Source organism: Pelophylax lessonae (genome assembly GCF_965119305.1).
Source record: "Pelophylax lessonae genome assembly, chromosome: 1".
Lineage (NCBI taxonomy): Eukaryota > Metazoa > Chordata > Amphibia > Anura > Ranidae > Pelophylax > Pelophylax lessonae.
The window spans coordinates 846,388,954-846,461,042 of record NC_138768.1 but is presented as its reverse complement, the minus strand read 5'-3'; the positions used below and the strand labels follow the sequence as shown (position 1 = coordinate 846,461,042).

The 72,089-nt window shown below is 45.3% G+C and overlaps 1 protein-coding gene across 1 annotated transcript; it reads left to right on the top strand.

Moving 5' to 3' along the window:
* Positions 1-14,902: 14,902 nt before the first annotated feature.
* LOC309562515 (vomeronasal type-2 receptor 26-like) lies at positions 14,903-54,743 on the top strand (the record flags this gene model as incomplete). Its single annotated transcript, XM_082266755.1, has 2 exons — positions 14,903-15,410; positions 53,839-54,743. The coding sequence occupies 2 exons, from the start codon at positions 14,903-14,905 to the stop codon at positions 54,741-54,743; spliced, it is 1,413 nt and encodes a 470-aa protein (XP_082122881.1).
* Positions 54,744-72,089: the final 17,346 nt, after the last annotated feature.

Here is a 72,089-nt window from a genome sequence, read left to right as displayed (position 1 = left end):
ATATGGATTTTTCCATCTCTGCTACTCTCACCTTCACATATCTCGTGGTGGTGGTGATGGTGGTGGTTATACCCACATTTCCCTACCTTACATAAAGGACCCCTTTGGGCCTCATCAAAATTCTTTCTTTTGTTACATACAGGAACTCCCCTTTATATGGAGATACGCTTTTATTGATTAGACTACCACACTCCCTCTTTAGGGATTCAACGTTGGATACCTGCTCTTACTGTATGTATACAGACTACAAATGTTACTGACACCCAGTATAGGCCTTGATACTCATTGTGGGTCACACTAATATCTGCCAATATCTTACTTACAGACGCCCTACAGTGCAGGCTGCTTTTTTGGTGATCCTCGTGGGAGCCTTTGGTGGGATGGGTGCATCTCCCTCGCTGCATTTTTCCACCTATGGTCTACCATCAGACACCTAAATTCGGTACAAAATTCCTTTCAAGGCAAGAGACAGACCTGGAGAAGCTGATATCTGGCGACTCTTTCTGATAGCACGAGCCATAGGTTCTTTCTTGGCTTCGTTTTTATGCATTGTGGCCCTTTTTCTCACATCACACTTAAGATGTGTCCCCAAGGTATGTTTTAAAGCGGAGTTCTGGGCACAAAAACAATTTTTTTGTGCCCCTCTGCTAGGTAGACCTCACCTGAAAAGGAATTGGATAGTTATTTTTATTTTTTTTGTTTACTCACCTTTTTATTGAAGATCGTAAATACTCACCTCTGACTGCTTCCTCCCTCGGAGCCGCGGCTCACCCCGTCACTTCCTGCCTCGCTATGATTCCTGGGAGCTGAACGTCACAGCTCCCAGGAATCAATGCGACAGCACCGGCCCCGCTCGTCATTTCCGGGCGACGCCGCATTCCCCTGCTAAACAGCTTCTGGGCATGCCCAGAAGCTGTTTAGGAATGCGGCGCCGCGCCGGAAGTGACGAGAGGGGCCGGTGCGGCGCATTCTGGGACAAGAAGACGCGGAAGAAGACAGAGAAGAGGACTGCGCCGGCTTCAGCTGCCCACAACAGAGATGGAAACGCTGTGGAAGAAATTTTATAAGTAAGTATTTCTTCTAAAAGGTAAGTGCGAACCGGGACAGATCAGAGGCTAGCCATTGTGGAATGTGCTAGCCCTGACTGTCCCGGGGGTATGTTCAGTAAAAAATAATTTCTGTGCCCGGAACTCCGCTTTAACTTAGATATGAATTTACATTATGAAGTTTGGTAGCCCTATATGGGTATAACAGACATTTTGTATAAAATACGGAGATAAGTGTCTTTATATGCAATATCACTCTACTGTATTCTTTCTAATGACTGCAATATGTTTTACATCTTTAGTCTGAGATTCTTTCCTGCTGGACCACTGAGAAAGGTTACCAACCGAAACGCGTCTGGTCCCTTCTTTCCAAGAAATCCCAGCCATTCTTATCTGTGATGTATCTCTTGGCCACTTGATTTTAACCACTAAGTGTTTGTTCAACTACTGTACACAGTGATTTTCACATGTCTTTTATGAATATAAACTACTGTATGAATAAAATTTGATTAAATCTACTCAAGCTCTGGTCGTTGCCATTCAAAGTCCCACCCCCAGGGGATCCTTTTGCTATTACTCTGCCCATACTTTGGACCAAGTTGCCCAGGAGGATGGCACCGCTCTTATGGAATGTGTTCGGATCTCCTGAGGAGGGGGGAGGCCTTCCAGGGAGTAAGCTGTTTGGATTGCTTTAACTATCCCTGTCGAGAGGACTCTTGGAGGGCCCGGCATACCCATCCTGGGACCCTTTGGGAATACAAAAAAAGATCATCTGTTTTCCGGAACGAGACCATTCTGGGCAGCTATGTCTGTGGGAGAGACTTCATATCCAGATCATACCATCTAGGCTCCTCCAAGTCTGATTGAGAAGGTGAAAAGGCCGGGAGAACCGATTCCCAATTAAAATGAAATTCCGACGAGACTTTAGGAAAGGACTTCGGAGAAGGTTGTAACACTACGCTGTCCTGAAGGAAGGTGCAGAACGGCTCCTTGTAGGAGAAGGCCGCAGTATCTGAGCCCCATCTGGCCGAGACCAAAACTAAAGAAAACCGTCTTTAATGTCAGGTACCATAAAGAACTGTCCTAATCTGGGGAAAAAATGGGCTTTTTAGCAACCCCGTTAATACTAACAGTAAATCCCACTTTGGAAAGAAAAGGATGAATAGACGGGTATATCTTGATTGCCGCAAGGGGGAATCCAACTACTAGAGACTCCTTTGACCATGAGGTATTGGTAAGGGCCAAAAGTGCTGAAATTTGTACTTTAAGCATGTTGAAGCTTAGTCCCGAGTCGAGGCCGTACTGCAGAAAATCCAATATATTCGCCACTGAGGGGAAACGGAAAGAAAATCCCTGTTGGACTGAGAAATCCTCAAACCTCTGCCACACTCTAATATAAGTGGCCTTTAGTAGATTCTTTCCTGGATGACAGAATGGTGGACATTACTGAGTCAGAGAGATTTAGATTCTGGAGCTTGCTTCTCTCAAATTCCAGTTAAGGCCAGACAAGCCGAGTTGGGGTGTGTGTGGCCGTTGCAGATGAGAAGGTCCCTGACCTGAAGGAGCCTTATTGGAGGACACACCGCCAGACGACAAAGAAGGGGAAACCATGGCCTCCTCGGCCCGTATAGAGCTATCCCAATAGCGGGTACTCCCTCCTCCATGATCTTCACCAATGATTTGAGGATCAGAGTAATTGGTGGAAATAGGTAGACCAGCTTGAAGCCCCACTTCTGATAGAGAGCATCCTGGGCCAGAGCTTGCGGGCAGAAGAAGTGGGAAAAAAACTTGACAGTTGAAATGTGTCGTCATTAAGTCTACCTCGGGAACCCCCATTGCTCGACAAATATTTTGGATTTTGCATCCATCCTGTGTAGTTGGCGAAGTTCCTGCTCAACTGGTCTGCTAGGGTATTCTGAGGGTCCGGGAGACACGATGCTGAACAGTCCAACAAGTGGGCTTCGGCCAAGGAGAAGATCTCCGCAGTTACCTGGAGAAGTTGTAGACTTCCTGTCCCCCCTTGTTTCACAATGTACGATACTACCGTTGTATTGTCCATGAGGAGTCTGACTCTCCTGCCTTGGATTATGGGCAAAAACGTCTTCAGCGCCTCCCTGGCCGCTGTTAGTTCTAGGAGATTCGAGGAACATGGCAAACTCTGGTCCCACACTCCCTGCACTTTCATTTGTAGGCAATGCGCCCCCCAACTCTGGAGACTGGCATCCACAGTAATCGTGATCCAGTCTCCAGGGCTGACGGGCCCGCCCAGGGAGAGGTTGCTCCTCTTGATCCACCACAGAAGGTTGTTGGAAACTAAGCAAGGAACCTGGAACCTCTGGCTGAGAGAACCGCGGCGCCACTGGCTTAGAAGGCAGAACTGAAACCTTCTCCTGTGCCACCGTGCCCAAGGCACTGCCGGGATACAGGCCATTAGGAGACCTAAAAAAACTCATGCCTCGACGAACCGTGATTTCCTTTGAGGACCTAATCCCCTTGGTCCCCACACAGACTCGATCAATCTTCTCTCTTCACAGGAAAATCTTGTATTGGACTGTACTGAAACCGCCTGCCCAGGTAGGTTAGGAATTGGACGGAACAAGTTGGCTCTTCTGCACATTCACCATCCACCCAAATTCTGATTGGGTCTGCAAGACTTGATCCCAGTGGTCTATGAGAAAATCCCTGGAGTGAGCCAACACCAGGATATAGTCCACATAATGCTCAGGATCCCAGGCCCCAGAAAGATGGGCATGACCTTAACTAGCACTGAACAGCTATCTAGGAGTAAGTAAACTGAATTCAATTCTACTAAAACTTGACAAGATGAAAGCTCTCGAGAGTCCTGCAAGCTTAGGCGTTAACTAGCAGCAGTGCTCCTAGGTCGCACTAAGCAGGATATCACTGAGGAAACGAATGCCCTAAGGATAGATAGTACCTACAGAAGGGTTCTGGGGCGGGGGCGGGGGCCGTGACCAAAAACATACCCGGACCCAGAAGGATGGACATGACCTTCGCTTGCAATTAACAGCGATCCAGGACTTAAGTAGACTGGATTTGAATCTACTAAAAATGAACATGATACTCCAAGATCTAGAGCGTCCTGCAGGCAAAAATGTTACTTAGCAGCAGCACCCCTACTTCGCTATCCGCAAAATGTCACTTGAGGAAATAAATGCCATAAAGATTGATTGTACCCTCAAGAGGGTTCTGGGGAGAATGCCAACCAAAAAACATACCATGACCTAGGTCAAGTCCTCGTCTGCAGAAAAAACCTGAGTGCTGGCGAACCCAGACTATAGGAATATATAGACTAGCGTTTGCTAAGTCCAGAAAAGGGCACCAGCCCTTCCTTACCACCAGAATAATGTTTTTCCAGGATTCTGTCATAAAGATAGGAACCTTCATAAATACCTGCACGTGCTTAGCACTAAGATTAATCCAAAGGCCACCTGACATTTGTGACCCAAGAGAGGGAATGAATATTCATGCTCCACCTCTGCATCCGCATCGAAAGAATGCCCTGAGCTAGAAATCACTCCTTAAAACTGTTGACAGATTGGTGGAGCATGGGAGCTATGGTAAGGAAGCAGGAAACTGCTGCAGGGATGAGAACATTAGTGTTCATTTATCCTCAAACATTTAAAAAGGTCTTCCAGGGTATTGGAGGTAATGCAAACATTGTACACTGCTTTCTTTTTAAAACCTGCATCTGACCATAGCTCTAGAGCAGTGATAGCGAAACTTGGCACCCCAGAACCACACCTACCACAATGCCCAACTACACTTCAGAGTTTATGAGCATCATGGGAAATGCAGCCCCAAACCATTCGGGGCGCCAAGGCTTCTGAAACCACAAACCCCCTGTTGCCTCTGCTTTGAGGAAGCATGCCTATGGCTGTTAGACTTTGCAAAGCCTCAGAAAGCAGAACATGCAAGGGCCCACGTGGACTAATGCCCCGTACACACGTGCAGATTATCTGAAGACTTTTGTCTTCAGATTTACCTTTTCTATATGGTGCAAGGGCCTGCTGGATTGCATACAAAGTGTTTAGGTTTGACCTCATATTATATGGTTTTGGTAAGTCTGCAGATAATCTGCACGTGTGTACGGGGCATTAGAGTGGTGAACTGTCTCCCACAGCACTGGGCAGCTTGACTCAGAACCCTAGAGAAGCTAAGTGCACCATTATCAGTATTACTGCCCTCTTCTGGTTAAGAGGCATATGTGCTGCTGTACAGAACTCGGTGTTCCCATGTGGTCCCCCATTCATTCACTAACCAGGTCTAAACCTGCTTAGCTTCTGAGATCAAGCACATCCAGGGTGGTATGGTGTGGCCATAGGCTATCTCCACTAAGGCAACTCTGATGCTGTAGTCCTGGGCCATCCCCAAGCCTTTACCTGAACTGAGAAAACTTAACACAAGCTTCCCAACCAGAGCCCTTTCTCCTCCACATGGAGAACCTATCTGCTCTAAGCAATAAGGACTAATAGGATAGCCATAGGCTGCACAAAGTGCCAGCTTATGCTGTTGTCTGTCGCCCACAAACAGAAGTAACCTTGTTGTTGTCTCTGCAGCAGGTAGCAACAGTATTGTAAAGCAGCGCAAGCTATGCGCAAACACTTGGGAATGGTAACTACATCCAGTGTTCACAATAACTTTGTGGCTACAAATAGTGGACAGGAGAACCTCTGACTACCCCATTATGGCATAGACCCATTCTTCTTCCTGGCAACGTATCCTCCCAGAACCTCATTGTGCTAAACATAATGAGAGGAAGATCCTTGGACTACCTCCTTAAGGTATTGCTGACATATCCTCCAAATTAGTGATAAGATGATGTGAAGCATTCGCCAAGTGACAGCATTCACAGCCGTGTCAATATTTCAGTATGTGATCTCCTGGGGAATAAAATCACAGTTGCAGGGTGCTTAGTTCACATTCATCCCCACAACACTGTGGCTCCACACTCGATCAGGTCCATTCGGAGTGACCAACTGATGAAAATGTATTCCGTCCTGGCCACATACATTGCTCTCTTTTTTTTTTTTTTTTTCCAAAAAAAGATAAAGAAAAACAAAAACACATTCCTTCCCAAAAAAATCTTCAGTGCTTCGAGGCTGGCGGCAGCTTTAGACAAAAATACCCCAAGCTTCAACACAGGCAAAGTAGACCAGGATGTGCATGTACTCACAGTGAGGGCAGCAGAGACCCAGTTACACACAGTGTATGGCCACAGAGGAAAAGGAAGCCAGCTGCACCTGCAGACTGTCTCCACTGATTAACCAAAAGCTCCATAGTGATCAGAGGAAGCCTGGGCTGGCCCCCTCCCCCCACACTGGAGCATGCAAAACCACCATCTCTAGTGAACTACAAGAGCCAGCAAGCATGTTTAAGGGGAGAAAAATACAGCAAAAAAAAAAAAAATTGCCAGCCAGCTTCATATCATCATTCATACTGTAACAACAGCGAGGAAAGAACCTCCACTGTAATACGGCATCTGTGTCAGTTTTAACTGTCAATTAATGGTATCAGTATGAAATGCAGCAATTTATACTGCAATGTAACTTACCCCCAGCACCAAGGGGAACCCACCATCGAGGGAGATCTACAGCCCATAAGAGGGGGTCTTCTTACCCAGGAGAGAGGCTGAACCTGGGAAGGCCACACGGAAGGATAACATATTTTTTCAAGGTGTCCGGAGCGAGGACGAAAAAAAGAACACCTCCACCAGGTACTGCCTGCCTTTTATGCTATTTCAGGGATGTCCTATGGGGGTCAGAGGGGTGGAGTTGACCGTAGTATGATGGCATGACGCAGAGCCAGGAAATATATATATAAATATACAGGGCTTTTTTTCTCAGAGAATAGGTGCAGGAACTCCTCCCTTCTGAGTCACCCCTTGACTCCGTCCCGTACCCACCCCCGAGCACCGTTCCTTGGTTTCATCTCCTACCTACTTTCCAGTACCACCCATTTTAGAGAATTAACGATAATAAGAAAGACAATATAATAGATCTAGAAACAATGGACACCCCAGCAACAATAGATCCACTCCTGCAACAATGGACTTCCACCATCAAGCATCAATAGACTCTCCAGCAGTCAGCAGCATTAGACCCCTCCCTCAACAGTAGATCCCTCCCAGCAATGATTGATTCCCTGAAACATGATACCCCACCAGCAACAACAGACTTCCCCAGCAACAATAGACCATCTGCGCAAATAAATCCCCTCCAATAAATCCCTCCCAGCAACAACTGACCCACCAGCAACAAAAGACCCACCCCAGTAACAATAAATCCCCATGAGCAACAGAAGACCTCGCCAGCAACAATATCCCCATCCTTTGCAAAAATAGCAGCAATAGATTCCCTATTATCCCGCATCAATAGACCCTCCAGCGCACCCCTTGCCATTACATACATTCAGTTCTGGAGGTGCCGGAACTGCGTTCCCCCGCGTTCCCGCTGAAAAAAAGCCCTGGATATAGATATATATATATCTATATATATATCCATAAATCAGAGCCACCCCCCCTTTGCCCCAAAGTGTCCCCTCATTTCGGGGACATGTGGCCTGGTATGGTTCAGCAGGAGGGCTCTCACTCATGCTCCCCCCCATTTTCTGGCCTTCCAGGCTGCATGCTCAGATAAGGGTCTGGGATGGATTTTGGGGGAGACCCCATACTATTTGTTTTTTTAATTTTGGCGTGGGGTTTCCCCTCCAAATCCATATCACACCTAAGAGTCTAGTATGAATTTTGGGGGGACCTTATGTCATTTTTCTTTGGCATTGGTTTCTCCTATAAATCCAACCAGACTCAAAAGGCCTGGTGTGGATTGGGGGGAACTCCCATACTGTTTTTTTTTTAACAATTTTCTATTCACAGTAAAGTTTTTTTTTTTTTTTTCATTCAGCTGTCAGAGGGGAAGCCCGTTGATAGCTTATGACTAGAGTTGAGCGGACACCTGGATGTCCGTGTTCGGCGGGTTCGGCCAAACTTGAAAAAAAAGTCCGGGTCCGTGTCCCGGACTTTTTCCGAACTTTACCCGGACACCGAACCCCATTGAAGTCAATGGGGACCCGAACTTTCAGGCACTAAAATGGCTCTAAAACACCAATGGAAAGGGCTAGAGTGCTGCAAATGGCAGCAAAACATAGTTAAGAGCATGGCAAGTGCTCTGCAAACAATATGTGGATAGGGAAATAACTTAAAACAACAAAAAAAACCCAGAAAAATAAAACAATTTTCTTCATCTGTAAAGGACGAGGCCCATATGGAGTAGGAGGGAGGTTGAGGTGGCGGTGGATGTGGCGCTGTAGGTGGAAGCAGCGGTGGAGGGGGACGAGGTAGCCAACACTGCTTTTTTTCAGTCATTTTAAATTGGGGTACACCCCAAAAGAGTGAGAAAGATCAAAAATATAAAATCTAATTTATGCAGCGCTAGCATCAATGGTGATAATCAAATACAGATAAATAGTGATAGATACTGTATATAATACATAACACAAATATAATATTTAGCTCTAAAAGTGATCAATATAAAGTGCTCAAGTGCTGTGAAATATCATAATAAATCCATATAAATAATATATTGCCACGTAAATATATAAAAAGGGAAGATAGTCCTTAATCGTGATCCAAAGTAAGGTGCTGAAGTGCCAAATATATAAAGTGCTCCAAAGTGATAGGTGTCCCTCTCGGTTCCCCACTCACCAAATTGCAAATAAATAGAAGCCTTGAGAGATATTGCACAGTAGCCCTTGTTTGCCTGGATCTTTTAAGGAAATTTCTCAATATAGCCTCTGATGTATACAAATGGGTCCGCTTCCGCTTCCACCATTAGATAAAAGAAAGGCCGTACATGGTGAAGTAAGTCAGAACCAATTTATTCCAATCATATAGCCAAATGGATACTTACAAAGCCAAAAAAATGTTAAGGCATATACAGATAAGACTCGTGTTCGCAGCTCTCGGCGTGCGTTCCACGAGCAGGAAGTTCCTGACCAGAAGTGACAAAGAAACATAGAAACATAGAATGTGTCGGCAGATAAGAACCATTTGGCCCATCTAGTCTGCCCAATATATCTGAATCCTATGAATAGTCCCTGGTCCTATCTTGTATGAAGGATAGCCTTATGCCTATCCCATGCATGCTTAAACTCCTTCACTGTATTTGCAGCTACCACTTCTGCAGGAAGGTTATTCCATGCATCCACTACTCTCTCAGTAAAGTAATACTTCCTCATATTACTTTTAAACCTTTGCCCCTCTAATTTAAAACAGTGTCCTCTTGTGGTAGTTTTTCTTCTTTTAAATATGCTCTCCTCCTTTACCGAGTTGATTCCCTTTATGTATTTAAAAGTTTCTATCATATCCCCTCTGTCTCTTCTTTCTTCCAAGCTATACATGTTAAGGTCCTTTAACCATTCCTGGTAAGTTTTTTCCTGCAATCCATGTACTAGTTTAGTAGCTCTTCTCTGGACTCTCTCTAGAGTATCTATATCCTTCTGGAGATATAGCCTCCAGTACTGCGCACAATACTCCAAGTGAGGTCTCACCAGTGTTCTGTACAGCGGCATAAGCACTTCTCTCTTTCTACTGCTTATACCTCTCCCTATACATCCAAGCATTCTGCTGGCATTTCGTGCTGCTCTATTACATTGTCTTCCCACCTTTAAGTCTTCTGAAATAATTACTCCTAAATCCCTTTCCTCAGATACTGAGGTCAGGACTGTGTCAAATATTCTATATTCTGCCCTTGGGTTTTTACGCCCCAGGTGCATTATCTTGCACTTATCCACATTAAATTTCAGTTGCCAGAGTTCTGACCATTCTTCTAGTTTTCCTAAATCCTTTTCCATTTGGCGTTTCCCTCCAGGAACATCAACCCTGTTACATATCTTTGTGTCATCAGCAAAAAGACAAACCTTACCTTCGAGGCCTTTTGCAATATCACTTATGAAGATATTAAACAAAATTGGTCCCAGTACAGATCCCTGAGGTACCCCACTGGTAACATGACCTTGTTCTGAATGTTCTCCATTGACTACAACCCTCTGTTGTCTGTCACTCAGCCACTGCCTAATCCACTCAACAATATGGGAGTCCATGCTCAATGACTGCAGTTTATTGATAAGTCTTCTATGTGGGACAGTGTCAAAAGCCTTACTAAAATCTAGATATGCAATGTCTACTGCACCTCCACCGTCTATTATTTTAGTCACCCAGTCAAAAAAATCTATAAGATTTGTTTGACATGATCTCCCTGAAGTAAACCCATGTTGTTTTTCATCTTGCAATCCATGGGATTTAAGATGTTCCACAATCCTATCCTTTAATAGGGTTTCTATTAATTTGCCTACTATTGATGTCAGACTCACTGGTCTATAGTTGCTCGATTCCTCCCTACTACCTTTCTTGTGAATGGGCACGACATTTGCCAATTTCCAATCTTCCGGGACAACTCCTGTTACTAATGATTGGTTAAATAAATCTGTTAATGGTTTTGCCAGCTCACCACTAAGCTCTTTTAATAATTTTGGGTGTATCTCATCAGGACCCTGTGACTTATTTGTCTTCACTTTAGACAGCAATCTTAGAACCTCTTCCTCTGTAAAGACACATGCATCAAATGATTCATTAGTCATCCTTTCGAGTGGAGGTCCTTCTCCTTCTTTTTCTTCTGTAAAAACTGAACAGAAGTATTCATTAAGGCAGTCGGCTAGCCCTTTATTCTCTTCTACATACCTTCCGTCCTTTGTTTTTAATTTAGTTATTCCTTGTTTTAATTTCCTTTTTTCATTTATATATCTGAAGAATGTCTTATCCCCCTTTTTCATAGACTGAGCTAGTTTTTGACGTTCCGTCCTGTCCGCAACCGGAAATACGTCAACGCGTTTTGCCGTCAATCACAGCGTTTTCAAAGGTCTTTGAAAACGTTGTGATTGACGGTGAAACGCGTTGACGTATTTCCGGTTGCGGACAGGACGGAACGTCACTTCCGGTCAGGAACTTCCTGCTCGTGGAACGCACGCCGAGAGCTGCGAACACAAGTCTTATCTGTATATGCCTTAACATTTTTTTGGCTTTGTAAGTATCCATTTGGCTATATGATTGGAATAAATTGGTTCTGACTTACTTCACCATGTACGGCCTTTCTTTTATCTAATGGTGGAAGTGGAAACGGACCCATTTGTATACATCAGAGGCTATATGGAGAAATTTCCTTAAAAGATCCGGGCAAACAAGGGCTACTGTGCAATATCTCTCAAGGCTTCTATTTATTTGCAATTTGGTGAGTGGGGAACCGAGAGGGACACCTATCACTTTGGAGCACTTTATATATTTGGCACTTCAGCACCTTATTTTGGATCACGATTAAGGACTATCTTCCCTTTTTATATATTTACGTGGCAATATATTATTTATATGGATTTATTATGATATTTCACAGCACTTGAGCACTTTATATTGATCACTTTTAGAGCTAAATATTATATTTGTGTTATGTATTATATATCTATCACTATTTATCTCTATTTGATTATCACCATTGATGCTAGCGCTGCATAAATTTGATTTTATATTGTTTCACCTAAGATTTGCTTAGTGTTGCAGCAGCTGCATACACGTTTTTTATCACAATTTTATATCACGATTTTGATCTGGTCACATATTTATTCAGTAGCGCGGGTTTAAATTAGTTTATTCACAAGATCAAAAATATAACAACAATGGCTGGGTAAGGTCGGCATCCATCTCTATTCTGCACAAGGTATGGAAAAGTCCTGTGGGATCCATGCCTGGTTCATTTTAATGAACGTGAGCTTGTTCACATTGTCTCTGGACAGGCGGCTGCGCTTGTCTGTGATAACGCCCCCAGCCGTGCTAAATACACGTTCAGATAATACACTGGCTGCAGGGCACGCCAGCACCTCCAAGGCGTAAAGGGCAAGCTCAGGCCATGTGTCCAATTTGGAGACCCAGAAGTTGAAGGGGGCAGACCCGTCATTCACTACATGTAGGCGTGTGCACACATACCGCTCCACCATGTTGGTGAAATGCTGCCTCCTGCTAAGACGTTCCATATGAGCTGCTGGTGCTGCTGTTTGTTGTGGCGTGCTGACAAAGCTTTTCCACTTTTCGGCCATGCTAACCCTGCCTTCTGAGGTGCTGGCGGTGCCCTGGTTGCGTTGGCGACCTCTTCCTCCTCCTCCTCTGCCTTGGCCTTGTGCTTCCACTGTGGCCCTGCTGTCAGGTGGGAATGCCAGCAGCATTGCGTCTACCAGCGTGCGCTTGTACTCGCGCATCTTGCGATCACGCTCCAGTGAGTGAATTAAGGACGGTACGTTGTCCTTGTAATGGGGATCCAGCAGCGTGGCCACCCAGTAATCAGCACAAGTTAGAATGTGGGCAACTCGGCGGTCGTTGTGGAGACACTGCAGCATGTAATCGCTCATGTGTGCCAGGCTGCCCAGAGGCAACGAAAGGCTGTCCTCTGTGGGAGGTGTATCGTCTGTGTCCTCTGTATCCCCCCAGCCACGCACCAGTGATGGCCATGAGCTGGCCTAGGTGCCACCCTGCTGTGAACATGGTTCCATCTTCTCCTCCATCTCCTCTTCCTCATCCTCCTCATCCTCCAGAACTGTGCCCCTGCTGGACAATTGTGTCCCTGGCGTTTGTGGGTGCAGGAACCCACCCTCGGAGCCACTTGCGAATGACTGCCCTGAAAGCCTTGGAAATGTTACCGCTTCATCCTCCTCCTCCTCCTCATCCTGTGCCACATCCTCTTCCATCATCGCCCGAATCGTTTTCTGAAGGAGGCATAGAAGTGGGATAGTTAAGCTGACAATGGCGTCATCGGCACTGGCCATGTTGGTGCAGTACTCAAAACAGCACAACGACTTCCGGTTCCGGCGCCAGATGTGAGGGAGCGAGAAGTAGCGGCTCCGAGCGCATCGGCGTATAAATACAGCTAAAACACCCGATTGGTGAGTCAGCGGCTCCCCACGCTACCTCCGCTGCCTTGGTGACTAGCCGATGGACAAGTTTCTAGTCCACGGACCGGCTGCCGCCTCCCCTCCCGCCCGCACTGACTGCTCTCCCGCCGCCATCCTGTCAGATAAGATGGCGGAGGGTGCGGCCCCGCCACTCAGCCTGCATACCCCTGTGACTAGCTCCCCTGATATGGCGGCCACCCCTGAGCCACCCGGCGTGATGTCCCCTGCACACTATGAGGGAATCGCCTAGGCAGTCACAGCCCTGCTGTCCCCACAAATTACAGCAGCAGTAGACAAAGCCATGGCTGCTGGGATAACACAGATCAGGAAGAACCTCAGTGAGAACGCACTGCGGCTCACGGAACTTGAGAGCAGAGTGGCTGAAATTGAGGAAGAGACGCAAGCCTCTTTTTACCAGGAGAAGCTATTTCAACAGACGCAACAATATCTCCTAGACAAAGTGGACGATTTGGAAAATAGGTCGCGCAGAAATAACCTGCGCATAATAGGCCTCCCGGAATCCTACGGTGCAGATTCCCTGATGGACATGTGTGCCCAGCGTATCCCCCAGGCCCTGGGACTTACAAATCTGTGTGTGGCAGAACGTGTGCACCGAGTGGGGCCCCCATCTAATGAGAGACGCACCCCTCGCCCGGTGATAGTGAAATATCTGAACTTTGCTGACAGAAACAATTTAATGAAATCCTATCGCAACTCCAAATCTCTGCAAATAGACGGCCACAAACTGCTGATTTTTGCAGATTATTTGCAAGAGGTTTCCCGACACCGCAAAGCTCTGCAACCCATCTGCAACGCCCTCTATCAACAGGGCACAAAATTCACCCTGGCATATCCTGCAACACTGCGGTTCACGGATTCCTCGGGCCACTCCAAATCCTTCACTCACCCGGATGAGGCTTGGGATTACCTCAACTCCCACCTGCGTCTACTAATGGACACATCAGCACCACCCACGCAATCCTCCATCAGACATCAACACCCCAGGGACCAACGCAGCCCGCGTAAAGAACTGGCAAAAAAGTTGAGGCTCACGGATCTATCCGGGAAATTCAAACCGGCGTGATTGCCTTTCCTCATACAACCTTGCCTTGGAATCTGCTGCTGTTCTCCTGAACATCGTAATCACATCCCTCTCGTTTTGATACTGCTGGGGGAGCCTGCACTAGCACTACCAGCGAGAAATCGCATTAGTCTGTAATGTTGCAAGCGGGTCCCCCCCCCTTCATACTTGCTATGACTCTCTTCCTGGGTGACTACCTACCATCTTTTCCCTAACATGCAGCAGGATGCTCTGATTGTCGAACTCCCTTGTTTGGACCCACGTCCTCTACCATAAGCTTGTTAATGAATGTTTGCCTTTACCTTCTCTCCTCCACCTCCTCATAGGGTGCTACCGAGGATTGTCTGCAAACCTAATACGGGGTTGGCTCGCTCTGCAGACTGGGACGTGAGAGTCTGACACATCTTACCGTCTTCGTCTAACCGTGAGTGGGTAGTGGGCTCACCGCTAGGGCCCTGGTCTGACATTCCCCGGTAGCGCTACTGTAGGCGGTTGTTCACATGTGGGAAGAAGTGAAGTTCATGTACTGTCTTATTGTTATTGTGCAAGTTTTGCCATTCTACTTTCCTCCCCCCCTTTCCCTCTACCTCTCATTCCAACACTCGAAACAATTTCTCACCTCCACGCTCTCAAAGCCTTCTCTCCACAACATTTCAACGGTAATTGCAATTAGATATATGTCATACGCTACCCTATATCCTACTAGCTCCCCCCAATGGTTAGGATAGTTTCTTGGAATGTGAAGGGCTTGCGCTCCCCACATAAACGTATGGCGATTCTTCGCCACCTGAAACGGCTTAAAACCGACACAGCGATCCTTCAGGAGACTCACCTCCCTGAACAGGACTTTGCGCGCATGCGTAAGCTCTGGGTAGGACAGGTCCTGGGATCACCTGCAGCTAAGGGTAAAGCCGGCGTTCTAATCCTTATCAATAAAAATTACCCATGCACGATCATCTCATCCCATTCGGATTCAGATGGCAGGTTCATAGCAGTCACTTTATCCTCAGGCAAGAGGGAATGGGTTCTCGCTACAACTTATGCTCCTAATTCCTTGACGAAACAATTCTTCCGAGATCTAGCTTCCCAGTTGGCTCCACACCTTCACTCTCCTCTACTTCTTGCAGGAGACATGAACGCGGTCATGAATGCTAGGGAGGACAGATCACGCCCCGCACCGTCCTTGCCCCCTGTCCAGTCCTCCAGCTCCCACCATTTGCTCGACTTTATAGAACACATCCAACTAACGGACGCCTGGCGTCTTCTCCACCCCGATGGTAGGTATTTTACTTTTTTTTCTAATCCTCACAATTTCCTTTCCCGCATAGATTATTTCTTTGCCAATTCCTCAATACTGCCCCTGATCACTGATTCCACAATACATGACCTAGCGATCTCTGATCACGCCCCCGTCTCAGTTGACCTTCTGGATGCATTCCCCAGGCCACCGGCGTCTGGCTGGCGGTTCCCCTCTTTTCTGGCCCATGATGCCCAATTAGAAAAAATAATTAATGACACATGGCAAGAGTTCTCAACCACCAACGCGTCGCACGCCTCAAACCCTACCCTGTTCTGGGAAACGGGGAAAGCTGTGTTGAGGGGTCGCATTCTCTCCTACGCCGCTGGTCGGAAAAAGGCCATTAGGAAAGCCTACACTGAAGCTAGTGTCCGGCTACGGAATGCCCAATTGGACTTGTCACAGTCCAATACCCAGTCTACTAGGGAACATTGGCAGGAAGCGAAAATGGCTTTTGACACTTGGGCAGCGGCACAGGAGAGAGTGTACTCGTCCATGCAAGACCTTCAATACCATAGATATGGCAACAAACCGGGCAAATTGCTGTCCAAACTGTGCAAAGGCACTTACACCCCCACGCACATCCAAGCATTAAAATCGGACAAGGGTTCACTGACCACCTCCCCTAAGGAGATCGCAGAGATCCTTTGAAAATTTTTTTCTGACCTGTACAGTTTAGAACCCCATGACGCCCAGGCAGCCGAATCATGGCTGGCCACGGTTGACCTTCCCACCACCTTCGCACCAATCTCACTTGAAGAAATTAAGACTACCATAGCACAGTTGCCCCCCGGTAAAGTGACCGGGCCCTGATGGCTTTACCTCTGATTTCTACAAAGCATCAGTAGAGGTCATAGCGCCTACTCTTAGATCCCTTTTCCAGCACATACTGGAAGGCCATCCCTACTTCCCGACGGGTCTCCAGGCTCACGTCAAGCTGATACCAAAACCGGGGAAGGACCCCACTGAACCTGGCTCCTATCGCCCCATTTCTCTCCTGAATCTAGACGGTAAAATTTTTTAAAAAATCATAGCCACCAGACTAGCTCCCATTATGCCCACCCTAATCCACCCTGCCCAAGCGGGTTTTACCTCTGGCAGGTCAGCCACAGCCAATATCCGAAAAGTCCTAGCAGCCCTGGAGGTTTCTCAAACTACCCAGTCTTCTGACATGGCAATTATTTCTCTAGATGCAGAAAAGGCCTTTGACAGGGTGGACATTGATTGGCTTCATATGGTCTTGCAACATTTTGGGTTCCGAGGCCCCTTTGTCCACCTTGTCAAAGCTATGTACACGGACCCCTCGGCGAGCGTGGTGGCTAATGGCCATATCTCAGCCCCATTCTCACTACGTAGGGGTACCAGGCAGGGATGTCCACTATCCCCTCTCCTGTTTAACTTAGCACTCGAACCATTGGCTAGATTTATTCTACACCACCCTGGTTTACATGGTATCCCTATCGGAAGCTCCGATCTCCGCATAGCCTTATTCGCAGATGACATTCTTATATTTACATCTGACCCTGTCCGGGACTCCAAGCTGGTCCATGAAATCTTTGAAGATTTCCGCTTGCGGTCGGGACTCAAAATTAATTTTTCGAAAAGCGAAATCTTACCTCTCCGCCACACCAAACATAATCCATGGCCATTCACTCCAAATTTCTCGATAGCAAAGACATCTATTACCTACTTAGGCATCAAAATTGGTCGCACTCCCTCATCTATCTACCATCTAAATATCCCTCCAATTATCACTAAGATTGTCTCAACATTGGACACGTGGATGGGCCTTCCGCTCTCCCTGTTCGGCAGATGCCATCTTTACAAAATGGTGGGCTTTCCAAAATTACTGTACCCTCTTCAGGCGATACCCCTGCTGGTGAGACACAAAGATATGCAGAGACTGACGAAGGCTCTCACCGCCTTTCTCTGGAAAGGCAGGAGGCCTCGCATCGCCCTCCAGAAACTGTATCTGCTGAGGAGGGAGGGAGGGGTGGCCTGTATAATCTTGCTTGTGTGTTCAGAGTGGGGTTGGACTGGATTGGCAAAACTTCCAGGTACTTGAATCCCAATTGCCCTCACCCTATGATCTGGCTGCCCTTTTACACTGCAAACATAGTGACCTCCCGATTCACCTGAAGAACAATGTCCTCATCAGAGACACCACCATTGCATGGAGAGAAATACTCCGCAAGACTCAAGCATCGCCTAACATGTCGCTTCATTTGCCCGTACGGGGACACCCCCTTTTTCCGCAGGCACAACATTACCACCCATTCCAAGACTGGGAAGCCCAGAATCTCCTCTATTTTGCCCAAATGTTTGATCCAGAAATGGGTACCCCCCTACCTACAACCGTAATTGCAGATCGCTTCAAACTGCCCATGGGCCACACACTGGGAGTCCTGCAGGCTATTAGCTTTGTGGTTAAAAATTGCCCTAGCCGGATGCTCAGGTTCAAGCGGACCATAGTTGACAAGTTTCTGGAACAGGATCTTCACAAAATTTCGGACATTTACAAAACTTTACTATCCTCCCCCTCACTCAGCAAGTCGACCTTCCTCTCTACGGTATGGGAAAAAGACTTCCCTGACCCAAACGCCCTACAACTTATACTGGCTGGATACCTGACCACACACAAGTCCATCACCAATGAATTCTGGAGGGAACAACAATTTAAAATAATGCACCGCAGCTATGTCCCATACTCACGGTGCAATCTAGGCCTCCACTCGACTTGCTGCCCACTTTGCTCCACCCCCAAACTACTCTCGCACATAGACTCTGGTCCTGCCCTCACATCGCAGCCTTCTGGTCCTCAGTTGAATCCTATGTCACCACCATAACGGGCTTGACTCCTCTTGGAAATCCTTACACACTCCTGTTCGGAAACTTGGACATACTCCTCACTAAGCTAACTAAGAGACAATGCCTCCTCATCCAGTCACATAAACATTGGCTGACTACCTGCTATATGATAGCTAGGAGAGCTATCCTGGCCAAATGGATACAACCTATGCCCCCCACTCTGGCTGAGGTGATAGCAGGCCTGGAGCAATTGTATGCCAGGGAAGTCCTGGAAAATAAAACTTCCACCTCCCCCAATCTTACCAAGTTCAATCGCAAGTGGGCTGCTTTCCTACACCCGCTGTCGACTGTGAGCCATTGATGGATGGCTAGTGAACTTCCACCGCTTGCCTCAAACATTTTAGCTGTTGAGCCAACGTCTCTCTGAAATTTTAAAAGGTCACGACAACACTTCTTTCACCACTTGTACCTATACTGCTGCTTCTGGCGAAGGCTGGTTGTTCACTCATCTCTTGCAATGGGAATCCTATATCTCCATACCTTTACAGCCTGTGACAACTGGAATCATCACCTGGACTCGCCCAGTACCTCTTCCTGGAACCCAGGACTCAATCCCAGTTTTCTTGAGCCCCCTCCCAACCCTCAGGAACTAGGATTACTGTTAATGTTACTGTTATCTAGTTTCATGATGTCTGGTATAATGATCTTCACCTCTTGTGTTGGTTCCCTTCCCCTTTCTCATATCCCTTACCATCCTATTCACACCCCTCCCCCCCTTTTTTTACCCTTCCTCACTCTGTCTCTCTCCCCTCCCCATCTCTCCCACCCCCCCCTCTCCCCTCGTGCACGCAGTTAGTCGCAATGCATCATTATTAATATGTGGTTTCCTGTATTACCTTGTGATTTGCAGGCTGCTACACTACTCCAAGCCACTGAAACTTGATTTGTTTATTTCTGGTACTCGACATATTGTTTTACTGGTTGTCCCTCTTGAAGTACCTTATTACCTTATGCATTGTGACACCTGTTATTATATCTGTTTATTATATCTGTTCATGTGCTGAAAATTCACAATAAGATATGTTTAAAAAAAAAACAGCGCAACAAGGCACACAGGTCTCGCATGGAGGCCCAGTTATTGGTGGTGAAGTGGTGCTGTTCCGCAGAGCGACTCACGCGTGCGTGCTGCAGCTGACACTCCACTATGGCCTGCTGCTGCTCGCACAGTCTTTCCAGCATGTGCAAGGTGGAGTTCCACCTTGTGGGCACGTCACATATGAGGCGGTGAGCGGGAAGGCCGAAGTTACGCTGCAGCGCTGACAGGCGAGCAGCAGCAGGGTGAGAACGCCGAAAGTGCGCACAGACGGCCTGCACTTTCTGCAGCAGCTCTGACATATCGGGGTAATTTTTAAGGAACCTCTGCACCACCAAATTCAGCACATGCGCCAGGCAAGGGATGTGCGTCAAACCGGCTAGGCCCAGAGCTGCTATGAGATTTCGCCCGTTATCGCGCACCACCAGGCCGGGCTTGAGGCTCGCTGGCAGCAACCACTCATTTGTCTGCTGTTCCATGCTCCTCCACAACTCCTGCGCGGTGTGTGGTTTTTCCCCCAAACAGGCAAGTTTTAAAACTGCCTGCTGTCGTTTACCCCTGGCTGTGCTGAAGTTGGTGGTGAAGGTGTTACGCTGACCAGATGAGGAGGCGGTAGAGGATGAGGAAGCAGAGTAGGAGGAGTTAGGAACAGGAGGCAAACTGAAGCGCCCTGCAATCCTCGGTGGTGGAAGGACATGCACCAAATTGCTATCCGCCTCAGGCCCATCCACCACTGCATTCAGGGCCAGGGATCGCGGGTGGGTAGGGGGGTACTTCCTCTTCCTCTGAAGTGTTTGGGAGATGGAAAGCTGAACGCTTCCACGGGACATTGTGGAGATGGTTGGTGACCCAGGTGGTGGTGTTGCTGACAGATCGTCTGTTTGCGGGGTGGCAGGTGCCGGTATCACTACAGAGGTGGATGAAGAGGCCGAGACTGCAGCAGAAGAGGAAGCAGGAGGAGCCAGAGACCTTTCTTGGTTTTGAAGGTGTCTACTCCACTGCAGCTCGTGCTTTGCACTTAGATGCCTAATCATGCAGGTTGTGCTCAGGTTGAGAAGGTTTATGCCTCGCTTCAGGCTCTGATTGCACAGGGTGCAAACCACTCGTGTCCTGTCATCAGCACATTTTCTGAAGAACTTCCACGCTAGAGAACTCCTTTGAGCTGGCTTTGGTGCGCTCAGTCCCTTGCTGCGTTGGGCAGTAGCAGGCATAGTGTCTAAAGCATGGCCGCTCCGCTTCTGCACCCTGCTCCCTCTTCTGCTGTGCTGGTGGCTCTGTGCGACCACCGCCTCTTCCTCCAAACTACTCAGGTCACCTGCATGACCTTCATTCCATGTGGGGTCGAGGACCTCATCGTCCTCCACATCATCTTCCCCCAGTCTTCACCCCTGCCCTCCTTGTCAGTCTCCACAATTCTGAGTGCCGCAGCGGTTGGCACCTGCGTTTCGTCATCATCGGAGACGTGCTGCGATAGTCCTTCCATGTACTCATCTTGAGAAATAAGTGGTTGGGCATCGCTGCACTCAATCTCTTCCACTTCTGGGGCAGGGCTAGGTGGATGGCCCTGGGAAACCCTGCTGACAGAGTCATCAAAAAGAAGAAGAGACTGCTGCATGACTTGGGGCTCAGACTGCTTGCCTGATTTGCAAGGGGGTGAGGTGAAAGACGGTTGGACATCGGCTGCAGGTGCCAAATCTGACCTTTCTGCAGTAGATTGGGTGGGAGACAATGTGAAGGAACTGGAGGCACTGTCAGCAACCCAATCTACTATCGCCTGTACTTCTTCTGGCCTCATCACTTCTAGAGGCGCATGATGCCCTACCAAATACTGATGCAGGTTCTGTCGCCTACTCACACTTGAGGAAGGTGTTTCACTTGTGCGTGTAGCTGGCAAATATAGACCACGTCCTCTCCTTGCTACAGGAGCTCTACCAGAAGCACCACGACCCAGGCCATGGCCCCTATTTGACGGTCTCCTCATATTTCTGTAATTTATGATCTTGCCCTAGAAAGGTGTTTATTGAATAGAGGAACAAAACAACAACAGTATCGCACGGGTGTATCTCACAGTCAAATATGCAAACTATGCCGCAATTTAATTTTTTACACTCCAAAAGGGTGTATATTGAATAGCGGAATAGAAAAAAAATTATAAAACAGTGTACACGTACAGTCTCACACGTACAAACACAGACTAGGCCCCGATTACAATTTTTTGTCCCCTAAAGGCAGGACAAGGAGTAGGAGGAGTTCTGAACAGGCAGGAGGCAAACTGAAGCACCCTGCAATCCTCGGCGGTGTAAGATGCGCCCCAAAAATTGGAAAGGTGTATCTCACACGTACCTAAACAGACTATGCCGCAATTTCATTCTTTTTAACCCCAAAGGGTGTAGATTGAATAGCAGAATAGAAAATATGATATAAAAAGGTGTATCTATCAGACGTACAGACCCAGACTAGGCACCGATTACTATTTTCTGTACCCTAAAGGCAGGATGAGGAGTGGGAGGAGTTCGGAACAGGCAGGAGGCAAACTGAAGCACCCTGCAATCCTCAGCGGTGGAAGATGCGCCCCAAAAATTGGAAAGGTGTATCTCACACGTACCGATACAGACTATGCCGCAATTTAATTATTTTTACCCCAAGGGTGTAGATTGAATAGCGGAATAGAAAATATAATATAACATTGGTGATTTTTCAATAGCACATGTGAACACAGCAGTGTCTTATGTCAGTCAGCTCTGCAGCAGGCTATGAAGGGAAAAAAAAAGAAAATTCCCCTTTAAGTTTGTAATTTTTAAATAGATTAGTACAGACTATGCCTCAATTAAATTTTTCTTAACCCAAAAGGCTGTATATTGAATAGTGGAATAGAAAAAAGTGTATAAAATTGAAAATCACTAAATAGCACATGTGAACACAGCAGTGTCTTATGTCACAGTCAGCACTGGAGCAAAAAGGCTATGAAGGGGTAAAAAAAAAAAAAAAAATCCCTTTTAACTTGTAGTAAAATAGATCTAAGATGAACTCTGCACACAACTGACTGATAAAAATAGATTTTTTTTTTTCCCTCCTCCTCCTCCTCCTCAGTGGGCTCAAGTGAGGGCAAAAAAATCGTTCACTGCACCACCCCCCACACAGAAAAATCGATGTATACTGTCCCTGCCTAATCTCCAGCCTGTCCCTAATATGCTCAATAAGATTGTTCACTGCACCACCCCCCACACAGCAAAATCGATGTAGAAGACTGACCCTGCCTAATCTCCAGCCTCGCCCTAAAATGCTCTAATATCTTTCCCTGCCTGCACTCCGACCTGTCCCTGCATTCTTTTCGGACACAATTTTTCACAGAATCACTGTCTGTCCCTAATCAGCAGCCAGCACGTATGATGTGTGCTCTGTCCCTAAACTACAGCAGAATGACGCGGCGCGCTGGGGCTCTCGAACTTATAAGGACATGGTCACATGCTTCAGATGGCCAATCACAGCTACTAATACATTAGTAGGCATGGCTGGGATGGCTTAAGGCACACCAGTTAAACGCTTGTTGATTGGCTGTTGAAAGCCCGCCATTAAAAGCGCGCCATTACATACAAAACAGGAAATAACATTTTAAACCCGAACATACAGTAAAGTTTTCGGGTCCGTGTTCGGGAAACAAAAATCCAATTATTCGGTACGAACACGAATAATACAGTCCGTGTTCGCTCAACACTACTTATGACTCATTCATTGTTAAGGATGCCGCGCCCTGCTTCTTAACCACTTGCCGACCGCCGCACGACTATCTACGTCGGCGGTCAGCCCCTCACAGGCAAACTAACGTAGGGCTACGTTGCTTGCTTGTGAGGGTCTAGGGAGCGAGCGCGTGCCCCCGGGGGCGCGCTCCCGCGTGGTCACGGACCCCCCCGCGCGTGTGACCAGCGGACCCGATGTCCGCCGGTCACTCGGCGATCGGCGGGGGAGAGGGAGAATGTCAGGCAGCTTGTGTAAACAAACTGCCTGTCATTCTCCTCGCTGCAAAGACACTGATAAAACGGATCTGGTATGTAGATCCGTTGATCAGTGTCCTTACAGCTAGAGCCACAGCCAATCACAGTAGAAACCACGCCCCTAGGGACACACACAGCCCCTCCCTTCCAAATAAAGTTAACCCCTTCACTACCAGTGTATTTTTACAGTAACAGTGCATATGTATAGCACTGATTACTGTAGAAATGTCACTGGTAACCCCAAAAGTGTCAAAAATGTCAGTCAAGGGTCCGATCTGTCCGCCGCAATGTCGCAGTACCGCAAAAAAAATCGCAAATCGCTGCCATTACGCGTTAAAAAAAAAAACAACAAAAATGACAAAAATCTTTCCCTTTGTTAGTAAACGCGATAACTTTTGCGCAAACCAATCAAAATACGCTTTTTGCGATTTTTTTTACCAAACATAGGTAGCATAAAACAAATTGGCCGAAAATTTTTAAAAATTTTGATTTTTACATTTTTTTTGGGGGGAATTTCATATAAAAAAATGTGAAAAATATTGCTATTTTTGCAAAATTGACGCTCTTTTTTTGTTTATAGCGCGTGATCAAAAAATCGCACAGGTGATCAAATACCACCAAAAGAAAGCTCTGTTTGTGGGAAAAAAAGGACGTCAAATTCGTTTAGGTACAGCGTCGCACGACCGCGCAATTGTGCGTTAAATTCACGCAGTCCCCCTGGTCGGAATGGGGGTAAAATCTTCCGGGGCTTAAGTGGTTAACAACAAACTATTCACTGTTATAAACACACAATGAGGATTATTATGAACAAGCAACTAACATTGGCCAAAGATTCATAAATAAAGGAAACAATTCAAGCCACATAGAAGAAACAAACAAAGAAGTAGGAAGGCTGGAAAGAGAAAACTTTATGAAAGACAAAACCAACACTAATGACCAAAAAGAACAGATGCCATTGATTCTCGACTATAAAACATACAACATAGAAAAATAGAAACCATCGTAAAAAGACATTGGCATATCATACAAACAAACAAACATCTAAAAGAAATGTTACCCAACCATCCCAACCATTTACCCTTGCAAGAGATGTTATGCCTGCACCAAAACGAAACAATCTAAACATAAAAAAATAGAATTCACTGCCAACAGTAACGGAAACACATTTCAAATCAACAATTTAATTAGCTGTAATACAGAGGGTGCAGTATATGTCTTAGAATGCAGTTGCAGGCTACAGTATGTAGGCCTCACAAAGAGACTACTTAGAATTTGCATCAAAGAACATATACAGAATATATGCAAGGGCTATGACAAACATAGTGTATCTAAGCATTTTGATCTAGTACATAAGAGAGATCCCACACACCTCAAATTTTGGGGGATAATACCCTATATAAAACACTGGAAAGGAGACCACAAAATTAGAACCCTCAATCAACTTAAATCAAAATGGATTTACTTAATGAACACTCTCCATCCCCCTGGTTTAAACATAGAATTCAACCTCAATTGTTTTTTAAGCAACTTATAGTACTCTATCACCTAACCCCCCCCCCCTTTTCACAATATGGAGCATTCTTACATTTTATGTTTCCAAATGAATGCATATATTATGCATATTTTACATAATTATACACAATAAACTACACCTCTTCTTTTCTACACCACATTGAATATGGGTATATATATATATGTAAGCACCCACAGTTTCTTCTATCCATTTTTACTGTATAAAGTTTAATATTAGTCATGTGCTTACCCACAGGTTTTTATTAATTTTGATTTTATTCATTGTTACTACCACTTTTAAACATATTTCCATATATGTTTATAAGTTTTTATGTTTTTAGGCAGCCTCTGACAAGGTGTGTATGTCATCTCCTAATTCTATAGTTTAAGACCATTATAACCATTCTGCGGCCACTGTATATATATATATATATATATATATATATATATATATATATATATAATGTTGCCTTGTTAACCTGAATACCAGTTTGCTGGCACAGTCATTATATATAGCTATATTTCCTCCCACCGCTATACATTGGAGGATGCCTCTCGCTGCTTAACCCATAAGGCTATTTGCAAGAAAGTGAGAGGTGAGAGACCAGGCACACCGTTTTGGAGGCACCAGCATGGAGGATCACCCTCACTTTCTGCAATTATCACAGCACCTAGATGTTTTTACCATATGCACGGTTCTTAGTTTGGACATACATGATCCAATCTGCACGATTTATACAAATTTTGTTTGGATACATCACGTTCCAGTTTGAAGCACAATTTTGAGGATAAAAATGATGTGAAGAGACCATTGGATGTATTATTACAATTATGACTTTCTATAGTGTATGGACACTAAAACACCATTTATTTATTTTGCACTTTATATACTATTTTGCACTTTTTGTGATAAGGTCTGTGTTTACAATTGGTGGAGATAACTTGCTCCACAAAGTCACCTTCACCATCACCTACATTTGCACATAAGGATGGACTACTAGCACTTTATTCTATCATTGAAATGTTTTAATATATGGTATTAGTAAGAGCAATATTTATATGCATTATTTTATGTACTTTATTTTGCATCCTTTGCACATAAGGCAACACACTTGATTTATTTACTTACTGCATTCATCACTTTGCACTTTAAAAGGCAGTGCAGCACTACAGTACATTTCACAAGCTATTCACTGTGCCCTGATAGGGCAAAGCTTTGGGGAAAGCTTTGCCCAATCAGGGATTGGAATGCACTGTGCAGCATGAAAACGGGGGAACAGGCAATGTTTGAGCCAAACTTTTGCTTGGCTCGAACCGTTCGCCCATCTCTAGTATCTCACTTAATGTAAATTTTGAATAGTGGTAGAGACTTAGTATAGTATTTTTTTAGTTTTTAAGAAGAGTCCATTTTCAAGATCCCACCGGAGAAGAAGTATATTTTAATGAGAGAGGAGATATGTGCACGTTGTATCATATTTACAGTTTTGGAATATATTTTAATTTTGAAAATAGAGATGTATATATGGGATATTACAATGCCTCTTCTGATGGAGAGGAATTTGTGTTTGATGGAGTACCAGCAATATGGAAACATGATGAGGTTTGTGTTTTCACTTGACTACTGATTCCTACATACTGTAGATGTGTTAAGTAGTGTAGGAGATTACTGCTTATTCCCTCCAACATTCCTATTGACCTATCACCAAGATGGGCAGCATAAGTGGGCAGAAGGGACGTGCAGGAGGTAGGAAGAGATGGACAAGCTTTAGTACTTTGAGAAAGTGTTAGAGTTTGCATGTCAACTGCTGTAAATGTTAGGCTACTGCAAGTATGTGTATTTTACATTTGCAGGCCCCTAGAGATGTCTACAGAAGGGCTCATTTAATAAAATGAATGTTTATTTAGCTTAGTTAAAGCGGAGTTCCACCATTAAAAGACATTTTGCCCCATCTGCTCGCTCTGTGTCACCTGAAAAATAAATGGATAATCATGATTTTATTTTTTCTTTACTTACCTTGTTTTAGAAGAAAATATACTTACCTTACTTCCTCTTCCTCCCTCTGCGGCCGTGGCCCACGCCATCACTTCCTTCTTGCATTGATTCCTGGGAGCTGAACGTCATAGCTCCCAGGAATCAATGGGCCTGCACAGGCCCCACTTGTGAGTTTCGGTTCAGGTGCGTCATTCCCTGCTAAACAGCTTCTGGGCATGCCCAGAAGCTGTGCAGGAATGACATGACGAGCGGGGCTGGTGCAGGCGCATTCTGGGACAAAGAGGACACGGAAGAGGATGCTGAAGAGGACGCACTGGCTTCAGCTGCCCACACCTGAGATGGCAGCGCTGGACAAGACATTTTCAAGGTAAGTATTTCTTCTAAAAGGTAAGTGTGACCTGGTACAGCTCAGAGCCCTGACTGTCCTGGGGGTATTTTTAGTGAAAAAAACTTTCCGAGGGTGGAACTCCGCTTTAACATCCCTAGCGGTATCCCCAAGTGTGGCTTGGGGTTAATATTCAGTGTCTAAAGCAGTAACCCCGAGCCACACTCGGGATTACCCCAGAATCATACTCCCCTTCCTCTGCGATCCCCCTGCCATCCTCCCCGCTGTTCTGTAGCCATCCTCCCACTGTCCCCTCGCTGTGTGCTCAGCAGATGCCGGCACCTGTCTTCCAGTTCCCTTCTCTGCAAGCGTTGCGACATAGAGGGGTGGAACCAGCGGCAAATTCAAAAATGTAAATACACTAAATGACATGATAAAAAGCTGTGATCCTAACGGATTACACTGTATCATGCCATTTCACCACAGGATTTCACCTGCTGGCTTTTCCAGTGCCCTGCCTGTGCTTTTCCAGTTCTTTGTGCCTTGAAAATTGAGAACGACCATGGCGCCCAAAAAGCGTTATTTTTGTGCAAAAATTTTAGACTAACTAGAAAACAGTGAAAACGGAGTTACTTGAAGTGAGCGATATCGATTCGTGGGAAAATTCGTCATCAGGTATGGAAAGTGACGACAGCGACAATTCTGATGTCTCTTTCTGGCACATAGCTTTTGGAAATTGGGAAGTATATCAAATGATTCTTCAGAATCTCCAAAGGAGCTAGGTGCCAGAAAGAGACATCAGAATCGTCGCTGTCGTCACTTTCCGTACCCGATGACAAATTTTCCCACGAAATGCTATCGCCCAGTTCTTCAAGTAACTCAGTTTCACTGTCGCTGTTTTCCATTTAGTCTAAAAGCACTTTTGCGCAAAAAGAACACTTTTTGGACGCCATGGTTGTTCTCAATTTCCAGGCCCAGGCACAAAGAACTAGAAAAGCACAGGCAGGGCAATGGAAAAGAAATTCTGTGGTGAAATGGCTTGATACAGTGTAATCTGCTAGGATCACAGCTTTGTATCATCTCATTTGGTTTATTTACATTTTTTAAATTGCCGCCGATTCCAACCCCCCTGCTTCACAACGCTCGCAGGGAAGGGAACCGGAAGACAGGTGCCGGCATCTGCCGAGCACACAGCGAGAGGACAGCGGGAGGATGGCTGGAGGACGGCGGGGGATCGCAGGGGAAGGTGATTTTTAAAATATAAAACAACAGATTTCCATACAAAACAATGTACCACTTTTAGCACAGAAATCCTGACATAATCAGACCATCAGGGAGGTTAGGTAAGGTGATGCTATGGTTATTTTATCCACTGACTGACTGAAAGGTGAATGTATGTACAAACCCGATTCCAAAAAAGTTGGAAATGTAATGATGCGGAAGTTTCAAATTTCAATATTTTATTCAGAACACAACATAGATGACATATCAAATGTTTAAACTGAGAAAATGTATAATTTTAAGGGAAAAATAAGTTGATTTTAAATTTCATGCCATCAACACATCTGAAAAAAGTATGGACAAGGCCACGTTTACCACTGTATGGCATCCCTCTTCTTTTTATAACAGTCTGCAAACGTCTGGGGACTGAGGAGACAAGTTGCTCAAGTTTAGGAATAGGAATGTTGTCCCATTCTTGTCTAATACAGGCTTCTAGTTGCTCAACTGTCTTAGGTCTTTGTTGCATCTTCCTCTTTATGATGTGCCGAATGTTTTCTATGGGTGAAAGATCTGGACTGCAGGCTGGCCATTTCAGTACCCGGATCCTTCTTCTACGCAGCCATGACGTTGTAATTGATGCAGTATGTGGTCTGGCATTGTCATGTTGGAAAATGCAAGGTCTTCCCTGAAAGAGACGACATCTGGATGGGAGCATATGTTGTTCTAGAACTTGGATATACCTTTCAGCATTGATGGTGCCTTTCCAGATGTGTAACTGCCCATGCCACACGCACTCATGCAACCCCATACCATCAGAGATGCAGGCTTCTGAACTGATAACAACTGGGTTTGTCCTTGTCTTCTTTAGTCCGGCTGACATGGCATCCCTGTTTTCCAAAAAGAACTTCAAATTTTGATTCATCTGACCACAGAACAGTTTTTGACTTTGCCACAGTCCATTTTAAATGAGCACTGGCCCAGAGAAAATGCCTGCGTTTCTGGATCATGTTTGGATATGGCTTCTTTTTTGGCCTATAGAGTTTTAGCCGGCAACGGTGAATGGCATGGTGGATTGTGTTCACCAACAATGTTTTCTGGAAGTATTCTGAGCCCATGTTGTGATTTCCATTACAGTAGCATTCCTGTATGTGATGCAGTGCCGTCTAAGGGCCGAAGATCATGGGCATCCAGTATGGTTTTCCGGCCTTGACCCTTACTTACAGAGATTTTTCCAGATTCTCTGAATCTTTGGATGATATTATGCACTGTAGATGATGATAACTTCAAACCCTTTGCAATTTTTCTCTGAGAAACTCCTTTCTAAAATTGCTGCACTATTTGTTGCCTCAGCATTGAGGGAATTGGGGATCCTCTGCCCATCTTGACTTCTGAGAGATGCTGCCACACTGAGAGGCTTTTTTACCCAATCATGTTGCCAATTGACCTAATAAGTTGCAAATTGGTCCTCCAGCTGTTCCTTATATGAACATTTAACTTTTCCGGCCTCGTATTGCTACCTGTCCCAACTTTTTTGGAATGTGTAGCTCTCATGAAATCCAAAATTAGCCAATATTTGGCATTACATTTAAAAATGTCTTACTTTCAACATTTGATATGTTATCTATATTATATTGTGAATAAAATATAAGTTTATGAGATTTGTAAATTAGTCCATTCCTTTTTTATTTACAATTTGTACAGTGTCCCAACTTTTTTGTAATTGGGTTTGTATATATTTTTTACCTTTTTTTACATTTTTGTTTACAATTAGTTCAATAGATTTTTATTGAGTTTTTAACATTTTAACAAAGAAGATAAACGAAACCCGACTCATACGGGTATAGCGGTTATAAGCATGTCATACATTGCGGTACAATTGACATATAATCACAGAGAAGCAATCAAGTAAAAGTAACACTTGTCCAAAAACGCCCCATATTGGGAAGGATGATTGGTGAAAAAAGTTAAGGTTGCCCTGTTCCCGAGCCCGGACACCCCTAAGGGGATCTTCCTGTGTCCCAGCACGGGGCCAACACAACCCCAAGATCACGTGGATTCAAGTGGATCGTATACCTTCATATATTTATTGTACTTTCTATTTCATACAAAGTTTACAAATGGATTCATTAGTTTTGTTTTTAAGTGCTAGGGTGCATTCATAGGTGTAATGCGTGTGTATCAAATCTATAACCTCCTGTAGTGATGGTGGGTCAACTTGTCTCCATTTCCTGGTAATGTTGGGTCTTGCAGTGAATAGTATATGTGTCATAGTGTGTCTAAGTCGTTTCGGGTATGTTTCTATCTCTAGGGATAATATGGCTAGAGGTGTACCGAACTGTTCGCCGGCGGACAGTTCCCGGCGAACTTAGCATGTTCGCGTTCGCCGCTGCGGGCGAACATATGCGATGTTCGGTCCGCCCCCTATAATACATCATTGAGGCAAACTTTGACCCTGAACTTCACAGTCAGCAGGCACATTTCCAGCCAATCAGAATACCTCCCTCCCACACCCTCTCACCTCCTATAAATAAGCAAGGGCAGGATCCATCTTAGATCATTCTGAAGCAGTGTGTGTTAGTGAGAGCAGGGAGAGCTGCTGCTGCTGTTAATAGCTAGGGACAGTTGTAGTCAGTGTTCCTGGTCTTGCTAGTCAGTGTTCTTGGTCCACTACTGCTGTAAGGATAGCATCCTGACAGCACCCCAAAAAGCCCCCTAAGGGCTGGTATTTGTGTCATTTATATATATATATATATATATATATATATATATATATATAGTGTCCCCAAAAGCCCTTTTAAGGGCTGGTAATTGAGGATTTTTTTTATTATATATATATATATATATATATATATATATATATATCTATTGTACACTGCAGTTGCCTGCCCGCTGTGTGTGAGAGGCCACAGACCCACCACAGACTGTACTGTGTGCACACCACACTCATTTCGGGTGGCACAGGCACAGTACCTTGCATTTTAAAAAATATTTTTTTTCCTCTGTCATAATTGCAGTGAGTGCTGTGTCAGGTCCACAGAGTGTACTGTACCCACTGCAGTGCACTGCCCACCACTGATATATATACGGTGGCACAGCATCTTGTTGCAAATTGAAAAAAAAATATATATTTTTTATTATTGCAGTTGCCTGGGCTGCCAGTGACTGTCAGGTCCACAGAGTGTACTGTGCCCACTGTAGTGCCACTGCGTGCCCACCCACCACTGATATATATATACGGTGGCACAGCAGCTTGCAAAGTAAAAATATATATATTTTTTTTATAATTGCAGTTGCCTGGGTGCCAGTGACTGTCAGGTCCACAGAGTGTACTGTGCCCACTGCAGTGCCACTGCCCACCCACCACTGATATATACGGTGGCAGGCATGACTTTTTTTGGATTAGTGTCTGGGGGGGTCTAAAAAGCGTACCTGTGAAGTTTCAGCTCTGTAGCATGTCCAGAACCAGAAAAAAAAGATCATATAGGTGTAAAAGGGGTTCCCACCATCCCTGCTCTACTGAAAAATGATCTTTTTTTTCTGGTTCTGGACATGCTACAGAGCTGAAACTTCACAGGTACACTTTTTAGACCCCCTAGACACTAAATCACGCAAAAAAGTTCTTAAAAATTGTCATTTTTGATAGAGAGACAATTATTGGAAAAATTTAAAAAAAAAAAACTTAAAAAAAAAAATTCTTTGTATTTATTGTCTGGGGGGTCTAAAAAGCGTACCTGTGAAGTTTCAGCTCTGTAGCATGTCCAGAACCAGAAAAAAAGATCATATAGGTGTAAAAGGGGTTCCCACCATCCCTGCTCTACTGAAAATGATCTTTTTTTCTGGTTCTGGACATGCTACAGAGCTGAAACTTCACAGGTACACTTTTTAGACCCCCTAGACACTAAATCACACAAAAAAGTTCTTAAAAATTGTCATTTTTGATAGAGAGACAATTATTGGAAAACTTAAAAAAAAAAAAAAACTTAAAAAAAAAATTCTTTGGATTTATTGTCTGGGGGGTCTAAAAAGTGTACCTGTGAAGTTTCAGCTCTGTAGCATGTCCAGAACCAGAAAAAAAATAGAATTAGGGTTAGGGTTAGGGTTAGGGTTAGGGTTAGGGATAGGTTTAGGGTTAGGGCTAGGGTTAGGGTCAGGGATAAGGTTAGGGTTATTTTTAGTGCTTAGGGTTAGAGGGTTAGAGTTAGAGGGGTAGGGGTAGGGCTACTAACTCTAACCCTAAGTATCTCACCGTAACCCTAACCCTAGCCCCTAACACTAAACCTAACCCTAACCCTCTAACCATAACCCTAACCCTCTAACCTTAACCCTAACCCTCTAAGCCTAGCCATAAAAATAACCCTAAACCTAACCCTAGCCCTAAGCCTAACCCTAGCCCTAACCCTAATTCGTATTTTTTTTCTTGTTCTGGACATACTACAGAGCTGAAACTTCACAGGTACACTTTTTAGACCCCCCAGATGCTAAATCCAAAGAAATTTTTTATTTTTATTTTTTTTTAATTTTTCCAATAATTGTCTCTCTAACAAAAAATTACAATTTTTAAGAACTTTTTTTGTGTGATTCAGTGTCTGGGGGTCTAAAAAGTGTACCTGTGAAGTTTCAGCTCTGTAGCATGTCCAGAACCAGAAAAAAAAGTTAGAATTAGGGTTAGGGCTAGGGTTAAGGTTATTTTTAGTGCTTAGGGTTAGACCTTTAGGGTTAGAGGCGTAGGGGTAGGGTTACTAACTCTAACCCTAAGTATCTCACCGTAACCCTAACCCTAGCCCCTAACACTAAACCTAACCCTAACCCTAACCCTTAAAGCCCAGTTCCTGTCCCATTTTGGTCGGTTCTGGTCTGTTTGCGGTTGTTTGCGGTGCGTTAAACGGGGAGTTTGGTCTGTCACTGTGAAGCGGGCGTAACCCTTACACTACCTGATCGATACAACATCATACCTGATCGTATACACACACTGGATGTTTTAAAGCACGTTATTCCAAACAATTTAGGAATGTTAGGTGATTTATGCCCTTTATGGAATAAAACCCGACTCTGCGTCAAATACGTAATTTTCCATGGGAGTTTTGCCATGGATCCCCCTCCGGCATGCCACAGTCCAGGTGTTTGTCCCCTTGAAACAACTTTTTCATTACTATTGTGGCCAGAAAGAGTCCCTGTGGGTTTTAAAATTCGCCTGCCTATTAAAGTCTATGGCGGTTCGCAATGTTCGCCGGTTCGCAAACATTCGCCGATGTTCGCGTTCGCCGTTCGCGAACGGCGAATTTTATGTTCGCGACATCACTAAATATGGCCAGGCTGGGATTCGGGGTGATTTGTTCGTGGATGACCACTGAGATTAGGTGAAAGAATGATGTCCAATATGATGTTAATTTAGGGCAGCTCCATAAAATGTGTAGTATGTCTCCTTTATGGCTTGTTTACAATTTTTTTACATACTGTGACCATAGCAGTGCAGTGTTCCCATAGTGCCACTGCACTAGTCTGAGGAGGTGATCAGGATTTTTTTTACATTATAATTGCTTATAACACTAAGGATTAGTGTTGAGCGAACACGGACTGTATTATTCGTGTTCGTACCGAATAATTGGATTTTTGTTACCCGAACACGGACCCGAAAACTTTACTGTATGTTCGGGTTTAAAATCCGTGTTCGGTCATTTTACTTCCTGTTTTGTATGTAATGGCGCGCTTTTAATGGCGGGCTTTCAACAGCCGATCAACAAGCAATTAACTGGTGTGCCTTAAGCCATCCCAGCCATGCCTACTAATGTATTAGTAGCTGTGATTGGCCATCTGAAGCATGTGACCATGTTTTTATAAGTTCGAGAGCCCCAGCGCGCTGCATCATTCTGCTGTAGTTTAGGGAAAGAGCACACATCATACGTGCTGGCTGCTGATTAGGGAAAGACAGTGATTCTGTGAAAAATTTTGTCCGAAAAGAATGCAGGGTCAGGTCGGAGTGCAGGCAGGGAGAGTTATTAGAGCATTTTAGGGCGAGGCTGGAGATTAGGCAGGGTCAGTGTTCTACATCGATTTTGCTGTGTGGGGGGTGGTGCAGTGAACACAATCTTTTTGCCCTCACTTCTTGAGCCCACTGAGGAGGAGGAGGAGGAGGAGGAGGGAGAAAAAAATCTATTTTTGTCAGTCAGTTGTGTTGTGTGCTGCGTTCATCTTAGATCTATTTTACTACAAGTTAAAAGGGTTTTTTTTTTTTTTTACCCCTTCATAGCCTTTTTGCTCCAGTGCTGACTGTGATAAGACACTGTTGTGTTCACATGTGCTATTGAGTGATTTTCAATTTTATACACTTTTTTCTATTCCACTATTCAGTATACACCCTTTTGGGTTAAAAAAAATTAAACTGTGGCATAGTCTGTACTAATCTATTTAAAAATTACAAACTTAAAGGGGAATTTTCTTTTTTTTCCCCTTCATAGCCTGCAGCAGAGCTGACTGACATAAGTCACTGCTGTGTTCACATGTGCTATTGAAAAATCACCAATTTTATATCATATTTTCTATTCCGCTATCCAATCTACACCCTTTGGGGTAAAAAGAATTAAATTGCGGGATAGTCTGTATCGGTACGTGTGAAAAACACCTTCCAAATTTTTGGGGCGCATCTTCCACCACCGAGGATTGCAGGGTGCTTCAGTTTGCTTCCTGTTCCGAACTCCTCCAACTCCTCATCCTGCCTTTAGGGTACAAAAAATTGTAATCGGGGCCTAGTCTGGGTCTGCACGTGTGAGATAGATACACCTTTTGATATCATATTTTCTATTCCGCTATTCAATCTACACCCTTTGGGGTAAAAAGAATTAAATTGCGGCATAGTCTGTATCGGTACGTGTGAGATACACCTTCCAATCTTTTGGGGCGCATCTTCCACCGCCGAGGATTGCAGGGTGCTTCAGTTTGCCTACTGTTCCGAACTCCTCCTACTCCTCATCCTCATCCTGCCTTTAGGGTACAAAAAATTGTAATCGGGGCCTAGTCTGTGTTTGTACGTGTGAGATAGATACACCTTTTGATATCATATTTTCTATTCCGCTATTCAATCTACACCCTTGGTGTAAAAAGAATTAAATTGCGGCATAGTCTGTATCGGTACGTGTGAGATACACCTTCCAAATTTTTGGGGCGCATCTTCCACCGCCGAGGATTGCAGGGTGCTTCAGTTTGCTTCCTGTTCCGAACTCCTCCTACTCCTCATCCTGCCTTTAGGGTACAAAAATTGTATTCGGGGCCTAGTCTGGGTCTGTACGTGTGAGATAGATACACCTTTTGATATCATATTTTCTATTCCGCTATTCAATCGACACCCTTTGGGGTAAAAATAATTAAATTGCGGCATAGTCTGTATCGGTACGTGTGAGATACACCTTCCAAATTTTTGGGGCGCATCTTCCGAGGATTGCAGGGTGCTTCAGTTTGCCTCCTGTTCCGAACTCCTCCTACTCCTCATCCTCATCCTGCCTTTAGGGTACAAAAAATTGTCATCGGGGCCTAGTCTGTGTTTGTACGTGTGAGATACACCATTTTATAAAATTTTTTCTATTTCGCTATTCAATATACACCCTTTTTGAGTGTAAAAAATTAAATTACGGCATAGTCTGTATCGGTACATGTGAGATACACCTTTTTAAATTTGTTTGGCGCATTTCCTTCCACCGCCGAGGATTGCAGGGTGCTTCAGTTTGCCTCCTGTTCCGAACTCCTCCTACTCCTCATCCTCATCCTGCCTTTAGGGTAGAAAAAATTGTAATCGGGGCCTAGTCTGTGTTTGTACGTGTGAGATACACCGTTTTATATAATTTTTTAATTTTTTATATAATTTTTTCCGCTATTCAATATACACCCTTTTGGGGTGAAAAAAATTAAATTTGCGGCATACTTTGCATATTTGACTGTGAGATACACCCGTTGTATTTGTATACTGTTTTTCTATTCCGCTATTTAATAAACACCCTTTTGGGGTAAAAAAAATTAAATTGCGGCATAGTTTGCATATTTGACTTTGAGATACACCCGTGCGATACTGTTGCTGTTTTGTTCCGCTATTCAATAAACACCTTTCTAGGGCAAGATCATAAATTACAGAAATATGAGGAGACCGTCAAATAGGGGCCATGGCCTGGGTCGTGGTGCTGCTGGTAGAGCTCCTGTTGCAAGGAGAGGACGTGGTCGATCTGTGCCAGCTACACGCACAAGTGAAACACCTTCCTCAAGTGTGAGTAGGCGACAGAACCTGCAGCAGTATTTGCCTCTACAAGTGTTGAGGCAAGAACAAGTAGAGGCGATAGTATATTGGTTTGCTGCTGACAGTGCCTCCAGTTCCTTCACATTGTCTCCCACCCAGTCTACTGCAGAAAGGTCAGAGTTGGCACCTGCAGCCGATGTCCAACCGTCTTTCACCTCACCCCCTTGCAAATCAGGCAAGCAGTCTAAGCCCCAAGTCATGCAGCAGTCTCTTCTTCTTTTTGAAGACTCTGTCAGCAGGGTTTCCCAGGGCCATCCACCTAGCCCTGCCCCAGAAGTGGAAGAGATTGAGTGCAGCGATGCCCAACCACTTATTTCTCAAGATGAGTACATGGAAGGACCATCGCAGCACGTCTCCGATGATGACGAAACGCAGGTGCCAACTGCTGCGGCATTCAGAATTGTGGAGACCGACAAGGAGGGCAGGGGTGAAGACTGGGTGGAAGATGATGTGGAGGACGATGAGGTCCTCGACCCCACATGGAATGAAGGTCATGCAGGTGACCTGAGTAGTTTGGAGGAAGAGGCGGTGGTCGCACAGAGCCACCAGCACAGCAGAAGAGGGAGCAGGGTGCAGAAGCGGAGCGGCCGTGCCCTAGACACTACGCCTGCTACTGCCCAATGCAGCAAGGGAACTAGCGCACCAAAGCGAGCTCAAAGGAGTTCTCTAGCGTGGAAGTTCTTAAGAAAATGTGCTGATGACAGGACACGAGTGGTTTGCACCCTGTGCAATCAGAGCCTGAAGCAAGGCATAAACCTTCTCAACCTGAGCACAACCTGCATGATCAGGCATCTAAATGCAAAGCACGAGCTGCAGTGGAGTAGACACCTTCAAAACCAAGAAAGGTCTCTGGCTCCTCCTGCTTCCTCTTCTGCTGCAGTCTCAGCCTCTCCATCCACATCTGTAGTGATACCGGCACCTGTCACCCGGCAAACAGATGATCTGTCAGCAACACCACCACCTGGGTCATCAACAACCATCTCCACAATGTCCCGTGGAAGCGTTCAGCTTTCCATCTCCCAAACACTTCAGAGGAAGAGGAAGTACCCCCCTACCCACCCGCGATCCCTGGCCCTGAATGCCAGCATTTCAAAATTCTTGGCCTTTGAAATTCTGTCATTCTGTCTGGTGGAGATGCACAGTTTTAAAAGCCTTATGTCGGTGGCTGTCCCACAGTACGTCGTGCCCAGCCGCCACTACTTTTCCAGCAAGCCATCCCTTCCCTGCACAACCAAGTGGGGGAAAAAATCAGGTGTGCACTGCGCAACGCCATCTGTGCCAAGGTCCACCTAACTACCGATACGTGGACCAGTAAGCACGGTCAGGGGCGTTATATCTCCCTAACGGCACACTGGGTAAATGCAGTGGCGGATGGGCCTGAGGCGGATAGCAATTTGGCGCATGTCCTTCCACCACCGAGGATTGCAGGGCGCTTCAGTTTGCCTCCTGTTCCTAACTCCTCCTACTCCGCTTCCTCATCCTCTACCGCCTCCTCATCCGGTCAGCGTAACACCTTCACCACCAACTTCAGCACGGCTAGGGGTAAACGACAGAAGGCAGTTTTAAAACTTGCCTGTTTGGGGGGAAAACCACACACCGCGCAGGAGTTGTGGAGGAGCATGGAACAGCAGACAAATGAGTGGTTGCTGCCAGCGAGCCTCAAGCCCGGCCTGGTGGTGTGCGATAACGGACGAAATCTCATAGCAGTTCTGGGCCTAGCCGGTTTGACGCACATCCCTTGCCTGGCGCATGTGCTGAATTTGGTGGTGCAGAGGTTCCTTAAAAATTACCCCGATATGTCAGAGCTGCTGCAGAAAGTGCGGGCCGTCTGTGCGCACTTTCGGCGTTCTCACCCTGCTGCTGCTCGCCTGTCAGTGCTGCAGCGTAACTCCGGCCTTCCCGCTCACCGCCTCATATGTGACGTGCCCACAAGGTGGAACTCCACCTTGCACATGCTGGAAAGACTGTGCGAGCAGCAGCAGGCCATAGTGGAGTTTCAGCTGCAGCACACACGTGTGAGTCGCTCTGCGGAACAGCACCACTTCACCACCAATAACTGGGCCTCCATGCGAGACCTGTGTGCCTTGTTGCGCTGTTTTGAGTACTCCACCAACATGGCCAGTGCCGATGACGCCATTGTCAGCTTAACTATCCTACTTCTATGCCTCCTTCAAAAAACGATTCGGGCGATGATAAAAGAGGATGTGGCACAGGATGAGGAGGAGGAGGAGGAGGATGAAGAGGTAACATTTTCAAGGCTTTCAGGGCAGTCATTCGCAAGGGGCTCCGAGGGTGGGTTCCTGCACACACAAACGCCTGGGACACAATTATTCAGCAGGGGCACAGTTCTGGAGGATGAGGAGGATGAGGAGGAGGAGATGGAGGAGGAGATGGAACCATGTTCTCAGCAGGGTGGCACCCAGGCCAGCTCATGGCCATCACTGGTGCGTGGCTGGGGGGATACAGAGGACACAGACGATACACCTCCCACAGAGGACAGCCTTTCGTTGCCTCTGGGCAGCCTGGCACACATGAGCGATTACATGCTGCAGTGTCTCCACAACGACCGCCGAGTTGCCCACATTCTAACTTGTGCTGATTACTGGGTGGCCAGGCTGCTGGATCCCCGTTACAAGGACAATGTACCGTCCTTAATTCACTCACTGGAGCGCGATCGCAAGATACGCGAGTACAAGCGCACGCTGGTAGACGCGATGCTGCTGGCATTCCCACCTGACAGCGGGGCCACAGTGGAAGCACAAGGCCAAGGCAGAGGAGGAGGAGGAGGAGGAGGAGGAAGAGGTCGCCAACGCAACCAGGGCACCGCCAGCACCACAGAAGGCAGGGTTAGCATGGCCAAAATGTGGAAATGCTTTGTCAGCACGCCTCAACAAACAGCAGCACCAGCAGCTCATATGGAACTTCTTAGCAGGAGGCAGCATTTCACCAACATGGTGGAGCAGTATGTGTGCACACGCCTAGACGTACTGAATTAGGGGTCTGCCCCCTTCAACTTCTGGGTCTCCAAATTGGGCACATGGCCTGAGCTTGCCCTTTACGCCTTGGAGGTGCTGGCGTGCCCTGCAGCCAGTGTATTATCTGAACGGGTATTTAGCACGGCTGGGGGCGTTATCACAGACAAGCGCAGCCACCTGTCCAGAGACAATGTGGACAAGCTCACGTTCATTAAAATGAACCAGGCATGGATCCCACAGGACTTTTCCGTACCTTGTGCAGAATAGAGATGGATACCGATCTTACCCAGCCATTGTTCTATTTTTGATCTTTCTCACTCTTTTGGGGTGTACCCTCATTTAAAATGACTGAAAAAAAGCAGTGTTGGCTACCTCGTCCTCCTCCACCGCCGCATCCACCTACACCGCCCATAGGTATGCGCAGCCTATTGCATTAGGGTGTGCACCCCAAAGTTTAAATACACATGCATGTGTTTGCCTACATGTATATGGCCCCGGTACATTACTCTCCCTGCTGGCAAAGTGAAATAGAAGTGTGTGGCACTTCTCTTATGGCAGAGCAGATCCGAGGGAGATCTTTCCCATCTCCTCACTGGCAAACAGAGCTAATGTGCCCTAGGTGATTAGGGTGTGTCCAGGCACACCCGGCACACCCTGTGCGCACGCCTATGACACCGCCACATCCACCACCACCTCAACCTCCCTCCTACTCCATATGGGCCTCGTCCTTCACAGATAAAGAACAAGGTTTTATTTTTCTGTTTTTTTTTTGTTGTTTTAAGTTATTTCCCTAACCACATTTGTTTGCAGAGCACTCACCATGCTCTTAACTACGTTTTGCTGCCATTTGCAGCACTCTAGCCCTTTCCATTGGTGTTTTAGAGCCATTTTAGTGCCTGAAAGTTCGGGTCCCCATTGACTTCAATGGGGTTCGGTGTCCGGGTAAAGTTCGGAAAAAGTCCGGGAAACGGACCCGGACTTTTTTTTCAAGTTCGGCCGAACCAGCCGAACACGGACATCCAGGTGTCCGCTCAACTCTAATTAGGGATGATCGAATGGTTCGGGTCGATCATCGGTTCAACCCGAACATTGGGTGTTCGAAATTCGGCCGAATACCGAACTTTTTGCCATCAAAGTTCGGAATTCGGCCACCAGAACCGCCCAAAATGCAATGGGACAGGAACTGGGCTTTAAAAGCCCATGATTGGCCCAGAACATCAGTAAAATGTGATTGGAGTGACTACGGGGTCCAGAGCCCAATCAGGAGTGAATACGCCCCCCATATGCCCCCCAGTATATAACATAGCCACGCCAAAACTCTAGCACTGTAATACAGAGGCTGTGGAAGAGAGTGGAAGCATTTTTGTTTCTACTGCTGCTTGTAAAGCTCCAGTGTCATTTTGCAATTATTAGTGTGAGGAAAGGGATATGCAGTGTAGTTAGGGTACTATATACCACTGTAGTTAGATTAAAAAATCTAGTTTTTGTAGGGATAGCCTTAGGTGTCAGGGTGACCGTAGTGTAGTTTAGGGTGACCTGACTCTTCCATGTCAGGGTGACCGTAGTGTAGTTTAGGGTGAACTGACTCCGCCATGTCAGGGTGACCCCACTATGCAGATTCTGGGTTAGGGGTATATATATATATATATATATATCAAAAATGACAATTTTTAAGAACCAGAACCGTAGGCATTTTTGGGGGCATTTATTGAGTTTTAGGGCTTCAAAATGGTGTTTTTTGATTCCAGAAGTTTGGGTCCCTTTGATTTCAACTGAACTTTTGGGAAATTTGGGTGTTCTGGTCGAACCAAACTTTTCAAAAGTTTGATCATCCCTATTAGGGATGAGCTTCAAGTTCAAGTCAAACGTAACACACAAACAAATGGGGCAGTTCATGAACACACAAACAAATGGAGCAGTTCATGGGAATTTCGCCGCACCCGAAAAACAGAAAACAAAACAAAACGCCCCCGCCACTTCAGATGCCTCTGGCGTAATGAGCTGTTGAAGCTGTGTCATCTTTTTTATAGGAAAGGGGCAGGGACACCACCAGGTGACACCGCTCCTTCTGACATGACATCAGTAATTTATTCACTGCACCTGAGCAGTGCATTATGGGGCGCTTGTGCCCCCCGAAGCACCTTGTCCCTATGTTGATGGGGACAAGGGTATCTTCCCAACAACCCTGGGCTGTGGTTGTGGGGGGCTGTGGGTGGGGGGCTTATCGGAATGTTTAACAAGGGGGACCCCAGATCCTGCTCCCCCCATGTGAATGGATATCGGGTACCCATTCACCAAAAGAGTGTACAGAAAAAATGAAGACAAAAGCCACTTTTTGACAAGTCATTTATTAACCAACTTCCGCCCGTGCTATAGCCGAAAGACGGCTACAGCGCGGGCTCTAATTTCCAGGAGGCCGTCTTTAAACGGCCTCCCAGTAACAGGCGCAATGGGGAAAATCTGTGTCGGCCGTGTCCCTTGGACACAGCCAATCACAGATCGTGGTGAATGGCCAATCACAGCCGCCATTTACCACGTGATCGGACCGTGCAATGCGAGATGATCTCAAATGTAAACATATGAGATCATCTCTCATCGCCAGCTCTCTTCCTCACACAGAGACTGCAGTGTGAGGAAGAGGAGAGCTGATCAGCGATAAGGGGACACAGAGGAATGTAATCAGGGCACTGATCACCAGTGCCCTGATTACACAAGAGGGGAAAAAAATGCCATAACTGCCCACAGTGCCTGCCATAAGTGCCCCCCATCAGTGCCCACAATCAGTGCCCATAGTGCTGCCAGTCAGTGCCCACTAGGCACTGATGGGCACTGACTAGCAGCACTATGGGCACTGAGTGTGGGCACTGATGGTGCTGCCCATCAGTGTTCATCAGTGCCGCCCATCAGTGCCACCCGTCAGTGTCCATCAGTGCCAACCATCAGTGTCCATCAGTGCCACCCATCAGTGTCCATCAGTGCCACCTCTCAGTGCCCATCAGTGCCGCCTCTCAATGCCCATCAGTGCCGCCTCTCAGTGCCCAGCAGTGCCACCTCTCAGTGCCCAGCAGTGCCACCCCTCAGTGCCCAGCAGTGCCACCCCTCAGTGCTCATCAGTGCCGCCTATCAGTGCTCATCAGTGCCACCTATCAGTGCTCATCAGTGCGGCATATTAGTACCTCCTCATCAGTGCCACCTCATCAGTGCCCATAAGTGCCACCTCATCAGGGTCCATAAGTGCCACCTCATCAGTGCCCATCAGTGCAGCCTATCAGTGCCCATCAGTGCCGCCTCATCAGCGCACATCAGTGAAGGAGAAAAATGTATTTATTTTCAAAATTTACTCACAGAAAATAAGAAAAACTTTTTTTTCATAATTTTCTGTTTTTTTTTTTTCATTTTTTTTTTGTAAGAAATAAAAAACCCAGAGGTTATTAAATACCACCAAAAGAAAGCTATATTTGTGTGAAAAAAATGATAAACATTTCATATTGGTACAGTGTGACATGACCGCGCAATTGTCATTCAAAGTGTGAGGGCGCTGAAGGGTGAAAATTGGCCTGGGCAGGAAGGGGGTATAAGTGCCCAGTAGGCAAGTGGTTAAAAAATATAAACAAATAGTGTCCCTCGATGTAAATCCATCGTCAATCACGTCGCCCGCTGCACCAGAAAAATTGAAAAAAAAATGCTCCCGCCTCTTCAGGCGCCTCTGGCGCTGTGACAGCTCTTTTATAGGAAAGGGGCGGGGACACCACCCAGTGGATCCCCCCTTCTGAAGTGACATCAGTAATTTATTCACTGCACCTAAGCAGTGCATTATGGGGGTGCTCGTGACGTCAGATTCCTATAAAAAATGCTGTCAAACTCAAATAGCTCATTGTGTGGGAGGCATCTGAAGAGGCAAGAGATTCTTTTATTTTTTTTCTTTCTATTTTGAAAGATGGCAGCGGGCGATGTGATTGACGATGGATTTACATCAGGGGACACTATTTTTTCATTTTTTTTAATGAAGGACTTGTCAAAAACTGGCTTTTGTCTTTATTTTTTTTTGTGCACTTTTTTGGTGAATAGGTAGGGGTACGATGTACCCGATATCCATTCACATGGGGGGGGGCGGGATTTGGTATCCCCCTTGTTAAAGGGGGCTTCCAGATTCTGATAAGCCCTCCACCTGCAGACCCTCACAACCACAGCCTAGGGTTGTGGGAAAAGACCCTTGTCCCCATCAACAGAGGGACAAGGTGCTTTGGGGCACCCCAAAGCACCCTCCCCATGTTGAGGGCAAGTGGCCTGGTATGGTTCAGAATGGGGGGGTACGTCCCCCAGGGCAGTACCCAGACCCCGTACACTGTTTTGGGTAATAACTTGCATTTAAGCCTTTAAAATGAGGAATGTTGATTTTTCATGTTCGAGTCCCATAGACTTTAATAGAGTTTGCATATTCTAACAAACTTTTCCCCTGTTTGCAGGGTGTTCTGGTGCGAACTGAACCGGGGGGTGTTCGGCTCATCACTACTCACTATTCTCTTTTCCCTTGTTGTGTCCTGATTTCTTCTTATTATTTTTAATAATTGACATAATGACATTAAAAAATATTTTCACCTCTAAAATTAAGACGATGTGAAAACATTGTATAGAATAAACTGTGAAGCATTTCATAAACTAGTCAATTGTTAACAACTGAGCAATATTTGAGGAGCATACTTAGTACTGAATGTGATGTCCGCCAAACATTTATTAAACTTGATTATATGGTGAATGTTATATTTACTTAATATGTACAATATGGAAGACAGAAGGGGAAGGGGAAACATTTTTGAAACCTATAAATACATGAAGGAGGGTGAATAAGGTTCAGGAGGAAAGATTTTTTATTATGTAGTTGGGATCAAGAGCATGGGGTCATGAACTCAAACTAGCAGAGAAAAGTTCAGAACTAATCTTAGATAGTATTATTTTAGTGAAAGAGTAGTTGATGCTTGGAATGGACTTAGAATAGACATAGTAATTCAGTCAACAGTAAGTGGATTCAGAAATTCTTGGTACAAACATACATCTATACCAGGGGTGTCAAACTCACTTTCATCACGGACTTCATCAGCATTATGATTGCTTTCAAGGGGCTGGTTGTATCTTTAAAACTAGGTGTCCAGAACACCCCCACCCCAACTTGCATCAGATTTCAAGAGCCCTCCCACCATCAGAAGTCAAAAGTGCCTCAACATCTTTTACTTCCCAGAGCATCCCACATACCTAGTGCTGCTGCTAGGAAGAAGCTTGGGGCAGACCTGGGAGGCAGAAAGTGCAGGGTCAGGAGGAGGAGCAGAGGAAGGCTAGATTCAGCTGCTGGAGTGTTCTGATTGCTGGGACCAGTGGAGGCAAAGATGGAGCAAGTGCTGCAGCTGCACAGAGAGATGCAGGCTCTGCAGGAGTAGTATTTCCGTCCTCTCTGCTGTCGAATGCTAAGATGGGGGGGGGGGGGACAGACTTGATGGACCACTTGGTCTTTTTTTCTGCCATTAATGCTCTGTTTCTATGTTTCTTTTCACTGTCTTTAAAATACCCCCCCCTTGAGTTCCACAAATGAGCCTATATAGCCTTATTCAGCCAGTATAGCATACAAGTTTTGCCTCATATTGTATTCAACTCCTGTGTAAAGTAAATGGCAGACAAGCTTCAGCTCAAATCCCTGCCATCAATTATGCCCCTCTGACATTTTTCACCCACATTGGGTTTAAATATATAGGAAAGCTGGGAGGGGATTTAAACTGAAACATGTCTTTCATTTACTTGACACTGGAGTTGAATACAGTGTGCGGTGGTACTTGTATGCTATATTGTATCTTGGAGTGAGATGCTGTGACTTTGCCAGCACCTGAATACAGAGCATAAGCCTGGGAGACTGATTCTTCAGGTTTGGAGTGGTGCTGATCTTCTATGGTATTTGAGCTTATTCAGCCAGTGCTGCCCCTCACAGAGGGATTGTTATAAGGTTTTTTTTTGTTAATATAATTGTCTTCTAGATTCCAGTGTCTAGGTGCTCTGAAGACTGTCCTCTGGGTTTCATAAGAGTGATGAAAAGTGGGATTCATCGCTGTTGCTTTGAGTGTGTTCAGTGTCCAGAGGGGGAAATATCCAATATGACAGGTGAGAGAAAATAATTTTTTCATAGTTATGAAGCGCTCACCCCCTAATGGGCCTGCTAAATTGCTTCCAAGGATCTTTCTTTAATAAGTGCACCAGCAGCCAGACACGCAGATTCAGTCACTCTTCTGACTCAATGATTAGTCACAATTTATCCTTGTTGATGCTTTACTGAAAACTTGAATTTGGATGGGTGCAGGGTAACCATAGAATACTCCAGTAATGTTAGTACTGAAGTTAGTAAATTAGTAACTTGAGGACACCTGTCTTACTCTCTAAGATTCCAAGCACAGTCCCTTGATCCAGCAATTATTGGGCTGAGCTACATAGGGACATCATAAGCAATATCCACTTTTAAAAACAGGTTGACTCTGATGCAAGAGTAATAGCAGAAGTACACGGTCACTGGGATCTCACAAACCGGTCTTACTCACTAATGTCCCTGAATAGTTGGAGCCCTCCTTCCAATATCAGTCACCCATTTCTCCCGTGAACTCCGGAGACCAGATCCCAAAAGGAAATTTTTCATTCAGCTCCAGTAAAGTTAAGTAGAATATTTCCCCCTGCTAGCACAGCTGGGTCTTCGATAAGCAAATGAAAAAAAAGCAGTTTTATTGCCCAGAAGGGCAGTAGCCCTTCAGGTTGCAATTTTCTCCTTCTGGATGATATCCTCCCTGCACCAGGACTCAAGTTATTTATGCTCCCTTCCAGCCACCTACTGGACACATCACTGCAGGGATTAGCAGGGACTGCATAAATATTCAGACTGTAGATTTGACTCTCTCAGCCCACTACTTTCCAGAGCCACCCAGAAGGCAGGAATAACAAGTAATAACCCACAGTCAGCGAAACTTAAAGGCAAAGTTCAACTTTGTCCATCTTTTTTTTTTTTTTTCTAAATTCCAGCTCCCCTATGTACCAATATATCATTAATGTACTTATTTTATAAATAAATAAATAAATCAGCTTTGCATTAATTCTACACTGCTTACTTCACTCTATTCATAGCTGTTTAAACACACTGTGCGATTACTTCTGCTTTATTTCCTGGACAGACTTTAGGTCATAAATATAAGTAAATCCAAGTGAAATAAATAAATAATATTTCATTCATATTGACTAAATACAATTAGTGAAAAAAGTATTTTAAAGTGAATAAATATTGAAAAAGTCTTTCAAAAAGAACAAATATATAAATATAAAAGCCCTGTGCTATAAGAGTTTACAAAAGTGGTGCAAAATGACCACAAATATCACAAAATAGAAAAGTGCCAGTGCTTGAAAGTAAATCTTCTGAGGTGCAATCCTTCACCAATAAAAAGTGGCTGCTCACCTCCCGTTCTGACCCCTGTTTTACCAGTGGGTTAGAAATAGCTGTTCCCAAAGAGGGATATATTCCTAAGGATGATGACTGGCCGATGATCCTTCAATCTCCAATCTTCTATCTCCTTAGCTGTGTCTCCAGTATAAGAAAAAAAATGTGACAGATCTAGTGCTCTCCGTATAACAACATTTATTGGAAAACAAATTACAAAGTAACAGACTCACATTAAAAGGCACATCAAGGCTGTACGAGCCAGACAAGCTCAAGTGAAATACTCCAATCTCTCATCAGTATTGTCAGCGGGGAGACATCCGACAGTAGGCTCCTTCCCCTATACGTGTATCGTCATTAACTTGACTTCATCAGTAGGGGTGGCTGTGGGATGTCTCCCCGCTGATTATACTGATGAGAGATTGGAGTATTCCAGTTGAGCTTGTCTGGCTCACACAGCCTTGATGTGCTTTTTAATGGGAGTCTGTTACTTTGTAATTTGTTTTCCAATAAATGTTGTTATACAGAGAGCACTAGATCTGTCCCATTTTCTGTCTTATACTGGAGACACAGCTAAAGAGATACATGATTGGAGGTTGAAGGTTCACTGGCCAGTCATCGTCCTTAGGAATATATCCCTCTTTGGGAACAGATAACTTTTACTATTTCTATTAGGACTTGAAGTCATGACACAGGAAGGAGTTGACCAGCTGAGGGTGGATGATGCAGGGTGTATGCTAATGAGATCAGCTGGTCAACTGATTCCTGTGTTGTGACCTAAAGTCTCTCCAGGAAGTAAGGCAGAAGTAATCAATCAGTGTGATTAAACAGCTATGAAAAGAGTGAGGTAAACCTGTGTAGAATTAATAAAAAGCTTTTTTTTTATTTATTTCTTTTTTTTTTTTTCGCAAAGTAGGTACATTAATGCTATATTGGTACATAGGGAAGCTGGAATTTAGAAAAAAAAAGTTGAACAAAGTGAACTTAGCCTTTAAAACACAAGCAGCTCCACTGATTAAAGAAAACTAAAGAGCTAAATTTACCTAACCTAGCACCTATCTAGGAGGGTGCTACATCTATTATAATATATTTTTCATTTACTTAAAGCTAATCCTCAGGTTTCATTTAATTTTAAATGGACCAAGATGGTCCAAATGAACTATTTACTTAACTAACATTTGCAGTGGCTGTGGTCACTGTATAAATTGTATAGAGCGTCAGCTACATACAATATATAACACTGTGTCCTGGCAGTGGAAGAGGCACTTCCAGTCCCAATCTTGGAACAAAACTGGGTTGGACTGAGCACCGAGCGTGGAAGCTGTGCCCAAAAAAGAAGGAAGAGGATAAAAAAAAAAACTAATACAAGTATTGCCTGTTTTCTCCCTGCAACTAATGTTTACCTATTGCTGACTTATGGAGGATGATTTACTAAAGGTAAATAGAGCTGAATGAGGAGCAGCTCTGCTGACTTCCGTTATTCATTCATGTTCATGCAAAAATGCTGTTTTTAAAAAATTCTTCTTGCACATATTTCAGTTCTTCTCGCAATGGGAAATGTCACCTCATTCACTAAGCTCTGGGGGGAAAATATCCATGTCAAGTGCAGCTTCAGATGCAAAGTGAAAAACATATTTGTCTTTGGAATCAAACCTCACAAAGTCTTTCTTGTGTTTCTGTGTCGGTAGTCAGCCTTGTAGAGCCAGAGCTTTTGCTCCCTCATGTTACAGTCAGGGATGAGTTGACAGTTCAGTCTGAACCTACATTCCGACTGAATCTGATCTGAATCCGACTGATCTGGCTGTTCAGGCATTTGACTGAAAACCTGAACTTTTGCCATTTGGCCTCAATTTGGCAGAAGTTGAACATCATGTATGGAAGCGGTATTTCAACCATTTCTATATATGACAGCTTTCTACTGCCACTGGTTCCCAATGAAGGAGAGGGTGCTTTTTTGGTCATTGTTGAAAGGATTTTCTCTTACTTCCTGCTCTGTTAGCAGATATCACCCAGGACAGGGATTCAGGAGAGACCAAAGAAAAACAAAGAGATAAAATAATTTTTGATGTCAAAATGTAGGACTAAGTTTTTATTGCAGTGCCCTTACTGGGGAGATTTCTTCAGTTTCCTGTCTCAGGGTCAATTATACCTGGTGAAGAAAAAAATGGGAAAAACATTTAAAAAAATTCACACATAGCAATTGGTAACATCAAATAAAATTGCTGTTTCTTTCATTATAGATTATTTCAAAAGATTACCAGAAAAAGAATATAAACTTCTGCTAGACTTCTGCTAAGGTATCATGTTTAACCACTTCACCTCCGGAAGGGTTTACCCCCTTAATGACCTGGCTATTTTTTGCGATTCGGCACTTTGTTACTTTAACGAAAAATTGCACGGTCGTGCAACGCTGTACCCAAATACAATTGATGTCCTTTTTTTCCTATAAATAGAGTTTTCTTTTGGTGGTATTTGATCACTTCTGCAGTATTTCGATTTTGCGCTATAAACAAAAAAATAGCGTCAATTTTGAAAAAAAAACGCCATATTTTTTACTTTCTGTTATAAAACATTCCCAATAAAAAAAAATTAAAAAATCAAATTTGTTTATCAGTTTTGGTAAAAAAAAATCCCAGAAAGCGTATTTTAATTAGTTTGCGCAAAAGTTATAGCGTTTACAAACTACGGGATAGATTTTTGGATTTTTTATTTATTTTTTTGTCTTTATTAGTAATGGCGGCTTAAGCGTTTTTTTAGCGGGACTGCAATATCGCGGCGGACAGATCGGGCCCCTAACTGACATTTTTGACACTTTTTGGGGACCAGTGACTAAATATTATGCACTGTTACTGTAAAAAATTACACTGTCAGGGAAGGGGTTAACACTGGGGGTGATCAAAGGGGTTAATGTGTGCCTAAATGTGCTTACTGACTGTGGGGGGGGGGGGCTCTGTGACAGGCACAGAGAGATTGGGGTTGTAGCTTAGCTGAAACTCCTGATCTCTCCCTGCCTGTGTGACAGAAGATTTGCATGATTTGTTTACATAAGCAGGCGGGTCTTCTGTCAGTTTATCTGATGATTGCGGGAGGCTGGAGGCAATTGCCACCGTTCCTCCCATGGCCCTCCTCCCGCTGTGTCTAAACTGCTGTGTCTAGACCTTGTGCACGAAATCACGTAGTACTACGTGATTTTGCGCAGCCGAGCTGCCCTGCCACAGTAATACTATGGTGGGTCGTCGGCAAGAGGTTAAAAATAGTGTGCACCTTTAATTTTTTTAATTTTATTTTCAGCTAGATAAACATCAGGTCTTATTAGAATTATTAACTTTGTGAAAAAAAAAAAAAACTATTCTGTAGATAAAAACATGCAATAGCATTCTGATTACATCAGAAGTATTCACAACTTTATTTTACTGAATCAAACTGACAGTCCCAGACTAAGATCGGTGAATACTCATGATGTCATGACTATGTAAATTTTGACTAAGTGTCACCATAGGGAGGCAAGTATGGACATCACAATTAGAATCAGTGCCTCGTCCTGAAATTCATTTTAAATAATGTAAAGTAACAGGGTGGACTTTAGTGGCACAACATAGTTTACCTAAACCAACAATAAGTTTTTTGTATAAACATATACATTTTATTATATTTCATTAAAATATCACATAGACAACAATAAAGTACAAGTGAAACAACGTATTTACAATAGACCAAACCTTCTCCAACGTAGAACAGCCCTGGGATTCACCCTTAAAGTCGATGCAGGCATAAGTGACCCCCCAAAACCTGTTAGAATGCCCCAACCCCCAGGCGGGAAACAAACAATGGTGATGGGGAGCCAACATTGACAAGGTGAAATCAAAGTTTGAGAATTATGGTTTGGAGATAACTTCAAGGGAGGAATGAAGATTCCATATATTCGTTAATGGCATTAATACAATATATCTTCTAGATTATATCATCACTCAGAGTACTGCAGCCACAGAGTAACCCATCTTTACCTTAAGTGTTATCAGTCAAAAATGGGAACAAGATAAATGGTAAGGAGCTTTCTACGGGTCAATAGTATACAATTAGTACAGCTTTAGTCAAAATATACCATTACTATTTCTCCCCACTGCATACTGTATATTATACATAATTTTATTGCTGTTCTTAGATGTACCCCCACCTCCTTAATTGCAGGACGAACTCAGCTATACCCCCACTCAGTTGATGTGATCTTATGCTTTACTAGTTCTGCGTAATTTGTTTTTATTTGATGGTAGGTAATCCTATAATTTATTTATGTGTTTTGTCTTGTTTATCGCCATAGAAGATATTGATTGGCCCAATTGACATGTTCTTGAAGAAGCACTAGGGTGCGAAACATGTGGAATCCATTGTCAAAATTTGATGTCACCTTGTCGATGTTGGCTTCCCACCACCATTGTTTGTTTCTCGCCTGTGGGTTGGGGCATTCTAACAGATTTTGGGGGTCACTTCTGCCTGCGTCGACTTTAAGGGTGGATTACAGGGCTGTTCTATGTTGGAGAAGGTTTGGTCTATTGTGAATACGTTGTTGTACTTGTACTTTATTGTTGCCTATGTGATATTTTAATGGAATATATTAAAATTTATATTTTAATACAAAAAAGGTATTGTTGGTTGTAAACTATGTTGTGTGAAGACTAGGGATGATCGAACAGTTCGGGTCCACCATCTGTTCGGCCCGAACATTGGGTGTTCGAGGTTTGGCCGAATTTAGAACTTTTTGCCCAAAAAGTTCGGAATTCGGCAACCAGAACCGCCCAAAATGCAATGCTTCAGGAAATGGGCTTTAAAAGCCCGTGATTGGACCAGAACCATTAGCAAAAGCCAATTGAGGGGGCAGGAGAATGCTAGGAATGTGATTGGAGTGACTAGGGGGTCCCTAGACCAATCATTAGTGAATACGCCCCCTAGTATATAAGATCGCCCCCGCCATATTCCTAGCATTGTTATACTGGACATGGAAGAGAGTGGAAGCAGTTCTGTGAATTTTACTTTAAAAGTGTCATTTAGCATTTATTAGTGTGAGGAAAGGGATATCTAGTGTAGTTAGAGTGCTCCTTTACACTTAAGTTAGCTTTAAAAATTTAGTTTCTGTAGGGAAAGTGTTAAGTGTAAGGGGACCGTAGTGTAGTGTAGGGTTAACTGGCAGTGACTGCTATGGCAGGGTGACAAAACCCTTCCATAGCAGGGTGACCGCTATAGAGAAATGATCTTTTCTCTGAATAGCTTCATCACACCCATATGGCTTCTCACCAGCCAAGCATTTTTTATGCTGCAGGGGCTGCCACTGCCAGTGCTTTTTTGAGGACATGTTTGATGTCAGACATGACATCTGAACATGTGTATAGGGGGTATTTATAGACATATATGTCTGAATATATACCCCTAGACATATATAGGTGTGATAGTAGCAGAAATAAATGCTTGCGCTAATGAAATCATTTACAGTAATATATTTCTGCTACTATCACACCTATATATGTCTAGGGGTATATATTCAGACATATATGTCTATATATACCCCCTATACATATGTTCAGATGTTTTGCCTGCCTCAAAAGAACCCAAAAAAATGCCAAAAAAACGCTAGCGTCAAAAAAAAAAAGTGCCCAGGTGTGTTTTTGCTGGCATTTTGTGGGGGTTTTTGGAGGCAGGCAAAACATCAGAACTTGTGCACAGTACCACTATACACAAGTTCAGATGTTTTTCCTGACTGCAAAGATCCCAAAAAAATGCCTTCTATTAAACCGGCAAGGTGTTACAGGAGCAAAGCAAACCCCCTGTCAGAAAGTTTTCTAATACAAACAATCTTTTTTTTATGGTTCTGGACATGCTACAGAGCTGAAACTTCACATGTACACCTTTTAGACCCCCCAGATCTGAAATCCAAAGTAAAAATCAAAAAATCTCTTTTTTTTTTTTTTTTTTTTTTTAATTTTTTCAATAATTGGCTTTTTTTATCAAAAATGACAATTTTTAAGAACTTTTTTTGTGTGATTTTGTGTCTGGGGGGTCTAAAAGGTGTACCTGTGAAGTTTCAGCTCTGTAGCATGTCCAGAACCAGAAAAAAAGATCATATAGGTGTTAAAGTTAAAGGAGGGTCCCGACCCACATCCCTGTTCTAATGAAAAATTATCTTTTTTTTTTCATGGTTCTGGACATGCTACAGAGCTGAAACTTCACATGCACACCTTTTAGACCACCCAGATACTAAATCCAAAGTAAAAATAAAAAAATCTCTTTTTTTTTTTTTTTTCTTTTTTTCAATAATTGGCTTTTATATCAAAAATGACAATTTTTAAGAACTTTTTTTTGTGTGATTAATAGTTAATGGGGCATGACCCAGAACCCTAGGCACTTTTTAGGGGCATTTATTGGGTTTTAGGGCTTCAAAATTGTGTTTTTTGATTACCGAAGTTCGGGTCCCATTGATTTCAATGGGGTTCTGAAATCCGGGCCGAACTTTTGAAAAATAGGGTGTTCTGGTCGAACCGAACTTTTCAAAAGTTCGATCATCCTTAGTAAAGACTATGTAATCTTTCCTTTGGTCTGTAAAAAGCAAGAATGACTCCCTTTCGATATAGCACCTAACCCTCGGAAAATGGTGGAAGCAAAAGCTTTGGCGCGGAGGATGGTCTTATCTTCTAACTGTTAGTAAACATATTGTTTAAAATAAAGATATTGTAATCGTTTTTCACACTGTAGACATATTCTTTTAGATAAAGGTTCCTGTCATAAATGTTCAGAAGATAAGTGGCCAAACGATAACAATCAGTGTGTACCAAAACCTGTTGAATTTCTGTCTTACGGGAATGATCCAGCTCCTCTCACAGTCTCAATTATTTCTGTTTTACTTTTTCTTAAAACATCAGCTATTTTTTCTGTCTTTATTGTATATCGAGATACTCCAGTGGTCAGAGCTAATAATCAAAACTTGAGCCTCATTCTTCTGGTCTCCATCATGCTGAGTTTCCTCTGTGTGTTTTTGTTTTTGGGCCGGCCTGGACCTATCAGCTGCATGTTTCGGCAGACATCTTTTGGAATCATCTTTTCAGTGGCTGTATCCTCCATTCTGGCCAAAACTATTATGGTCTACATGGCCTTCAAGGCCACCAAGCCTGGAAGTTTCTGGAGAAAATATATTGGAGTAAAAATCCCAAACTGTTTGGTTTTTCTTTGTTCATTTATCCAGGTTATAATTAGCATCATTTGGTTATTGACTGCCTGTCCATTTCCAGAAAGTAACACTAACCTATATCCTGATAGAATTATCCTTCAATGTAATGAAGGATCTACTCTGGCATTCTCCATACTCCTGGGTTACATGGGACTTCTAGCAGCTGTGAGTTTTTTAGTGGCTTTCCTCACCAAAAACTTTCCAGACAGTTTCAATGAGGCCAAATATATCACCTTCAGCATGCTGGTGTTCTGCAGTGTCTGGATTGCTTTTATCCCAGCCTATATGAGTGTTACAGGGACGAACACAGTGCTAGTAGAGATATTTGCCATCATAGCTTCTAGCATGGGAATTTTGGGGTGCATATTTATTCCTAAATGCTATATTATCCTACTGAGACCAAATTTAAATTCAAAGAGTAAGTTATTAAAACAAACCAAAGTCTGACAAATACATTTTCTTTTTGAATTTGAATTTATAAATCATAATGAATTTGAATGGAAATCAGCTTCATCATTCCCATTATGCATAAAATATGTGAGCAGATGTTTTAGTAGGAATAATTAGGCAGAAATGGTTTAACAAAAAGTAGTTATGACAGATTTATTATTATTATTTTAATGCAATAAAATTATTTAAACCATTACTTTGCTTCACAGATGATAGCGAAATATGCAATACTGAAAGTTACAATAAACAAACAAATAAGATATAAAAAGCAATTGAAAAGAAAGGGCTTAAAGTGATTGCAAAGTCTCTTTTTTTTCTATAAAAATAACAAAAATGTTATAATTACCTGCTCTGTTGCTGTGGATTTGCACATAGCAACCCAGATCCCCCACTTCTGCACAGAAGGCTTTTTATTTTAATGCACAGAATGCATTAAGATAAAACCTATTGACTTTACAATACCTTTAAGTTTATCATGGACTATTTATATCACCTTTTCTTTTTTTTTCAAAAATAGCTTTATTGAAAAATGAGTATTGAAGAATTATAAAATACAACAGTAAAACCAAGCCGATCAACATTCTTGGAGGTTTCAAAGTGTGGTACAAAGCTCGTATACATTTGTAACAATATTATTTTAACAGAGTAAAGTGAAGGCATTTCCTGCCCGTAATGATAATGCAGGACGGAATCAAAATGAGTAAACATGAGTAAAGAAATAACATGTAGCTATGATGTAGGAGATCCAAAGAGAAGGAGCTCGAATATAGTGCACATGAATTGTTGTGCGGGAGGTTTTTCCTTAGAGTTATGAGAAAGGCACCAAGTACTGTGACCTTCGATGGCTCCCACTACCTCCAGGTGCAGGGAGTCGCGATGGGCACTTGTTGTGCGCCATCCTACGCCAACCTGTACCTGGGGGAGTGGGAGGATTTTTTTCTTGAAGGATGAAGCACTATCTATATATACTGACCACATTCATTTGTGGGTCAGATATATAGATGATGTGTTCTTAATTTGGGACGGCCCCATTGAATCCCTCCAAGCTTGCCTTGCACGAATGAACAAAAATGATTTTAATCTAGTGTTCACCATGAATGCAGACTCCAACTGTGTCACCTTTCTAGACGTAGCCATCACCAGGGACGAAGGAGGTACCCTACACAGTGGACTTTTTCGAAAGCCCACTGCGGGGAACACAATCCTTCATGGTTCTAGTTTCCATCCCACACCCCTCCTTCGCTCCATCCCAGTAAGTCAATACCTACGACTAAGGCGCAATTGCTCTGATCTATCCTCGTTCCAATCTGCAGCCGATGGGCTGCGGGATAGATTATTACGAAGAGGTTATTCTAAAAAATCACTTAAACATGCTTATAAGCGTGCTCTTCTTAGTGATAGGAAAGCATTACTAGCCCCAAAGAGGGTTCCTAATACAGACAGCAACAGTGATGAACCCAGAATCATAACTCCATTTATGTACCAACACTCTAAAATCAGACAGATTGTGACCAAACATTGGCACCTTCTGTCATCCGATCCGATTCTGGGCCAATATCTTTCAGACACTCCCAAATTTACCTTCAAAAGAGCCCCTGCGCTCAAAGATAGGTTGGTTCGGAGTGAATTTATGAATGAGTCCCTCACTGTCTGCTGTAAATATAAAGGGACCTTTTATATGTGGTAGCTGCAATTAATGCGGCTACATGATGACACAATAAAATCCCACTTTGCCCAATGGTCTTGCTTTTAAAGCTAGACACTTCGCCAACTGTCGCACGGTGGGGGTAGTTTACTTACTGGTATGTGATTGCCAATGCTTTTACGTAGGCAAAACCAAATTAGAGTTCTGGCGACGGGCTTACCGTCACATCCTCAGCATGAGGAAGTCTGACCCAGAGCTCCCGCTTGGACGCCATGTAGGCACAGTCCACGGGGGAAAATTCCCGAAAATAAAGTTTTTAATCCTTGATCGTATCCACCCCAGCCCGAGAGGAGGAGACTGGAACAAAAGTCTCCTCCAACTTGAGCTGAGGTGGATCTATTCCCTTAAAGCCACTGAGCCACCAGGGTTAAATGGCATGTTATCTTTCAAGCCATTCCTGGAAGGCTTTGAGTCAGGAGGAATGGAAAAATGAAAAATACAGAGTAATGTGTCCACACGTGTATTGTACTTTATTACCTTGTATATAGAAGCAACATATAATAATATAATGAATTTCATTGTTGTGTTTTATTGTTATCTATTTTTGAATACAATGTATGCTTTTTTGTCTCCATGATGTCAATGTTCACCTTTAATACTTGTATTGTATAACATAAATGCTTTCATTTGTGTTATTGATGCTCTTGTTTCATTTGTGTTCTAATAGGTGGTTCCCATCACAACACCTTGGTCTGGATCTTGATCTCTAGCGGTGCTATATATACCTATATCATATACACATTAATACGCCCAAGTATATTGGCTGATTAAATGTTTTTGGTACAAGTAAATCTTTACATTTTGTACCCTCTCAGCCTTTCATCTGTAAGCTGTTTCCCGGGTCCTCCTCTGTGAGCGTCCCGGCACGGTGGAGACACATCGCTTCTATGCGATGTCTCTCATTGGTGCTCTTCCAGCTGCACTCCCTCAGGGTTTGTGCGCACCAACGAAGACCGGATGTTCTTCTGAACTTCCGGTTTTCGTACGCCGTGCCGGTGGAACGCAGGCGCCGGCCCCGCCTACTCCACATTATGCCGCTATGCGGCGTACACGTCGGGTGGGGGCGGGCCCGGCGCTGGCGATCCAGGAAGCCCATTCCTGGACGCCAGCTGATGCCCCCTTTTCCCTAATTATTATGGCCTCTTATACACCCCCTCCCAGCGTTCAGGCAGCACAGTATCTGCTGTCTGCTCGCTGGAGAGGATCGGTCTGTCCATCTACACATCTTTTAAGGTACAAGTCATTTTTCTCAATCTACTTTCGATACTATCTGGCAATTTAAAGTTTGAGCATTTTTAATGCTCATTCATCTTGCCACATATTGAACTATCAGAATTCTAAACTCAGTCCTTTTTTGTGATTTCTTTTACCAGCTGTCTGGCTTAAACATCATATGTGAAAGGGATAAGTTATGGCACCTTCTTTGGCTTCCTAAACCTATTGGACTTCAGACGCCCATAGTGGAGGTCTCGGGTCAGCTTACCCTGTTATACCATCCTAGCTGCATACACATATCAGCAGCCCACACCGCCAGTCAGATCAAGCCCAGCTTCCTTGGTTTTAACCCTTTGTACAAGCTATTTGAGTCTAGACACTATCAACCTTGTAAGTGATGCTAACAAAATATCTTTAAATGTGCTTTTTTGTATATCTATTATATAATATTCATACACATATTTTTCTGTCAATAGAATACTTACTTGAGCTTCCCCTGAAGAAGAAGAGAAAGTTTATTATCTTCGAAACATGTCGGGTTAAAGTTCTGTTATTTGGTTGGAAATTGGTGTCATCTGGTATAGCTTGTATATGTTTTTAATTTCTTGTTTATACACATTTAATAAAAATCACCATTATTATCAAAATTATTTTTGATTATTACGATACTAGATCCTTTTGTGCCTATAAAGTCCCATTTAGGGGAACCCCTCTCCATGTAAAGTACTGTGAAGGGGAGCACATGCCCAGCATGTGCTACCCCTTGGGGGTGTAAGGGGAAGTAGGGAGGGGGGTAGGAGATAGGGGGGAGAGTTAGTAATGACTGTGGTATAGTAATAGGCTGAGTCCCAATGAATCATTAATGGCAGTATTAGATAAGGAAACATTTTAAGGTCTAGAGTTATGTAGGATTTGTCGTATTCATTATATTGGTATAAGTGATAGTAGTCTTGAAGGAGCTCCAGGGGTTCCAAGTCTTTGCATATTTAGTTGGTTTGTCATGTGCGATAGCAATCAATTCTTCCATCTCAGATCATTTTTCAATTTGTATGAATCATTCTCTGAGAGAAGGAGGAGTGGAATCGCCCCAATGTCTGGGGATACAGAGTCTAGCAGCATTGATCAAGAACATAGTTAGGGATTTGCAGTGCGTGTGTCCAATGTCAAGGTGTAAGTGTAATAGAAATGTATAGGGAGACAAGTCAACAGCTTTCTTAGTGATATCAGCAATCAAGGAATTCATTTTTTTCCAGAAATTTTCTATCAAGGGACAGGACCACCAGATGTGGTAGAGGTCACCTTGACTCACGTGACACCGCCAGCAATGACTGGTATTAGATAGGTTTACTTTGTTCAGCGTAGTGGGTGTGCGGTACCAACGAGACAAGAGTTTGTAGTTCTCCTGTGTAGAAACATTGACGGACCCCTTATGGGCTGCATGGAAAATGGATTGCCAATATATCTGAAATATCTGAAGATCAGATGTCCATGCTTTTCAGAAAAGACTGTCATCTGCCTTGACATCTTCCCATAGTGTAGAGCACAGTTTTGATATCAAGTGTGATTAAGGAGTGGAGCCAAGGCAGAGTTTCTCAAAGGGTGTAATTGAAAATGATTTAGTAAGCTCTCTGGACGTGCGTGTTATAAAGTGACGTGTTTGGATATAGTCCCAGAAGGAAATGTTGGCTGTAGCGGGGAGTAATTTTAGGTCTTCATAAATGAGGATTTTGTCTTGAGATATGAAGTGGGATAATCTCAATGTTTTATTCGATAAGGAGTGGTAGAGGTGTTAGTCACTCAGTCCAGATTGGAAATCTGGGTTATTTAGAATCGGAGAGAGGAGTCCAGGGACGAAAGAGACATTAAGCGTGGAGCAAATGTGATTGTAGCTGCGCAAAATTAACCCTGGGTGGTTTATGGGCCCAGATGAAGAGTCTGCATAATTAGCGAATTTCTTGAAAAAGGGATATTGGCAGGTGGATGGGGAGGGTTTGGAAAATATAAAGATATCTGGGTAGGATATTCACTTTAAAGATTGCAGCTCTTCCAAACCATGAGAAATTTGCTTTATGCCGGGCAAAAGGATTGGCTTCTATTTGGCGGAGTAGTGGTGTAAAGTTCTTGTCCGTTAGTGATCTGGAAGGCGTTCGTCAGGAGGCTGTTTATTCTTACCCTGGCAGATGGGGTGCTGTATAGAGATGGCCTTGCGGTTCGCCTGCCGGTCAGTTTGCGGCGAACTTTGCTTGTTCGCTGTCCGACGATCACGCAAACATATGGCGATGTTCGCGGCCGCCATATTCTTTTATATTGTGAAAAAATTTGACCCATGACACATCCATCAGGTGGTACAGGACAGCCAATTGAGACATTTCAGCACATGGACATAGCCCCTACCTTATAAATAGACCTGATCTGGCAGCCATTTTACATTCTGCTTTTTGTCAGTGTAGGGAGAGGTTTGCTGTGTGCAACAGGGACAGACTGTCAGTGACACAAATCACTCGGTTATAGGTCCACAAAAGTCCTTTTAAGGAATGGTATTTGGTATAGGTGTACTATCTATATTCTCTCTTTTGTCAATGTAGGGAGAGGTTTGCTGTGTGGAGCAGGAACAGACTGTCAGTGACGGTTCACACAGATGCGATGTGAGAACACTGCAAATATATCTGGGTGTTCCCGCATCGCATCCGCAGCACAGGCAGTTCACACAGCCATATGCGATACAGTGTCAATTCAAAGTTAACGACACCCCCAGCTCAGATCGCATATAGCAGTGCGATCTGACAGTTCGCACAGAATCGGATCGCACTGCTCCTAAAATTACATGCGATGTCTGTGCGGTGCAAATTCAGCCATACAGTTTGTATGGCTGAATTTGCACCGCAATCGCAGTGAACACGCACAGGACCCTTCTTTTGGTCCGCAGCAGAATCAGATCACATGGTGGTTCACACAAGTGCAATCCGATTCTGTGCGAACTGTCAGATCGCACTGCGATATGCGATCTGAGCTGGGGGTGTCGTTAACTTTGAATTGACACCCCCAGCATATCACATATGGCAGTGTGAACTGCCTGTGCTGTGGATGCGATGCGGGAACATGCAGATATATTCAGTGTTCCCTGATCGCATCAGTGTGAACCGGCACTGAAAGGACCGGTATAGGTGTACTATTGTTTGGTGTGCAGTATTTAGGGGTGTAAAACACTTATAATATACTTTCTAATATAGAAAGCATATTATAGTGTATTTGGGACTGCAGAAATTTTGCCTCTTTCACTGCGTTAACTCTGCTACACACAGTGGCAAAAGTTTTTGAAAATATTTTTCATAACTGGTGTCATAAACCAGTGGCCCCCCAGAACGACAGATTGAAGTGGGGTATTATATACTGTACCTTCTTCCACATATACTGCGTTTCTCTAGAGACTTTTGCCACAGGGTCATTTAAAAAATGACAAGCAGAGGAAGAGGCAGGCCCTTCCGCAGGGGTGGTAGGGGTAGGGCAGGAGCACCAGGCTGGAGCCAAAGTGGGAAGTTGCAGAAGGTGCGTTTGATTACGTCAAAGGATGCACCAGACTTGGTTGAGTGGCTCACTCAGCCTTCCACTTCTGCACCCTCCTCATCCTCTCTATCTGCACCCTCTTCACTCTCTGCTGTGTGCACCCCCAAAGACACCACCACAAACACCACCATATATCCGCTTGAGTCACATGAATTATTTTCCGATCAATCACAAGACATTTACGATGCACAGCCATTCTTGGCATCGAATTAGGAAGAGAAGGTAGCAACAGCCCCCACTCAGCAGTCTGACGACAGTACCCAGATCAGACCAAGGAGGTTGGTCCCCGCTGTTGCTGCCTACTCCGAGATTTCTAATGTTAGTGGTGGGGAAGGTGACGTCGATGATGCAGAGGTAAAATTTCTGCAGTACCCAAATACACTATTATGAAGGTATATTGTTATATAACACCCCTGCTTCAATCTGTCTTTTTGGGGGGCCACTGGTCTATCACACCAGTTAGAATACTTTTTCTAATTGTGTTTGTCACTCTTTGTAGATGTAGTTTCGCTGCAGAACCGCTCACCAGTCACAATACTGCACAATACAAATCCACTATAATATGCTTTCTACATTAATCCAGCATTGTGACTTCCTCATCTTCCTGCTCCTGCTCCTGCTCTTCGACGGCTTGATCAATGACATGACGCAATGCACGCTCCAGAAAGAAGGCGTAAGGTACGATGTCACTGATGGCGCCTTGGCTGTGACTGATCAGTTTGGTGATCTCATCAAATGGGCGCAGAAGTCTGCATGCTTCACACATGAGCAGCCACTGGCGCAGTGAAAAAAACCCAAGCTCCCCAGAACCTGTCCTGCCGCAGAGTTTGTACAGGTAGTCGTTAACTGCATGCTTCTGCTGGAGCAGCCTTTCAAGCATATACAAGGTTGAGTTCCATTGCGTTGGGCAGTCACAAATAAGATGTATGACGGGCAGGTTGTGTCGTCGCTGAATGTCAGTAAGGCGAGCCATGGCTGTGTAAGATCTTCTGAAATGGGCCGATATTTTCCTGGCCTGCCGAAAGACGTCCTGGACCCCAGGGTATTTGACAACGAATCGCTGAACGACCAAGTTCAGGACGTGTGCCATGCATGGCACGGGTGTAAATTTGCCCTGTTTCAGCGCGCTCAGCAGATTGGCACCGTTGTCGCACACCGCTTTACCAACTGTCAAATTGAGCGGTGTTAGCCACTGATCTGCCTGTGAACGCAAAGCTGAAAGGAGTGCAGGACAAGCGTGGCTCTTGGCTTCCAGGCACAACAGACGCAGCACAGTATGGCAACGTCTCACCTGGCATGTCGAATAGGTTCTGGGGATCTTGGGCGGTGCAGCGGAAGAGACGGTAGCAGCGGAAAAGGAGGAGTCAGTCGAGGAGGAGAGGGAGGATGGAATAGGAGGAGGAGAAGGAGAGGCAGGCCTGCATGCAATCTGTGGCAGTAAAACCAAATCTACACGAGTGCCATAGATTACATGCTTGATGGCCATCAGAGTGTTCACCCAGTGGGCAGTAAAAGTTATATACCTTCCCTGTCCGTGGTTGCTAGACCACGTGTCTGTGGTCAGGTGTATCTTGGCACTGACACTGTGTGCCAGAGATACATTCACTTGCCGCTGAACATGGCCATATAGCTCTGGGATGCTCTTCTGTGAGAAATATTTCCTTCCTGGGACCTTCCATAGTGGTGTTCCAATGGCCACAAATTTTCGATCCATAGTGGTGTTACAATGGCCACAAATTTTCGAAAGGCTTCCGAGTCCATCAGTTGATATGGCAGTAGTTGGCGGGCTATCAGTTCCGACAAGCCATCGGTCAACCATTGGGCAACAGGGTTATCCGGCGTCATAATTTTTTTACCCTCGAACATTTGGGCCACGGAAGCCTACCTTTTCTAGAAAAATGTGAGGACGGCATGATGGAAGGTAGAGTGGAGGACAATTGTGAGGAGAGAGGAGAAGGAGAAGAGGCTGAATGGTGAGAGCCTGGAGTGTGGCTTTGTGGGTTCTGACAGCATTGCTCCCACTGGGCTCGGTAATGGGAGTCCAGGTGCCTTCTTAGGCCCCTTTCACACAAGCTGACCGTTCAGATCCGCCTGTCCGTTTTTTCTTGGATCTGAATGGTCCCCCCCATGCATGTCTATGGGGCATCGGATGTCAGCGGAGACATGTCCGCTGACATCCTATCCAATCCGTCAAATCTATACAGATGGAAACCCTATTTTCCATCCATCCAGTGGATCATCCCTAGGTAAGTGTTGGGCTTACCGCGACTTATGCGTTGACTGCAAAGGCTCCAGCATCGGGGAACGCATAGACCGACAGGTGTCTGACTACATTGGATTAACGGCCGATGCAGACACTCTGAGAAGTGATGAACCCCTGTACTACTGGATGGGCAGGCTTGACCTCTGGCTAGAGCTTGCACAATTTGCAATGGAACTGTTGGCTTGCATCTCGTCCAGTGTTCTGTCTGAGACCTTCAGCGCAGCAGGGGGGATCGTGACCGATAAGCTCACTCGCCTAGGTCACGACATTGATTCAAATTCCTCATGACAGGCCACAAATATCCGCCACCACCCATAACAATTCATGGTCCCTGTCTTAGGTAAATACAGCAGCATAAAAGGCCTTTTATGTCCATTGAATGCCTAATTGCTACAGTCTGTCCTAACTCCACATAGCAACCTCTCTCTACACTGACAAGAGACTTTTGTGGACCTATTAGCTAGTGACTTGTGTCACTATACAGTCTGTCCCTGCTCCACACAGCGACCTCCAGCCACAGAATACAAAGTTCTTTGCTGTCGGGTGAATGCCTGTGGGCTAATTTTTGGGGCCTGTAATGGCCGACACTTACTTCTGTATCCTGTGAAGGCCTAATGTACCTCCAGCCACCGAATACAAAGTTCTTTGCTGTCAGGTGTACACCTGTGGGCTCATTTTTGGGGCCTGTAATGGCCGACACTTACTTCTGTATCCTGTGAATGCCTAATGCAAAAGAAAACTGAAATACATCACAGGTGATATCATTTGGTGCTCAGTGATTGCAGTATTCTAGTCTGCATCTCCCCAATGTAATACTTAAAATCTGGCCTGTTAGTGTGCCCTGGGGACCGAAGTTGAGAAAAACTGGCCTAATGTACCCCCAGCCACAGAAAACCAAGTTCTTTGCTGTCAGGTGAACGCCTGTTGGCTAATTTTTGGGGCCTGTACTGACCGACACTTACTTTTGTATCCTGTGTATGCCTAATGTACCTCCAGCCACAGAATACAAAGTTCTTTGCTGTCAGGTGAACTCCTGTGGGCTAATTTTGGGGGCCTGTACTGACCGACACTTACTTCTGTATTCTGTAAATGCCTAATGTACCTCCAGCCATAGAATACAAAGTTCTTTGCTGTCAGGTGAACACCTGTGGGCTAATTTTTGGGGCCTGTACTGGCCGACACTTACTTCTGTATCCTGCAAATACCTAATGTAACTCCAGCCACAGAATACAAAGTTCTTTGCTGTCAGGTGAACGCTAGTGATGTCGCAAACCTAAAATTTGCCGTTCGCAAACGGCGAATGCGAACATCAGCAAATGTTCGCGAACTGGCGAATCGGGCGAACCGCCATAGACTTCAATAGGCAGGCGAATTTTAAAACCCACAGGGACTCTTTATGGCCACAATAGTGATGGAAAAGTTGTTTCAAGGGGACTAACACCTGGACTGTGGCATGCCGGAGGGGGATCCATGGCAAAACTCCCATGGAAAATTAGGTAGTTGACGCAGAGTCGGGTTTTAATCCATAAAGGGCATAAATCACCTAACATTCCTAAATTATTTGGAATAACGTGCTTTAAAACATCCAGTGTGTGTATACGATCAGGTATGATGTTGTATCAATCAGGTAGTGTAAGGGTTACGCCCGCTTCACAGTGACAGTCTGACCAAACTCTGACAGACAAAACGCCCCATTGTCATGGACATGCAATAAATGTCTGGTAGTTTACCTGTTCCTCATCCTCATGTCTGCATAAAGGGCCAGACTCTTCCTTCTGGCTGCTTTTATCATCTCTCTTCCCTGTTTGGCTCCACCCCAGGCCATTCCAGGAAGTCTATATTAACCAGTGCACTGCAGGTCAGCTTTGCTGTTCCCTGTTGCTAGTTTCCTGTTTCCTGTGTGCTTGATCTACTGTTCTGTGTACCGACTTTGGCTTGTCTCTGACTATTCCTGTTTGGCTGTTACCCTGACCTTTGGCCTGTCCCGTGGTTACCCTTGTCTGCCTGTTACCCCGACCTCGGCTTACCCATCACCATTCCGTGTGTCCTGAGTGGCTGCTTCCCTTCTCTCCCTATGGAGCGTGACCTGGGGGACCCCAGGGGCCGCGACCTGGGCCCAGCTGCAGCCAAGTCCATCCTCACCACTAGGGGCTCTGGTGAACACCTGCTGGGTCTTAGACTCCGCGCCCTGGGGAATCTTGGGCTCATGTTCCGGTCCATCCGCAGCAGTCTGCTATCGGGTTCAATACCTTGCGCTGCGCCCCTGCCTCCAACAGGGTGCAGTTGTCACCTGGCCACAGGTGACCTGACACCCATTTAACAGTCAGTCAGTCAGTCCATTTGCACAACCGCAAACTCCCCATTTGCACAAGGTTGGATACCAAGCTAGCCATGTCCCTTTCCTTGTCCTCACTGACGTCATTGAAGGTCTCTTCCTCTACCCAGCCATGTACAACACCAAGGGGACAACAAGCCCCCTGGGACGCCTGCTGTGGTTGGTCTTCCACCTCCTCAAAGCCACCTTCCTCCTCTTACTTCTCGACAAGGCTGCTTCATGCTCATCTACGGCCGGATCCAGTACTCTTCGCAGGGCACACTCCAGAAAAAACGCATATGGGATGAGGTCGATGATGTTGCCTTGGGTTCGACTGACCAGGTTTGTCACCTCCGCAAAAGGACGCATGAGCCTACAGCCATTGTGCATGAGCATTCAGTAACGCGGCCAAAAAATACCCAGCTCCGCAGAGGCTGTCCTCTTTTTTTTAAATTAAAGAAAATTTATGTTTTTTCTATGAAAAATTATCCCGCAGATCGCTTTTGGTCTGTTCACAATGAAGCAACGACCTTATCGTCTGGGGTGTGCCAACACACTCCTAGAGGGGATCGCTTCATTGTGATACGCAAGCCCCTTCACCACAACAAGGTAACGATCACAAAGGGGAATTGACACATGTATGTGCCTTTTTTTTGTTTTTTTGCAGCCACAGTGTAGCACCAGAGGCCAGAAAAATTAGGCATATACACATGCATGAAAAAGTAGGTATTGTGGCTTACCTGGACTCAGTGGAGCTTCCGGGCATATCGCCTTCGGATCGGGAAGGGGTTGGAAACACCGTTTACACTGGAAGAGCTCTCATCTGTGATCTCCTCTGCGAAAAAAGGGGAAGGCACCTGGGCCCGACGGTTTCCCGGTCTCCTACTACCAAACGCTGAAAGAGGTCTTGGCCCCCCATTTACTGCGGTTCTTTAATGCGGTGGGCGTTGACTCTGTCTTCCGGGAGGAATCCTTGGGGGCACACATTTCTGTGATCCCTAAGGAGGGGAAAGACCCCTCCTCGTGTGGGAGCTATCGCCCGATCTCCCTGTTGAACGCCGACCTAAAGTTCTTCACAAAACTGTTGACCCTCCACCTTCAGTCACAGCTGCCGGCCCTGGTGCACCGGGACCAGGTGGGGTTTGTCCCCACCCGCGAAGCCAGGGATAACACCATTAAGGTTATTGATCTCATACACCAGGCTCGTCAGAGCGGCATTCCAACAGTGTTCCTGAGTAGGGTTGAGCGGACACCTAGATGTCCGTGTTCAACGGGTTCGGCCGAACTTTAAAAAAAAGTCCGGGTCCGTGTCCCGGACTTTTACCGAACTTTTCCCGGACACCGAACCCCATTGAAGTCAATGGGGACCCGAACTTTAAGGCACTAAAATGGCTCTAAAACACCAAAGGAAAGGGCTAGAGTGCTGCAAATGGCAGCAAAACGTAATTAAGAGCAATGCAAGTGCTCTGCAAACAAATGTGGATAGGGAAATAACTTAAAACAACAAAAAAAAACAGAAAAATAAAACAATGTTCTTCTTCATCTCTGAAGGACGAGGCCCATATGGAGTAGGAGGGAGGTTGAGGTGGTGGTGGATGTGGCGGTGACATAGGCATGCGCACAGGGTGTGCCGGGTGTGCCTGGGCACACCCTAATCACCTAGGGCACATAGCATTGCCAGTGAGGAGATGGGAAAGATCTCCCTCGGACCTGCTCTGCTCTATTTCTCTTTGCCTACAGGTACATGGCCCCGATACATTACTCTCCCTGCTGGCAAACACATGCATGTGTATTTCAACTTTGGGGTGCACACCTTAATGCAATAGGCTGCGCACACCTATGGGCGGTGTAGGTGGAGGACCAGGGCCGGATTAAGAGCATCATGGGCTTGGTGCTGAGGATTTTGAAGGGCCTTAAGGGCCGTGCCTTGCCATGCACCCAGAGGAGGAAGGGTGCAGCCATGCATGCCAAATTCAACATGGGATGCTGTCTCTGAAGCCCATAAACACATCCATGCATCGGCAACTGTCCCTCCTTGTCCGGCCTTCGCGCTGTGTGGGGAGGTTCTGAGGGTGCTGCCTGGGGAAGCGAGCATAGAAGCCAGACTTCTGTGTTTACAAGTGACAGAAGAGCGGTAACAGTGAATATGGCCAACCCGGGGCCTATATAAAAGGTAGGGGCCTGGAGCTGCAACTCCAATAGCCCCTACGTTAATCTGGCCCTGAGGAGGAGGACGAGGTAGCCAACACTGCTTCTTTTCACAAATTTTAAATGAGGGTACACCCCAAAAGAGTGAGAAGGAGCAAAAATGGAACAATGGGTGGGTAAGGTCGGTATCCATTGCTATTCTGCATAAGGTACGGAAAAGTCCCGTGGGATCCATGCCTGGTTCATTTTAATGAACGTGAGCTTGTCCACATTGTCTCTGGACAGGCGGCTGCGCTTGTCTGTTATAACGCCCCCAGCCGTGCTAAATACCCGTTCAGATAATACACTGGCTGCAGGGCACGCCAGCACCTCCAAGGCGTAAAGGGCAAGCTCAGGCCATGTGCCCAATTTGGAGACCCAGAAGTTGAAGGGGGCAGACCCCTCATTCACTACATGAAGGCGTGTGCACACATACTGCTCCACCATGTTGGTGAAATGCTGCCTCCTGCTAAGACGTTCCATCTGAGCTGCTGGTGCTGCTGTTTGTTGTGGCGTGCTGACAAAGCTTTTCCACATTTCGGCCATGCTAACCCTGCCTTCTGAGGTGCTGGCGGTGCCCTGGTTGCATTGGCGACCTCCTCCTCCTCTGCCTTGTGCTTCCACTGCGGCCCCGCTGTCAGATGGGAATGCCAGCAGCATGGCGTCTACCAGCGTGCGCTTGTACTCGCGCATCTTGCGATCGCGCTCCAGTGAGTGAATTAAGGACAGTACGTTGTCCTTGTAACGTGGATCCAGCAGCGTGGCCACCCAGTAATCAGCACAAGTTAGAATGTGGGCAACTCGGCGGTCGTTGTGGAGACACTGCAGCATGTAATCGCTCATGTGTGCCAGGCTGCCCAGAGGCAACGAAAGGCTGTCCTCTGTGGGAGGTGTATCGTCCGTGTCCTCTGTATCCCCCCAGCCACGCACCAGTGATGGCCATGAGCTGGCCTGGGTGCCACCCTGCTGTGAACATGGTTCTATCTCCTCCTCCAGCTCCTCCTCCTCCTCATCCTCCTCATCCTCCAGAACTGTGCCCCTGCTGGACAATTGTGTCCCTGGCGTTTGTGTGTGCAGGAACCCACCCTCGGAGCCCCTTGCGAATGACTGCCCTGAAAGCCTTGGAAATGTTACCTCTTCATCCTCCTCCTCCTTCTCATCCTGTGCCACATCCTTTTCCATCATCGCCCGAATTGTTTTTTCAAGGAGGCATAGAAGTGGGATAGTTAAGCTGAGAACGGCGTCATTGCCACTGGCCATGTTGGTGGAGTACTCAAAACAGCGCAACAAGGCACACAGGTCTCGCATGGAGGCCCAGTTATTGGTGGTGAAGTGGTGCTGTTCCGCAGAGCGACTCACGCGTGCGTGCTGCAGCTGAAACTCCACTATGGCCTGCTGCTGCTCGCACAGTCTTTCCAGCATGTGCAAGGTGGAGTTCCACCTTGTGGGCACGTCACATATGAGGCGGTGAGCGGGAAGGCCGAAGTTACGCTGCAGCGCTGCCAGGCGAGCAGCAGCAGGGTGAGAACGCCGAAAGTGCGCACAAACGTCCCGCACTTTCTGCAGCATCTCTGACATATCGGGGTAGTTTTTAAGGAACCTCTGCACCACCAAATTCAGCACATGCGCCAGGCAAGGGATGTGCGTCAAACCGGCTAGGCCCAGAGCTGCTATGAGATTTCGCCCAGGCCGGGCTTGAGGCTCGCTGGCAGCAACCACTCATTTGTCTGCTTTTCCATGCTCCTCCACAACTCCTGCGTGGTGTGTGGTTTGTCCCCGAAACAGGCAAGTTGTAAAACTGCCTGCTGTCGTTTACCCCTGGCCGTGCTGAAGTTTGTGGTGAAGGTGTTACGCTGTCCGGATGAGGAGGCGGTAGAGGATGAGGAAGCGGAGTAGGAGGAGTTAGGAACAGGAGGCAAACTGAAGCGCCCTGCAATCCTTGGTGGTGGAAGGACATGCGCCAAATTGCTATCCGCCTCAGGCCCATCCGCCACTGCATTTACCCAGTGTGCCGTTAGGGAGATATAACGCCCCTGACCGTGCTTACTGGTCCACGTATCGGTAGTTAGGTGGACCTTGGCACAGATGGCGTTGCGCAGTGCACACCTGATTTTTTCCCCCACTTGGTTGTGCAGGGAAGGGATGGCTTGCCTGGAAAAGTAGTGGCGGCTGGGCACGACGTACTGTGGGACAGCCACCGACATAAGGTTTTTAAAACTGTGCGTCTCCACCAGACGGAATGACAGCATTTCAAAGGCCAATAATTTTGAAATGCTGGCATTCAGGGCCAGGGATCGCGGGTGGGTAGGGGGGTACTTCCTCTTCCTCTCAAGTGTTTGGGAGATTGAAAGCTGAACGCTTCCACGGGACATTGTGGAGATGGTTGTTGGTGACCCAGGTGGTGGTGTTGCTGACAGATCGTCTGTTTGCGGGGTGGCAGGTGCCGGTATCACTACAGATGTGGCTGGAGCGGCCGAGACTGCAGCAGAAGAGGAAGCAGGATGAGCCAGAGACGTTTCTTGGTTTTGAAGGTGTCTACTCCACTGCAGCTCGTGCTTTGCACTTAGATGCCTGATCATGCAGGTTGTGCTCAGGTTGAGAAGGTTTATGCCTCGCTTCAAGCTCTGATTGCACAGGGTGCAAACCACTCGTGTCCTGTCATCAGCACATTTTCTAAAGAACTTCCACGCTAGAGAACTCCTTTGAGCTGACTTTGGTGCGCTCGTTCCCTTGCTGCGTTGGGCAGTAGCGGGCGTAGTGTCTAGGGCACGGCCGCTCCGCTTCTGCACCCTGCTCCCTCTTCTGCTGTGCTGATGGCTCTGTGCGACCACCGCCTCTTCCTCCAAACTACTCAGGTCACCTGCATGACGTTCATTCCATGTGGGGTCGAGGACCTCATCGTCCTCCACATCATCTTCCACCCAGTCTTCACCCCTGCCCTCCTTGTCGGTCTCCACAATGCTGAACGCCGCAGCAGTTGGCACCTGCGTTTCGTCATCATCGGAGACGTGCTGCGATGATCCTTGCATGTACTCATCTTGAGAAATAAGTGGTTGGGCATCGCTGCACTCAATCTCTTCCACTTCTGGGGCAGGGCTAGGTGGATGGCCCTGGGAAACCCTGCTGACAGAGTCCTCAAAAAGAAGAAGAGACTGCTGTATGGCTTGGGGCTCAGACTGCTTGCCTGATTTGCAAGGGGGTGAGGTGAAAGACGGTTGGACATCGGCTGCAGGTGCCAACTGTGACCTTTCTGCAGTAGACTGGGTGGGAGACAATGTGAAGGAACTGGAGGCACTGTCAGCAGCAAACCAATCTACTATCGCCTCCACTTGTTCTGGCCTCATCACTTCTAGGGGCGTATGATGCCCTACCAAATACTGATGCAGGTTCTGTCGCCTACTCACACTTGAGGAAGGTGTTTCACTTGTGCGTGTAGCTGGCACAGATCGACCACGTCCTCTCCTTGCAACAGGAGCTCTACCAGCAGCACCACGACCCAGGCCATGGCCCTTATATGACGGTCTCCTCATATTTCTGTAATTTAAGATCTTGCCCTAGAAAGGTTTTTATTGAATAGCGGAATAGGAAATATGATCCAAAAAAGTGTATGTATCTCGCACGTACAAAACCACACTAGGCCCCAATTACTATTGTTTCTACCCCTAAAAGGATGGATGAGGAGTAGGAGGAGTATGGAACAGACAGCACCCTCAAATCTTCAGAAGTATGAGATGAACCTCAAAAACTTGGAAAGGTGGATCTCACACGTACCGACACAGACTATCCCGCAATTCAATTGATCCTCAAAGGTTTTTATTGAATAGCGGAATAGGAAATATGATCAAAAAAAGTGTATGTATCTCGCACGTACACCACCACACTAGGCCCCAATTACTATTGTTTGTACCCCTAAAAGGATGGTTGAGCAGTAGGAGGAGGAGTATGGAACAGGCAGCACCCTCAAATCTTCAGAAGTATGAGATGAACCCCAAAAACTTGGAAAGGTGGATCTCACACGTACCGACACAGACTATCACGCAATTTAATTGATCCCCAAAGGTTTTAATTGAATAGCGGAATAGAAAATATGATCAA